General features: G+C 33.8%; 4 protein-coding genes and 1 long non-coding RNA gene across 7 annotated transcripts; 4 read left to right on the top strand and 1 right to left on the bottom strand.

The window, feature by feature from the left end:
• The first annotated feature begins 8,393 nt into the window (after positions 1 to 8,393).
• Positions 8,394 to 10,850, top strand: LOC113750662 (auxin efflux carrier component 5-like). The gene is made up of 5 exons (XM_027294615.1): positions 8,394 to 9,088; positions 9,178 to 9,263; positions 9,378 to 9,535; positions 10,550 to 10,626; positions 10,778 to 10,850. Exons 1-5 carry the CDS (start codon positions 8,394 to 8,396, stop codon positions 10,848 to 10,850), a joined length of 1,089 nt encoding a protein of 362 aa, XP_027150416.1.
• A 10,157-nt stretch (positions 10,851 to 21,007) lies between these two features.
• On the top strand, positions 21,008 to 27,052 carry LOC113749046 (tubby-like F-box protein 8). Of its 2 annotated transcripts, none has more exons than XM_027292688.1 (5): positions 21,008 to 21,181; positions 22,203 to 22,662; positions 22,810 to 22,897; positions 24,040 to 24,172; positions 26,034 to 27,052. In XM_027292688.1, exons 2-5 carry the CDS (start codon positions 22,315 to 22,317, stop codon positions 26,749 to 26,751), a joined length of 1,287 nt encoding a protein of 428 aa, XP_027148489.1. In that variant the 5' UTR covers positions 21,008 to 21,181; positions 22,203 to 22,314; the 3' UTR covers positions 26,752 to 27,052. The 2 variants fall into 2 exon arrangements, with proteins under 2 accessions (XP_027148489.1, XP_027148490.1); XM_027292689.1 differs by having other exon boundaries at positions 21,008 to 21,185.
• Positions 27,053 to 29,693: 2,641 nt separating this feature from the next.
• On the top strand, positions 29,694 to 34,081 carry LOC113749666. Its single transcript, XR_003464563.1, has 3 exons — positions 29,694 to 29,886; positions 31,132 to 31,238; positions 33,522 to 34,081. It is a non-coding gene; the product is annotated as an uncharacterized LOC113749666 (long non-coding RNA).
• Positions 34,082 to 37,591: 3,510 nt separating this feature from the next.
• Positions 37,592 to 39,218, bottom strand: LOC113750661 (probable carbohydrate esterase At4g34215). Its single transcript, XM_027294614.1, has 2 exons — positions 38,523 to 39,218; positions 37,592 to 37,807 (listed from the first exon to the last, which is right to left on the bottom strand). The coding sequence occupies exons 1-2, from the start codon at positions 39,216 to 39,218 to the stop codon at positions 37,592 to 37,594; spliced, it is 912 nt and encodes a 303-aa protein (XP_027150415.1).
• A 5,573-nt stretch (positions 39,219 to 44,791) lies between these two features.
• On the top strand, positions 44,792 to 53,050 carry LOC113749592. 2 transcript variants are annotated; one of them, XM_027293382.1, is made up of 13 exons: positions 44,792 to 45,021; positions 45,173 to 45,244; positions 45,764 to 45,829; positions 45,910 to 45,985; positions 46,505 to 46,582; positions 47,157 to 47,254; positions 48,265 to 48,338; positions 48,936 to 49,023; positions 49,110 to 49,267; positions 49,834 to 49,876; positions 50,828 to 50,893; positions 51,682 to 51,759; positions 52,457 to 53,050. In XM_027293382.1, exons 1-13 carry the CDS (start codon positions 44,923 to 44,925, stop codon positions 52,538 to 52,540), a joined length of 1,080 nt encoding a protein of 359 aa, XP_027149183.1. In that variant the 5' UTR covers positions 44,792 to 44,922; the 3' UTR covers positions 52,541 to 53,050. The 2 variants fall into 2 exon arrangements, with proteins under 2 accessions (XP_027149183.1, XP_027149182.1); XM_027293381.1 differs by having other exon boundaries at positions 48,933 to 49,023.
• Positions 53,051 to 55,962: the final 2,912 nt, after the last annotated feature.

The raw sequence follows: 55,962 nt of genomic DNA, 5'->3' as shown, positions 1-55,962 counted from the left end.
TCAAAATTATAACCAATAGCCTTGTCGGGCCTTAGCCCCTCACAGTTTAACTGAGCCAAGGGAAGCCAAGAATTTCATGGGAAGCATGTTAATTCTTCATATAATGAAGAGTATTTCATCTACGTGACTTGATTATGCTAATTATATCACTAAATTTCAAGGAGATTAATATAGTCTTGAGTGAATGCAAGATGATGTAGAGATGTGCCAAAAATGCATGTTTAAAGGAAAATCAATAACCTTGTCCGGCCTTAGTCCCTCAGAGTTTATATTAACTGAGTCCATGAGAACTTGAAAAAGGATTCAATTTTTGCATGACTTGGTCATAAGAAATTTTTTTTTTATTGAATATAGTTTTTGGCCGGTCAAAATTGGGGTGCATGCCTGTTTCTGTCTAGGCTACATATGCCTTAATCTCAAATTTTAAGAGATTAAAAAGTTTTAACCTTGTATAACAAAGAGGGAACCATGCATGCAAGCTATGATGATCTGAAAAAGATAATCAAATAAAGGGACTAGACTAGTAATGGCGGAATATGGTCGTTCCACATGGGAATGATTTTGACCAAGAGTTGCCGGCATTCACAACATTCCATCATCTTCATATAATTATTCTACTTTTCTTTAACGTATCATTTTGTGAAACCTTGTTGAAGTATATATATAGAACTCAATTTAGCCAAATCACTATGACTCCTTAATTAGCTATAATATCAGATCTTTCCTTGGGAGATGAACACCAATTTCTTTTCATCAAATTCATTAGAGCCCTCTTTCTTAAATGATCAAAACATGGTCATTTGGTCTAACCTTGCCTTCATCAGTGATAATGACGATGACCGTTCAAGCCAAGGGAAGTTTTCAATTTCGAAACCTTCAGAAAGAGATTTAAGTACTAATAGAAGTTCATTCTTCACAAGCCATCTTTCAGAAGAGGAGCTCCAAATCAGAGAAGAGCTCGGGAGAGAGATTGAAAAAGAGCTCGAGCGCGAAATTATGGAAGGTATTCTTGTTTTAGTCAAAAGATTAAGCAATCTCAAGGCTAAGCAGATTTTAAGGAGTCTAAAGAAGTTAAATTTGGATGAATTCTTGAATTTATTGCATGGTTCATCAAATTGTGGCACTACTTGCGAAGGTGGTGGTGATCATCACGAGGATGAATATGAACATGGTAGCCAATGGCTTAGCGGTCAAATCTCGCCTACGATTAGTGCAAGTGTGACCCAATTTTCAATTGACAATCAAGAAGAAGGACTTTTGGAGGATTCAGATAAAGAATCAACCATAGAAACATGGTCTTATCTTTCTGAATGACATGGGAAACATGATAAGAAATGTGGTACTTCTTCTGTTAATGGGGTTGCTGTTATCTATCATAGGATCATTTCTTGGATGTAGGGTACAATGAAAGGTCTAGCTTTTGATGAGACAATGAGAATATTGATTCGTAGATTATGCATTTTCGCATGCTTATGAAGACCAATGGGAAAGTCTTAACAGATTGCACCCAACCATTAGTGTTTCTGATTACAAATGCAATGTAGCTTTGTTATCATGTCTAGGTTTGTATTTATTGTGCATTACTCCAACACTATTACCATATATAGGATGATATGATTAATTGACTTTCTTCCAACTAGTGATCTACATACACTTCTTGTGTGTGCAAGTGATAAAAAAAATCTTCGCTTTGACCTAATTATGTAGATTCATTATTTGACAACAAAATCTAGTAGTAATAAATTTAAAAATTTAATACAAAAAAATCATAAAAAGCAAACAAAAAGGTTGAATCAAGCAATTATCTATAAACGATTATGTTTAAATTATCTGTGAACATATATTTCATTAGTTGAATTATAATAGATTCTTTACGCCAAACCACCCGCTTCCGCATTATTGCCGTATAGATAATCATAGCCGTTTGTGACATTTCTATCTTGATCTTTCCCACTTACATCTGTGATATTTGGATAGTTGGCCAAGTTTCCTCCCAAAATCCAATCACTAGAATGGGCCGATATTACGAGTTCATTTTCTTTGTCAGGACTGTAGATTGACTCAAGTAAAAGCTTCGCCTTAGATAATAAGGCTGGATTTTGCGTTAAGATTGGATTAGGCTTAAAAGGACTCTATTAAGTTTCTTTCTTAGTATTAACTGGGCTTGAAAATTTTTGTTAAAGTTTCGCAAGTCGGGCAAATGACTTGTAAACAGAATTAAGGTTACCTAACTACAATTAAAATGCCTTCGGCTCACTTTGGGACCTTTTAGTTTTTGGGCCTTGATTTTGGATCTTTTAGTTCACTTTGATGGGCTGAAACAAAAATTAGAAGGCTCTACGGCTTCCGCTTTTTTTTTTTTTCTACCATGAGCGGTAAAAACTCACACACACATGACACACCCTCTAATTAGAACGACGCAGATGACATCGAGAAAACTGGCCCGAAAACAATCTAAGGAAAATCCACAAAGAGACCAGATCTAGCCAATTGGTTACGACTTCCATCTTTAAGAAAGTAGATTTTGAAAACATGGATCTGGCACACATGAGATAATGCCAGTCACTACCAAAAAAAAAAACCTACAATAGCTTGACCTAGTCACTACTCCACAACTATATATATAAGATTAATCTTATATACTGTTAGTATATACACTATCACCATTAGATATATGACACATGTGTAAATTTAAAATTTAAAATTTAAAATTTTCTCATGTGTCATCTATCCAATTATGATAATATATACACTGACAGTGTATGCAGTATATAACATTTAAAGATCAGTTAGAGGTCTCCCAATAAAGAGCACCATTCCAATATACTCCTTGATTGAAATGGTAATAATGTATTCCCTCAATATTGACATCCGTACATTCCTTCCATACTCCAGTTTCTGATGAATGTACCAAGAAATATTCTTTCCCTTCCCTTGCATGGAACACTGCTTTTGACAGCACACATACTAGTCTATACGCATCAGACTTAAGCGGATCAAACACAATACTCACAGCTGTAATAGTTCGCGATTCTGCACCAATTTGTGGCTGTGGAATTAGCCTGTAGTGATTGGTTGTCGGCTTATAGATGTAGTATCTCCGTATCTCATTATTGAAATAAAAATTAATGAAGGTTAGCACATTAACATTAAAGGAGGGAGTCCATACCCACTTAGAATTTCAAGGACAATTAAGTGAAGGGTTAATCGCACTTTATCCCCTTTAAGTATAGGTCATTTCTCACTTTACCCCACAATGTTTGTTTTTTCTCAGTTTACTCCCTCCGTCAGCAATTGCACGTTAAAAACTTCAAGATGCCGAAATTGCCATTGGGTAGTTAATAGGGCTCCGTAGTTATTGCAAATTGATTTTGAGTTGGATGTGTGCATTTTTCATGAGCAGTTCAAGGTGGTGCATGGTTTTCTACTTGATAATATTTCTGTTGAATTGTCACTTTCATAGTCTCTTAAGTATTTCCTTCCTCCAGCACCTAGTTACCCTCACTTTTTCAATTTCATCAGTTGAACACTTAAAAAGTTGCTTAGCACTTTTTCCTCTTTAAAAGAGATTTTTTTCTTCCAAAGATTCAGACTATCACTTTTTGAATAAACATAAAAAGTTTGATTTCAAAGAACAGCAGAGTGAATTAGCTATCTGACATACTGTGAATTTTAACTAATCCTCAGGCTAACATAATCCTCAGGCTAACATGACAGTTCAAAGCCTTCAGAAACAGTTTGGATTATTCTAACAGACCCACGAGTACTAATCCAACAGAGCAAAGCAGAATATGAGCAAAAAAGTTACAGAGGAGGAAATTATCCATTAGGAAATCACAGATGTTTCAAACTAACCTAAGCATCAGCCAGTAAACGTGCAAGAAGCTTTCTCACCAACATAAAATTCAAAAAATTATATGCTTCTTCTTTTTCCTCCTCTGCTTCTTCTGCTAAGAAGCGCAAATTCAAATTCCACTCCAATAGTAAGGCCTACGTCCAGTACCACACCCTCGTCGCCAAGGAGGGCTCCAATGTCCCTCTCCGCGAGTACATCAATGCCGAATTCCTCAACCCTGTGCCTCCTCCTGACCCTCTTTCTTCTGAACCCTATTTCGACCTAGGCGACGTCGATGCCTGCCTATTATAGGGACGGCTGGTGGACTGGTGTCGTCACCGCTCTTCTTCTTCAGCACCACGACGCCGACCGCCACTACCACCACAAGCAGCCCCAGTCCCCCTCTCTTCTGAGGTTCGTCGTCACCTTTCACAATCCACCCAACGAACTTCACTTTCCTCCTTCCCAATTGAGATTTCACCACCGATGGGTCAATTGCACCTGGGTCCGACCCGCCAAGCAGGTGCCGTTTCTATTTCTGGTGTCGTTTCATGTTCTTTAATGGAGGTTTTGGAGGTTTTGCTAGGAATACAGAAGAAGAAAGAGGCTGATAGAGGGGAGAGAGACTTGACCGACAATGACAAAAAGGAAGGAAACCTTTTGTCTTCTCGTTTCCCTTTTCTTGTCCCATGTGCCCGATGGAGGGAAATTTCCTCCTCCATTGTTCCAGGGCAATTTTGGAAATTTGTTTTTATCCGTTTCATAAACCTTTGACATATGGATATTTTGGGTTGTTCATTATTTTCTTAAGGGTATTACTGTCTTTTCATTATTCTGTTAATCTCCGTTAGAGTTGACTGTTAGTATTTGGGATAAACTGAAGGGTTAATCACATTTTATCCCATTAAAGAATACCCCATTTCTCAGTTTACCCCCTAACCTTTAATTTTGTTCACTTAACCCCCTTTAGGACAAAATTGCCCTTGCATTATTTTGACTTTTCATTCACCTTATTTTCCTTTCTTTTATTTCTTTTTCTCTTTCTTCTTTATTTAATTCTTCCTCTTTCCCACAAAAATCTTCACCTTAATGATTGAAATTAAAAAAGATGAATTGTAGAGATCTATCTTTTCCTTAAATGATTAAAAAAAATTCAAATCACTTTCCTAAAATACAATTTTTTTTAGCCTTTCAATTCTTTTAATTTTGGGTTTTCCTCTTTCCTTTCTAGTTTCTCATTTTATTCTCAAGAAAATATCTTAAGATGAAATTGTGACCTGATTAATAATTATCAATTGAAATTTGTGACACGTGGCATCATACAAAAAATTAAAATTAGTTTTTGATGTCTTTTAAACCTTCGCCCAAAAATATGCGATTACAAACTCAAAACAAAAATTTTTGTGGAAATCGAATTTTCTATTGGGAAGGATGATAGAGAGAAGAAAGAGAAAAAGAAATAAAAGAAAGGAAAACAATTTCATCTTATGATATTTTCTTGAGAATAAAATGAGAAACTAGAAAGGAAAGAGGAAAACCCAAAATTGAAAGAATTGAAAGGCTAAAAAAATTGTATTTTAGAAAAGTGGTTTGAATATTTTTTTGATCATTTAAGAAGAAGATAGATCTCTGTAATTCCTCTTTTTTAATTTCAATCATTAAGGTGAAGATTTTTGTGGGAAAGAGGAAGAATTAAATAAAGAAGAAAGAGAAAAAGAAATAAAAGAAAGGAAAACAAGGTAAATGAAAAGTCAAAATAATGCAAGGGCAATTTTGTCCTAAAGGGGGTTAAGTGAGCAAAATTAAAGGTTAGGGGGCAAACTGAGAAATGGGGTATTCTTTAAGGGGATAAAATGTAATTAACCCTAAACTGAAGAAAAACAAACGTTGGGAGGTAAAGTGAGAAATGACCCATACTTAAAGGGGATAAAGTGTGATTAACCCTTAAGTGAAAACCATTCTTTCGCATAAAAATCAATAGAAGGCAAAAGTAGAATATATGCCCACTTATGTATATTACTAAATATAAGAGTAAATCTTAATCCTATCACTAAATACTAATTAGTAATTAATAATTAGCTAACTTAATTATAATTATACTTGGAAGCAAAATTTTAATGAACGTTGATACGTCGGAGCTTAACCATTAAATTTGAAGTTCTTATTTATTTCAATGTTGTTTAAGAATTGAGATAATGAGTTAGAACTTAGGATTATGAACCCTTTTTTTTTTGCATATCATGTTTGTTTGAGTTAAGTTGATTGAATTTTATTGAAAAAATATATGAGATATTATTTTCTTACAATAATTTTTTAGAGAAAATTAAAATATTTTAACTCACTATTGGTATCTTGAATTTCAGTTATTACCGAATTACCAGTTCTCTGATCCAATTTATCAAACTAAGGTTTGGATAGTAATCGGACATTGGTTTTAAAAAATCAATTCCCAAATTACCAAAATTTCTTTTACCGAATTCCCAATTATCAACCGATGAATATCCATAAACATAAGGGCAAAATATACTTTACTCCTTGTGGTTTAGCGCTTTTTCACATAATCTCCTATGGTTTCAAAAGCTATAGATAACTCCCTCATGATTTGGATTAAAGTGTCAAAATAAAGGAATTTACATTCCATAACGGAGTCAACTAAAATGTCAAAAGTACCTCTATGTAAAGTTAAAAATTATTTATTAACTACGGGGATTATGTATATAATTTGAAAAACATAAGGGAGTAATATGATAAAACACTAAACCATAAGGGGTTAGAATGCCATGCATTTTGAAAACCGTAAGGAGAGTTATATGATAAAATCATATGAGATTAGAGTATCATGTATATTATGTTTATATATTTAGATCACTTTAGCCATTTAGTTTTTAAACAAGGGTAATTTCGACATTTCATGAATTCCGTTACAAATAATCATTTCTGTCACTTTGACACTTAAGTTCAAACTATGAGGGGTTATATATAGTTTTTTAAATTATAAAAGGGGTTATGTAAAAAATCGCTAAATCACAAAGGGTAAAGTGTGTTTTGCCCTGAACAAAAAGGTCTGACTTGTTTGATTTGGTATGAACAAAAGGCAAAAAAAAAAAAAAAAAAGTGCAATGGCAAGAATATTAGCAATGTGGTAAGAAATATTAACAAGCCACTTGTCAAGTGATTATTAGGAAGCCATGTGGCAAGTAAGGAAGCAAAGCGCCGAAGATCACTTCGTTATTATATACAAGGTAGATATATATATAGACACACACAATACACACACTAGTTTAATTAATAGGGATATTATTTAAGGGACCGTGAAATCCTATTTGTACTCTCAAACCTTTCCCAATCCCATTACCCCTTTTAAAGTTTGAAGTCTCCAAATCAAACTTTAAAAGAGAAAAAAGTAGGAGAGGAGTGAAACATTTCAGGGAATTTTCCAGATAGATATTTTGTCTGAGCATGCATGAAATCTAATTCCTCAACATCTATTGGTAAAAAGTTATTGAGTGCTTCAATTTGATCAAATCTACCTGAAAAGCAAAGAAAAACAATCAATTTAACAGGTAGAAAGCCAAGACAAAATTTTGCATTCAAGTATTGCATCATACAGCCAGGAACAGCTGTGGGACAATATGCTATCTATGTGGCAGTGACACTTTCTTCGGTTTCTGTCGCTATTTCTCAACCAAATATGGGCATAATGAGACATGATGACTTGTATTCCTCTCAAAAGCTCCTTCAAATGGTGCATGACTTGAAATTCCAATATGATTTTAACTTTGTCTTTGCATGCTTAAACAAAAATGGAACCATTGTAAGGCCACAATGCACAAATGAACCATTTTAACTTTGCTGCCTGCCTTAGTATTGGATCGAGCTTCTCCATTCATATTCCAATAAAAAGGAAAAGTTTCTATTGTTCACTGGATTTTCTATACAGGAATTGTCTTGATTTCTATTACTTAAATAGAGATATACTTAAGACAGAGTTGGAGGTTGATAATCTTGTTTTATTGGTTCAACTTAGCCTGCCGTGGTTTATTTTGATGATGCTATTATTCTATATCTTAATTCAGGGATGGTCAAATGAGAATTCTCTCCTAGTTTTGGGAGCATTTCTACTCGACCTCTCCTATTCTAGGTAGGCATAAAGGTATCTTAGGTACGCGATAGATTCCCTCGTATCATATGTCACCTTTAATTAATTCGATCCAATATTATAAATACCTTTTTTGTTACGTTCTAACTTTTCGTCTACATTAGGTGGGATATGTATCTTAGCATGATCACATTAATTACAAACCCAACTTCCTTACTTCCACTAGATGTTTAAGATGTGTAAAATGACCTTTATGTTAGTAAGTGCCAAAAACTACACCATTATATAAGCCACTTCTCCCTGGTTTTCTCTTTGCCTCAATTTTCACCCCCCTAAATGTATCTCACTAACTTCAAACTTTCATACTCGCCTCTCCCTCTCAATATTTCTCCGTACTCCCTTTGTACTCTAATAAATTCCAAATTAGAATCTCTCTAATATTCCAATTAAACAGCAAAAATGATAGGGTGGGAAGATGTTTACAAGGTGATCACAGCCATGACACCACTTTGTGTAGCTTTAGCTTTAGGCTATGCCTCGGTAAAATGGTGGCACATGTTTACACCTGATCAATTTGATGCTATAAACCGCTTCAATTGCTTTTTCATCATTCCCTTCTTCAACTTTAAATTCATATCTCATATCAACCCTTACGAGCTGAATTATCCGTTCCTTGGCGCAGATTGCATTGCAAAATGTATCGTTCTTATTGTGCTTGTTTTTTGGACAAATTGTACAAGAAAAGGAAGTTGTATGTGGTCCATCACCGCATTTTCTTTGTGTAGTTTAAACAACACTCTTATTGTAGGAGTGCCACTATTAAAAGCCATGTATGGGGAGCTAGGAGAGGACCTTGTTGTTCAATCTTCTGTGATTCAATCACTGGTTTGGGTTATTTTTTTACTGTTTATGTTAGAATTTAGACGTGAATGGTCTAAAACTAAGTCTATTACTAACACCATCAATGGAGATTTGCAACTCCAGGCAATTGAATGTGGCAGTGATTTGGATCAAAACTCCACCCCAATGTCAATGAGCATCAATAAAACACCACCCATTTGGTCGATACTGAAGATTGTTTGGCTTAAACTTGCTAAGAACCCTAACTTCTATGCTTGCATAGCTGGCTTGATTTGGGCTCTTCTAGCTAGCAGGTATGATGGAGATACGCAAGGCCTATTGAAAGTATATCGTGCTTCATAGGATATTCCACGCTAATGTGAAATTTGATTGTGTTCTTAAGGTGGCAGTTTAAGATGCCTGAAATAATTGAAGGATCAATTTTGATCATGTCCAAGGCCGGAGCTGGTGTTTCCATGTTTAGCATGGGTAAGAGCGGTTTGGAAAATTTTTGTTTAGTTCTCTTGCAAAATCCATGAATTGATTACATAGGAGAAACCCTTTTCTTATCATGTTATTTCGGGCCAAATTTCATCCATGCAGGCCTTTTCATGGCATTACAGGAGAGAGTTATAGCTTGCGGTACTCCTTTGACTTTGTTCGGGATGGCTTTAAGGTTTGTGGTTAGTCCAGCCACGATGGCTATTGGTTCTATTGTGAGTGGTTTGCATGGTAATGTCCTGCGCATTGCTCTGATCCAGGTACTAAAAATTCTTGTCTTTTTCTACTTTTATTTGTTGGGTGAAATAATGTTAAAGATCTTGAACTCTTGCATCAAACTCTAATTGTTCTTTAAATTAATAAAAATTTTCTATTGGTTTTCAAAATTTATTACATGAAGACACCTAATGAAACTCAAACCTTTCCTCTTCTTTGTCGGATACCCTATAAAGTTTTTGAAAAACAATTCTAAACTAAGAGCGCATAAATGAAAGAGAATACACTGCCCAATATCTCCATTCTAGCTTCATACGTTTAGAAGTTAAAATTTTGGTATGAGTGAAACTATCTTCACAATTTTGGAGTGTGTTTGGACTATAAATTATTTGAGATATTTTTACTGTAGTATTTTTTGTAATCTGATGTATGTGAGATAAAAAAGTAATTTGAAAGATAAAAAGGTGCATTGAAAATTATAATGGTGATGTAAGCAAATATATTTGGACAAATAATCTCCTGTCCAAACACATCTGTTATGCTAATCTGTTGTTCTATGTTGTACTCATCACATATATTTTGAATGAGTACTACTAATAGGTTGCTCTTTATTTTTTATATATATATATATATATATATATATATATTAAATTTAAGAAGCGGGGAGAGAAGAAAGATTTAACCTAAGATTTCTAAATCCTCTATTGTTCCAATTGTAAATCCTCTATAGAGTTTATTTGACTCTTTATGGTTTTTGTATGAAGGTCATGAGTCAAAAGAGTGTTATGCCTTCTGTAAATGATAAATCCATATCCAAAAACTTTAAGGACTAATCGAATCGATTTTATAAAGTGAGGATTAAATTAGGAACTTAAAAGGCTCTAAACTATTGAGACTGTTAGCGAAACATTTAAAATTATTTTACCCTTTCCTCTTTTTTTTTTTATAACTTTTGATATGAAATCATAATTTATGCATATACTGGAGGAACAAAATTCCAGGTCATGAGGAAATAATTTTTTTGGTTAACACATACAATCTTTTGATGATTTTTGCAGGCAGCATTGCCACAATCCATAGCCTCATTTGTTTATGCACAAGAATATGGTTTGCACCCTGACATATTAAGCACAGCGTAAGTTTTTACATGAATTCAGTATGGTTTTTTACAACATTCTAGTCCTAGTTTTTGGTACCATTGAAATTTTATTCTCCACGATATTGAAATATTTTAGACTTAGGAAGATTCATAACTAACTGCTGCTAATTGTACGTTATTATTTCAGGGTTATTTTTGGCACTATAGTATCTCTTCCTTTGCTGATAGCATATTATGCTCTACTGGAAGTTGCACGTTGATATTAATCTGATAGATGAAGGGATATCTCCCAGCAGCAGTCTTACTATAGATAGATGTATTCATACTTGCATTTGGAATAGAAAATAAATCAAAACCATCTTTGAATAGCCCTAAAATTAGGCATCATTTGATTATGCAAATTTTTACACTTTGATAAGTCTACAGATGATTCAAAGCCATGTTCTTAAACAAGTTCTTTGTTTTTTTTTCCTTTTCTGTTTTAGGGTTCGTTTGTTTCGGTGTAAAATATTTTCTAGAAAATCTTTTTCGGATGCAATTAGACCACTGAAAACCTTTTCTTTAGGAAAATGATTTACATCCTGCAGTGGAAAACAACCTATGCAATAGATCTTCTGAAGTTATTTTCCCCACATACCGTGAGTTATGAACCTAACATTCGAAACTGCCTATTCGTATCACCACTGCATATTCTTATGGGACCTTGCTTTCTAGGTTGGGAAAGAATCAGTTTATGCCTTTAAGAATAATAAACAACGTAGAGTACTTGCAGATATTCTGTCGAAATGATATTTTAAAAGTTAAACCAGACACCAGAAAATCATGAAATATCAAAATATTTTCATGAAAAATGTCTTTCACTGAATATATTTTCTCATGGAAATCATTTTACGTCGAAACAAACAGACCCTTAATCTTTCATTTTCCTTTCATGTGTAGAAGTTCTACTTGGGAAATTCAAACTTCAAATTGGAGTAATTTGCTTTAGTTCTTCCCGTTTCCCATAGTTTCACCTAAGAAAGATGTAAGGCCTTATTAAACAGCTAGCGTTAAAGAGATTAGAATTCAGAATAGCATGGGGATAAAAACTTTGGGCTCAAAAGGGGAGGGCCAGCCCATCTTTTTAGCAGCCCCTTACCTTGTAGACAGAGTCTACATTACCATCAATTTGGTCGACCTAAAGGCCCAATTCAATATAAACAAAAATGGGAGTTGAAACTTGAAAGTATTATTTTTCTTTCTTTTTGGGTATTAATTTGTTTCTCCAAGCAAGCCAAAATGCTTCTTACCCAGTAATATTGTCAAGTGTTTGGATGAGAATTATTTGTCCAAAACTTATTGCTTAAATCAAAAATATATTTTTCAACACATTTTTTTATCTTTCCAATCATTTTTTATCTCATATACATCATATCGCAAAAATTACTACTATAATTATTTCAAATAATCTCCTGTCCAAACACGAGAAGGTTTCTAAGTAAATCCCTACTCCTCTTTATATACTGGTAAGTAAAATTTCGTGCTATGCATAGATACCACAAAAATCTTAAAATAGATGAGAATTGATTTTTTAAACCGCACTCCTACGTAGCATGTAACATTAGGTATTCATGTTTGGCAAATTAATGTGGATGGACCAAGTCATCCATCCACACCAACTAGCAATCAAAACCAGAAACAGTGTTAGGAAATTATAATCTATACGAATGATTCGATTGTGGGGGTTGCGGGGGCATGCATTAATAATCCTCCTCCTATAGGTCAAACATTAATTAAATGCTTCACGTTACAAAAATGAAATCTAAAATTAATTAACTTCGTAGGCAAAAAAGTCTAAGACAAAATTTATTCATCGATCACTATCTCATACAGGTTGAAAAGCCTTGAAAATTGTAAAAATGATTTGCCTGCTCGACGTTATTACTTTGTTTTGTTTTTTTATAGTAAGATAAAATTTACGTGGATTCGATTCTAATCACCATCACGGATCAGAACATGTCACTGTGACTATAAATCACTTATAAAAATTTTTATAAATCGTCCACCAACACAGTTTTTACATCGTACCATTCTCGAACCATAAAGCCCGAGAGTATTTCTTATTGTAACCCATAATAATTAGACTTTGTACATAAATATTCTTCTATTGCTCAACCAAAAATCCTTTGTATAGCCTTCTTCTACTAATAGAGAGCTTCTACCCCAATGATTGATGGCCCAGCATAATGTCAGAAATCTGTCTATTCCACGGTTCTGATATAATTATTTGATTGTCTGCTTTAGTTCAATTCTACACTCGATTGTTGGCTTCTCTAATCAACTTGTTAGTTCATTTCTTTCAAGATGGGACTTAAAATTTACGAAATGTGCTGAAACCGACGGCTAAAAGTCTAAACTAGCTCATGGACCACAAACACACACATAATTTGTAGTGCTTGCTTATTCACCTATTTGACACAACCAAAAAATTCTGAAGGTTAGACCTACATAACATGTAGTTATGATTTGGTGCCTATTTGGTCTTTTGACGTTAATCTTACTCTTAATTAGCCCGACCAATGCCAAATGAGTAGTTTGGGACATTGGTCTATATTATATAAAAGCCCAAAGATTAGTGGTTTCACTGTTCAATATGCATTCAAGAAAACAACTGAAAAAGAAAAGGAAGAATTTAAGATTTAACATGAGTATACATCAGAAATCAAAAGATATCCATTTAAGAATGAAGAAATGTTGGCATATATATATAGAACTTTTGTTGTTCTTCACGTGATGCTTACAGGATTTAGGTTTCATGGGTTGAGTTCTATTCAATTCAAAGCGATTCATGTAATTCTTACTACATTTGATGAAAATTTGTACAATTTTGATGTTATTGTGAATTTCGCGCCAACTTAGTTATATGAGTTAACAAATTTAATTTTATACCTAAATTGTATGATTTTGCACTAAAAATTGTAAGACTTACAAATTAAGCAATAACAACACGCAGAATAATGGGATCAGAAAATCTCTAATAAATGTATTTTGTTGAAATGTCAACTTTTTCAGTTTTAAATAAGAAAACCGTGGCAAAGGATTTCTTGCACCAAAATCCCCCATTTCGCGAAACTAGCTACAAAGTTCAATTTCCCTAGTGCTTCTATCACCAAACTCTTGAGTGAAAATCAAGCAACTCTTGCACTAATCTCAAATAAAAGCCTCATCGAATTACTGTTTGGTGGCATGAGTAAGAATGTCAAATCAAATTTGGTTGAGAGCAAATAATTAAGTTGGAAATCTCTAATAAATGTGTTTGTTGGAAGGTCGATTTTTCAATTTTAAATACGAAAAATGTGGTAAAGAATTTTTGCACCAAAATCCCATTTCTTCGTGCATAACAAGGTTAATGGGATGAAAATAGTTCTAATCAACTTGCCGACAAATTTAATCATAGCATTGATTGAGCTTTTGTAAAGATTTGTACATATAAAAAGAGGTCCAAGGGATCATTAGTAAAACTACTCTGATCTGATACATCACACATGCTTCGTCGAAATCTATTATAGCATAGAGAAATAGATACCTCTTCACACGGAAACGGGGCAGGAGCGGTCATCACCGCTTCTAAACTGTTAATGGTCATGATTTGGTCTCAACAAATTGTGCGGTTCAAATCACAAGTTGTGCATCGATTTTCACATTGTATGTGAGATCTATAAAATTTTGTACTAAAATTACACGTTGTACAAATAAAGTTATGCCATGTGCAATCAAAATTATGCGTTGTTGAAAATGATCAAAATCGTCGGGACGGTTGCACGTGCCCCTTGTCCCTCTTCACACTTGTTTTCAAATGTACCAATTGACAATTGACCTTTCTCTTTTTCTTTCTTTCCCACATGCATGGCCAACAAGTAGTTTTCCTTCAGCTTTTCGAGGCATGAAAAGCTTCTCATGCGAGAACACGAGGCAAGATGTAGCACGCAGCAATCAGGCCTTCTGCAACTTGCTGCCAACACATCCTAGACTTTAAAGGCACAAAGAAGATCATGCTTGCATTCCATGCATGAAGTTAAAGATAAAGTAGCCTTTCAGTGCAATTCTTTTGTGGAATTCATAGGCTAACAAAATCTGTTGTCTGGACAACGTTCCACTGACTTTGAGAGCCCTGCTCCAGTTCACAATTGGTCTAACTGCAACTGATTCCGAACTATAAATTCCTTGCATGGGTCTTACGATTGAGCCAATACGACTTTCTTGTTTCTTCACAAGGCCCGATATATGCTTTCATGGATTTTTGTCTTCATTTCAACTTTCAAGAGAAAAGTGCACTGCTTTTTTCTTTTTTTTTTTAATCGGATGGTAATTATTTGACGGACAAAAAATCTGATTTGAGCATGCTGGAATGAGTATTGCAATTCTCTCTCTTTCCCTTTGCTGAAATTATCATCTGACATGCCTATATGTCTTTTTTTTTCGCTTTAAATACTTTATCTACAAAAGAAAATGAAATTCTGATAAGCCTCATATGTTCCTAACCTGTTGCTTGTTTTTTTATTTTTGTGATACAGTAAACCAAGTGCTATATGTGTTTCTCTCCAAGTTAGGAGTTATGTACATCTAGCTCTATATATATATATATATAACGCTGCTGGTTAAAGGTCAGTCTCTTGAATACCAACTTTAGAGCTGATGTTGAAGAAGTCGATTCGTTTATCTATGGAAAAAATATATAAAAATATTAAATAAAACATAAACATCAAACTTTGATTTCCCAATAACTTGTAGAAGTTGACAAGCTATTGCGAGTGCATCAAATATTTGACCTTTTGTACATATGATGATGACACCTTGTGTGATACTCGTGCATGCACTAATTGAATCTTGGCACTTGATTTCCGACAAAAACTACAACTCACTACCTGCATTGAATAGCATTCATTCAAGAAACAGATATTTGGTCACCAAACTACTCTCAAAATCTGAAAGAGATTTTGCTTAGATTCTCTCCAAGGATTTTAGGTCATATTTTGTCACACATCTCAATTGGTCATTCCTAGTCCCTGCATCATGGTCTCTACATCCAAATTAAGGACTCAAAACATACATGCCTTTATTCTTTAGAGGTACGTTGAAATCATAATACCTTTAATTATTTTTTTGTTAGATGTCAACATTCTATATTTACATCTACATCTGCTTTTATAATATGGGGGGAGGGGCAGGTCCAACGAGACTATGGAGAATTCAAAAGGGCAAAATCTAATTTTTGCAAGGATAGAAACAAAATGTTTTAATTTTTGCAAGGATAGAAACAAAATCTAAGAGTACGAATTCTCAGCTTCGTGGAGCAAAGTAGCAAACCCAAAAATTATGCAGAAGCAAAGAAAGGTCATTTGCTTGTATATTACTTTTACCATGCAGGTTGGCATGGATTGGTATGCTTCAAGAAACAAAAATAGTTTTCTGGAGCTATGGATTGTTCTGGATCGATCACAAGGCTAATGACGAAATCGATGACCTGAACGGGTCCAAAACTCCAGAAGGTAGAACGTCTTTATTTTACGGCAGATATATGATGTGGTCATTTTATTTGGCTCTATCTAAAAACATGACTATTTTCAGTGTATTTTCTAACCATTCATAGTTGATTTACCTTATACAGCACTTATTAATTTGTACGAGTAAAATTTTGTTGCAAAACTCATTGCTATCGTCAATACACCTGCAAGAGAGCGAAAAAAGAAATGGACGAAAAGTACTTTTGGTCCATTTGGATTAGCTATTTTTTGGATTGTTTTTCAAAAACAGCACTGTAGCATTTCGTTTTTCAAATACAAGTCCGTTTGGATTAGTTGTTTTTGGGGTTATTTTTCAAAAACTATATGAAAAAATTACTGTAGATGTTTTTTAGATTATTTTTAGAGGTATTTTTAAAACATATTTTTGAGTATTTTTATAATTTATAATTTATATATTTTTATACATTTATAAATATTTATAAATAAATATATTTATATATTTATGTAAAAATATATAAATGTGTTATATTATATATAATACATAATATAAATATATTTATAAATGTATAAATGTATAATTAATATAAATGTATAAATGTATAAATGTATAAATATATATTAATATTATGTATAAATGTATTAATATAATTAATATAAATGTATAAATGTATTAATATTATGTATAAATGTACAATTAATATTATTTATAATTTATAATTTTTATTGTTTAAATATTTATATATATTTATGCATTTAAATATTTATAAATAAATATATTTATATAATTATATAAAAATATATAAATGTATTATATTATATATAATACATAATATAAATATATTTTAAAATGTATAAATCTATAATTAATATAAATATATATATTATAAATGAATATTATATAAATGTATAATTTATAATTTATAAATATATATTAAAATTATGTATAAATGTATTAATATAATTAGTATAAATGTATAAATGTATTAGTATTGTGTATAAATGTATAATTAATATTATTTTTAATTTTTATTGTTTAAATATTTATATACATTTATGCATTTATAATACATTTATAAATAAATATATTTATATAATTATATAAAAATATATAAATATATAAATGTATTATATTATATATAATACATAATATAAATATAATTATAAATGTAATAATTGTATAGTATTATAAATGTATAAATTATAAATGAATATTAGATAAATGTATAAATTAATATATTATAAGTATATATTAATATAATGTATAAATGTATTAATATTATGTATAAATGTATAATTAAAATTATGTGTATTAATATAAATGTATAAATCTATTATAAATGTATTATATTATACATAATACATAATATAAATGTATATTATAAATATACATAAATATGTATATAAATGTATAATTACATAAATATATATACATAAATGTATTATATATATTAAATATATAATACATAATATATAATATTTATATAAATGTATAATTACATATTTCTATTATATATAATTTATATAATATATAATATTTATATAAAAATATATTTTAAATACTTCAAAATATTTATAATATGTATAAATAAATATATAAATATATAATATATATAATATACATTAATATTAATATAATTTATATATAATATACGTAATTGAAATATACACTTTAATATATATTAATATATGTTGTAAAATAAAATTGCATAAATATATTTATAAATTTATATAAATATATATAAATAAATGTATTTATATAAATATATAATATTTATTTCAATTGATATAATATATATAATATTATACATAATTGAAATAAATATATTTATATTAATATAATATATCTATATATATATATAGTATACATAATTGAAATATATAAATTGAAATATACATATTAAATATGTATGTTTGGAGTTGTTTTTTATATATTGTTTGGATATCGTTTTTGGAGTTGTTTTTGAAATACACATTTACTGTAGCATTTGAAATGTGAAAAACAGTTTTTAAAAAACAAAAGCAAAAACAAGGAATCCAAACGAAGCCATATGTTATCCTAAACACTTCAATGGATATTGGTCTTCCTACCCCACAACTTCACCAAAAAGTGAATATGTAAGAAAAGTTCAAAGCTAAGTAAAATGAGAAACTCAAACCTATATGAAAATACAAGCTTGCTATTTTGATTTTAATTCTTGGGTATACGAATTTACATGCCTTACATATAACTCCAACGAACAAGACTTGCGAAAAATCACATCCCTATTACTAGCTTAACATGATTTAAAAACAACAAAAAACTAAATATTTTAATATTTAAAAAAGTTGATCTTACATACACTGTCAGTGTATATATTATTACAATTGAATGCGTGAAATATATATATAATTTGAATTTCAAACTTAAGTTAAAATTTTTATGAGAAAAACCAAGGATTTTATTAATAAGATTGGTGAAAATCGTCCAGCATAATTTGCTTGACAAAAGCCGGAGTCGAGTTCCATAGAAATTCTGAAAGGTTCTATGCAATTTTGTTTGCTTCTCTGAGAATCCAACGATAGTAGCATATGAGTACATATACATATATATATTAATAGGCAAATGTATGGCTTAGAATCTAGACCTCCATAACTCTCAATCCTAAATATACATGCAGTTCAAGTTTAATTGGATTCTGGATTTATGGAATAAAACTGGCCGGGCATAGATTGAGTGAGACCCCAAAAAAATCCTATACAATCCTTTGGGTTTTTAATTCTCCTATTTGTCATGGATTAATTAGTAGTGATCATTATACTAAACTGCCTAATGGCCATCAAAAGGAGAGAATAGCACATAAACTCAGAATGCTTAGGCCTTTCATTTTCATGATTAAGGCATGCAATTAGTCATAATTCTTCTAACATGAGAAAGCACGTATCCGTATTAAACTAAAAAAGACGGCCTTAATTGCGTCCGCACCATAAGTTAACCAACCTTCATCACTATACTGTCCTTTCTCCCCGACTGAACGAACGGGGCGATGAATGTTAGAGGAAGGTTCTAGCATGCGCCGTTCGCTTCGTTTAGTAAATTACGCCGAACAAGGCCAAAAGGAAAGATTCTAAAGTGCGCCGATTGCTGACGACTGATTCCTCGCCTGTCCGTAACGGAAGAAGACGGAACGGAACTGTTGGGTCAACCGTTTTAGGGAGGGTTTGGACTGGGGATGGGTGTCCCCATCTGACGAAGTTGGGAGTAGGTTAGATGACGATGATGATAAAATAATAAATATGAAAGCGTGTAAGCTTTTGTATTTTTCCTTGGGGAGTCAATGGGTTTACTTTTACTTTGATTGGAGAAATTAAACCAATTTCTAAATGCAAAGTGGGGAGAATTACTTGATTTTAATAGGTGAGAGTCGTAGTGTGGCTTTTTAACAAATTGACCATGGACTGATGTCATAATCTAATTTTGATTGATGTTAACCATTTACGCTAATTAATTTGGTGTAGTATTAAGGGGAAAAACCCAAACCCAAATATGGACATCATACAAATTGAAGATTTAAAAAAATATTATTATTCCTTGTAAGGACTCAAATCTTATTAGGCTTTCTTTCTTGTCCTTCGTTTTTTTAGGTATAATAATTTCGATATAACACTACATGTAAACTACCAAAACTTCAGCTTTCGATACCATATTGGTTGCAGGTATAATTAACAATAGCAATATTTTTACACCAGCAGTTATGGATATATGCTATGTGTGCATGATTTGAATTTCAAATTTAAATTCATATTATATGACATGATTTAAACCTATTAATATAAAAAAAAATTTTGTGTATAAAAAATTTACTAAGATATAATTAGAAAAATAAGAATGTAACATAATTGGGCTTTCTTTCTTGTCCTTTGTTCTTTTAGATATAATAATTTCTACCTAACACTACATGTAAACTACCAAAACTTCAGCTTTCAATACCAAATTTGTTGCTGATATAATTAACTTTTTATGTACTGACAATAGTAATGTTTTTACACTAGCAGCTATGGATATATATATCTAATGTGTATGATTTGAATTTCAAATTTAAATTCATATGATATGATATGATTTAAACCTATTAATATAAAAAAAAATTTATACACGGACAATGTGTAAGAAAAATTACTAAGTTATAATTAGGAAAATAAGAATGTACTCCACATATTACAAAGAAATACTCAAACCTAAATCTTTTTTTTGTCTTGCCCCTTGCTCTTCTAGGTCAAAGAAATTCACCCTAACAATCATCTCTACAAAGCCTCGCAAGTATCAACTTCTATTGCTAAATGTGTTGTATTTTACGAAAAACATCCCAATGACCACAATTTTGTTTTTAATGATAATTACTCATTAATGAGTGAACATTGACATTTGAATTTTGAACTATTGAATCAGGACTTCCAACATAAGTTTCCATCTTATCGAATATTACATTCCTTTTTCGAAACATATTATCGAATATGACTAGAAATTAATTCTTTTGAAATTTGAAAAGAAGATTTTTCTTTATAAAATAGGAACCATAATTGATATTAATTGCTCTAATCTTGTACACAATTTACACTTTGCCTGCAATATGACATGCATAAACCAGTAAGCTCTAGATGGCGGCCGTATCTCTAGACCAAGTTGAAATTAATTCAATTACTGCACTTTGAAAACTTAAAAAAAAAAAATCAAATGCTTTTATCATAAATTCAACTATCAGATTTAGATTTTAATATTAGTAGAATATTAGTATAAAGTTGGATTCCAGTTTTTTTTTTTTTTTTTTCCAAAAGTACCATTTCAAATGAACAGTATTCCAGAAGGCCAAGGGCCAAAAGGGGGGACATTGATAGATTAGACTTTTCCACTTCAGAGAGAGACAGAAAAAGTAAATAAATAAATAAATAGTAAAGAAAAGAAAGAGAGAAACTTGTAGATAAGTTGCAAGGCAGAGAGAACTGGAGAGAAAGTGCGTTGTATTTTTGTTAGTTAAGCTTTTTGGCAGAGGATCTAAAGATCTGGTTTTTGTCTGATCATCATCAAAATCTTCACAAACTTCTCAATAACTGTAAGTATGTTCAGTTTCCAGACAACCCTTTTAAAAATTTCTCTTGATTTCTTCTTTTTTGTAATTTTCAAGCCTTTTTTAGTGTGAGTTTGGGCCTTAGGTTAGAATTCCAAGTTTTTTATTGTTGTAAGAAAAGGAAAAATCTTAGTCATATAAGTAAAGGGTTTTTTTTTATGATGAAGTAGGAGCTGAGAGTTATGCTGCAAAATTTGGAATCTTTTTGTTTTGGTGCTTTTTTCCCCCCAATTTGTTTAGCTTTTCTTGTTTGGGGTTTTGTTGGGGGGGGGGGAGGGTGAGGTGGGGTTTGACTTTGCTCTCTTTTATGCTAGTCTCTTTATGGGAATTTGTTCATCTTCTTTGAGTTTATGCTAATTTTTCTGTATAATTTGTATAACAGTGGATTTAATGGTTCACTTTTTAGTTGGAAATTTAGCCTATAGAAACAGATGGAAAAAGGCAAAGCTCCTGCAGGCTGTTATTTATAATAGATGGTAAAAGTCTGAACTTTTTGGACTGTTTGCCAATTCTTGGCAATTTATGGTGCTATAATGAAATTTTAGTCGTCTAATTCTGAGTCTCTTGGAAGTTGGTTTCTTTCTTTGTGGTTTTCTGTAGTATTTTTGGATTATTTAATTCTGCTGGCTTTGTGAAAAATATAGTCATCAGCTATTGCTAACCTTAGGAAACTATGAAAGATTGTATCTTTTATCCATAGTAGATTGGTATACTGAATTAATTCGCGAAATTCAGCAGTTTTATGGGACAAAAAAAAAGGCATTTTTGCTTAAATGAAGATTAAGAAGCGGGAAAGCGGCTTCTGATTAAAGTCTCTTATTTTGGACTGCTTTTAGATATTCCATATGAGCCTTTCTTTCATGGGGAATCTTCTTTTCTTGCTTTGTGCTTTTCTTTATACACTCCCCCACCAATACCCAATTATTTTCCTTTGCTACTAAGCTTTGTAGATTGGATATGAAATCAACACTTATTCTTCTACTGTAACACTAACTCCTGTTTGCAGATGTTGAAATTTCTCAATCGAGTGCTTTAAGAGAGTAATTTCTACAAGCGTACCTTTGGAAGAAATACATTTTGGTATAGAGAGGTCTTGTGGCTGTTGCTGTATTTGAGTGATGTCGTTCCGGAGCATAGCTCGTGATTTACGGGATAGTTTTGGGAGCTTATCAAGGCGGAGTTTTGAGGTGAGGTTGCCTGGTCATCACAGGGGAAAGTCTCATGGTGCAGTCCATGAGTTGCAAGAGCCGCCTCTTGTTATCCAGAGTAGTTGCTGGGCTGGCCTTCCACCTGAGTTACTCCGTGATGTCATTAAGAGGTTGGAGGCAAGTGAGAGTACTTGGCCGGCTCGCAAGCATGTCGTTGCCTGTTCTGCCGTTTGCAGGTCTTGGAGGGAAATGTGCAAGGAAATTGTTCAAAGCCCTGAGTACTCTGGAAAGCTGACTTTTCCTGTCTCTCTTAAGCAGGTAATGCATTCTCTTTAGTCTTTCTTCTAGTCTTGCCATATTGAGATTTTGCTTGGTATTGTTCCATCAATGTTCTTATTTACTTATTAAATATGATGAATCTCAGTCCACTGCAGTTACAGATTTAATTATCCTCCTTTTTCGCAGCCTGGGCCTAGGGATGGGACTATTCAGTGCTTCATTAAAAGAGATAAAGCAAATTTGACATACCATCTTTTCCTTTGTCTTAGTCCTGGTAAACTGCTCTTTCAAAGATTTAGATTATATACTGTATTGTTGTTTTCTGCACTTTGCTTGTCTGACTGCTTCTCTCAATACTTTACTGACCCCGGATCCAGTGTTATTAACTAATTAGACTTATTAAATAGATTGGGTTTCATAAGTTGTGTATGTAGATGCCATAATTATATATTCAGCTAGTGTTATGTCTGGTTTTTGGCAAGTCCGAGTGAGTGCTTAATTCTTTCTCTCTCTTCTAGTTAATACTTCAGTTTATGGTTTTGCACATTGGACTTATCCTAGGAGCACATGCTTTAGATACTCTAATGTGCTGCTAGATATATGACAGTGTTAATAAGTGCATCAGATGTATTTAGTTGATTGGTTTATCACTTCGCAACTACTGTTGCTGTGATAGTTGTAATTAGAGCTAAAGTAGTTTCCTTGGCTTCTCTAATGTAGTTGGTATGACATAAGGATTTCCAAACAATGATGATTGAAGAGCTGAGAAATGTAGTTACTTAATTATCTAGAAGTTTTTAACCTTGAACAATAAGTTTTTTTTTTTTTGACGTTATCCAAAGAGATTCATAAGTTTTTGTGGCAAGATAAACTGTAGTCTCATTGTCTTTTCTTTACCGTTCTGGCTTAAGATATGTCGATGATAACTGATATCCTAATGACATCACAAATTGTTTGCTCATGGTTGAATTCCATCTGGTGCGTGACACATTTTGGCCATGCTTTGGTCTGTTGTATGTGTTTTTGATATTTTAGAGCTATGTATGACCAATGTATTTTGATTTGCCAAAAAGCCATCAAACTGAAAGGGTAGTTTTTGGTTACAAAATATTTTTAAAATAGTACTCTTTTGAAAAGGCATCTTTTATGTGCTCTTTGAAAGTAGCATGTGATTTCACTTAAATAAGGCAAAAAGTTGCTTTATTATGGAGGCAGTTTGTAGATGTAACATATAATCTGAATTGTTCTAATATATACTTTTGCTTTATAAAGTCCTTAAAAATGTTCCAATAATGAAAGAAATTGGGAGATCTGTAAACAAGGAGGAGGAAGTAGGGTTTAGGGTTCTTTATGCCAATAATGAAGCAATGTTGATTTTTGATTTGTCTAATATCTGTTTATGGTTCTTTGTTTCAGCCTTGCTTGTGGAAAATGGTAAATTTCTTCTTTCAGCTAAAAGGAACCGAAGAACTACTTGTACAGAGTATGTGATCTCCATGGATGCAGATAATATATCAAGGTCAAGTAGCACTTATATTGGGAAACTGAGGTAGGGATGATCTTGATCAATTGTTCCTTTCTCTATATCATATAGTTTTTGCTTTAAATTTCGGAATAATTGTATGCAGCATAGTAGCATTCTCAGTTTTGTTAATGGGGATCAGGCTCGAATCTGTTAGAGTTAATAACATCGGGGAACTTTTGTTGCAAACAGAGCTAATTATCTTGCTTTTCAAATTCCGTCTTGTCTTTTTTGCTGTTATAGCTGCAGAAACTGAGGGAACTTGTATTCTGAATTCAGTCTCAGGATAGGTGTAACAGGAATCATAGGTTTGCAACACACTCTTGAAAGACATTTGTTGCAAGTTGTTTACAAATAAACCTCGCCCCCTCCAACCCCCAGGGCCCCTCTTTGTTCCCTCTCGCTGCTGGCATAATAAAAACATGCTTAAATTTGGGATACTTGTGGAGAGGATGCAGTAGCATATTTTTGCTTTGGAGGCTGTATAGATGTGACAGATGCATCAGAGTAAAAATCAAAGGAGGAAAAGAATAACCACCCTTTTGTTTGGGAGGTTTTGTACCCCTCAATGGGAATAAGAGAGTAATCACTCCCATTGGTGGCGCTTGGTAGACTACTATGACTGTTTTGATTACCCACTTTTAGGTCTTCAAATACCAAAAACTCATTCCCCACCAATTTGGGCACTTTCACTTATCATTCCTCCACCTTTTAGAACAAAATAAAAATAATCAAAATCAAAGTTGAAGAAAAAGGAAAAGGAAGGAGAACGCATCTCCTCTTCCCCTTCTACTCCATCCCTGTAACCTCTCTTCCTTTCCTCTCTCCCACCGCCCTCCATATTGCTGCCTCTTGGCCTCCCCTTTCTATTCCATCTCTGCAACCTTGGTTTCCTTCCGTTCTCTCACACCATTGATTAAGGATTACCGTCATGGAATTTAAATTTGTAAACAAATTTGAAGTTGGGATTAGTTGATTTGGATTGTATAATAGATCCTCAATTTACATCCCGATGCAGTAGCAGTGAAAGCATTTGGCAGCGACGTGGAGTTTGGCAGTCATCAAAACATGGAGAGGAATTACAAAAGAAAAAGGTTAAAAAAATGGAAGTTGGAAACAAAACTAAAGCGGCCAAGGGAGGTGGGGTTGGCAGTGGTCTTGAAAGAGCAAGCAAAAGAGCAAATAATAAAGAAAGAGGTTGCGGTGGGAGGTGGCTGCGAATTGGGAAGAAAAGGAAAGGAAATTGAAGAAAGTTAAGGGAAATTTTTTTTTATTTTTAAAATATGTCATTCCCATTAGACAATGGCACTTCCAAACACCAGATTTCATTACAAAGAATTTTCAGAAACACATTGCCATTGATGGGGTCTTTCATAGTGATTCTCATTGCCATTCCTCAGCAGCAATCAAATGGCTGGTAAACTTGTTTAGATAGTTGATAGAAAAATTACACACTGTGTTTATGAAGCACCTGTAGGTCGTTGCACTCATCCACACTGTAACTGATGAAAGAGCTGATTGATGCATGGATAATCAATTGGTTTGTGTTTGGGGTGAATTGGTGGTGTTATAATATGGTGACTACGGCAAGGTGCAAGAGATGTTTTGGGGGCAAGTTTTAGTTTAACGGAGTATTGTTTTCATGCTTTTGATGTGGTAGTATTAGTATCCCAATTAAGTTCATATGATCATTAGATTAGGGTTTGCTTTCTGTGTTTTAAATAACTTTGGTTAAATTGGAATCAAGTTAGTGGATGTTCAACATTTATTGTGTTGGAGTGTTCATTGTTGTCGGTATTCTACTTATGATAACACTATGATCAGGACAAATTGAGTGGATCTACTGAATTTTAATGATGAATCTGCTTCTTGTATTTATTTTTTTCAGGTCAAATTTTCTTGGTACAAAGTTTATCATTTATGACACGCAACCACCATGTAATGGTGCTCAGGTTGTGCCACCTGGTCGTACGAGTCGAAGGTTCTACTCAAAAAAAGTTTCCCCAAAGGTTCCTGCTGGAAATTATAATATTGCCCAAATTATGTATGAGCTAAATGTGCTTGGCACCAGGGGACCACGCAGGATGAATTGTACTATGCACTCAATCCCTGCGTCAGCTCTTGAACCTGGTGGCACTGTTCCAGGCCAACCGGAGCTCCTGCCTCGTTGTTTAGAAGATTCATTTAGGAGCACCACCTCCTTGTCAAAATCTATAGACAACTCGACTGAGTTTAGTAGCTCTCGCTTCTCAGACCTTATTGGTCCCCGAGAAGGGGAAGATGATGGCAAGGACAGGCCATTAGTCCTCCGAAACAAGCCACCAAGATGGCACGAACAACTTCAGTGCTGGTGTCTTAATTTTAGGGGGAGGGTGACAGTTGCCTCTGTGAAAAATTTCCAACTAATTGCTGCAACTCAGCCTACACCTAGTGCTCCAGCACCAACACAACCAGCTCAGTCCGGGTCTGATCATGACAAGATTATCTTGCAGTTTGGTAAGGTTGGGAAAGATATGTTTACCATGGATTATCGATATCCCTTGTCAGCCTTTCAGGCTTTTGCTATCTGTTTGAGTAGCTTTGACACTAAACTGGCTTGTGAATAAGAGAATGAACTAGGAAGTAAGAATTAGCCCATCTAGTTCGTATTAGTTTGTTCTTTTCTCCCTTTTTTTAAAAGGATCTTTTAGCTATAAGCAGTAGGTCTGCAGCTCATTTTCGAGATCCATGCATTACCCTTTTCCTTTTGATGTAATTTCTTTTCTATCTCGTGTAGTTTGATTAGTTTGTTTAAGATGACCAGTTGCATTTGTTGTATAACCAATAACCTTGCTTATGTTGTAAAACATTGAAAATTGGGACCCTGTATACACTAGTATCATTTACTTTTCCTCTGCTTGAACGATCCGCAATTCATTTCTTGTAAAGAGTTGGTTCTTGAGCTAACGCTTTTCATATGAGATTGTTATTGGAGTAATTTTGGTCATCTGTTGGATATAGTCTGAGAAATTGCAGTTGCAGCAAGCTCCAACTTCATCCGTCTCATGAAATGCTGTGGTGTTGTTTGGGTCACTATTATTAGGAGTTTTTGTAGAAAAATGTACTGTAGCGATTTGATGTATGTGAGTTAAAAAGATGATTTGAAAATGTATGATGTATGTGAGTTAAAAAGATGATTTGAAAATGTATACAGGAAACGTAAAATTTTTTTTGTGGAAACTAACAATTCAAATTCATTTTGAGATCCCTTCTTTTGAGTGTTCAGTCATGGTTGCCTGGTATTTTGAAATGACGGGTAGTATGTCAATCATTCGCAGGACCAGTAATTTAAGGATACGCTGTTCGATCACCAAGGAGAATACAAATCTTCCTGTTGCATGTATATATATATATATATATTTATATATAGGGATAATTCTGACAGTCTCACTCTCCTCCCTTGTGGTTTCAAAAATATCACAAACCTCTCCTGAGGTTTAGAATTTTGTAACAAAATCAGCCCATGATATCAAAAGTGAAGATAAAAAAGTATTTTCAGGAAAGAGAGAGAATTTTGTTTTCATAAATGCTCCCGAGGTAAGTGTACAAGTTATATTAGTGAAATAATGAAAACTAATAAAAATCAAAAATAAATTAGAAAAAAGGATAATTTCATATACAATATGTTATTCATCAATAATATTATATCAAAAGCTTTTACTAGATGGTTATTTGTTCCAATTGCATATTAAATCAACCATTAGTGCTTATGAGAGTGCATTAAATATTTAGTAGAGAGGTAGTTTATTTCAATAAGTAGCATGTATATAAATACTTAGTGAATGTACAATTTGGTTTAAATAATGTACACCGTGTTATCGATCAAGTACGATGCATAAAAATTGTTGAACATACAGTTATTTGTTCACATGCATATTGCAATTAGTCATTGCAAAAATATGCAGAGTGCAATGGTATGTATACATTTGAAATGGTTATTGGTGTTTTGACTCATTTGTGCATCTCCTTACAAGCTGCAGTGGGTATGTAATTTTATCTATATGACTAATACTAATTTCCCTATAAACACCTTACACGGGGTGATCTATGAGGTACAATCAGTTTACAAATATATACATTATGTTAGATGTTAGTTACTTGACTATGTATATCTATAAAAGGTAGTGTAATGGTATGCATAAATTTGAAATGATTAAGTGTTAAAAAAATGTACATCATTTTAGGTGTTAGTTATTTGACTATGTATACATGTAAGAGGGATATTAGATATAGCGTAAAAAAAAGTAATTACGTGAGTTGGAATGTATTTGTCCTGATAATCACGAAATATTAGCTGACTTGTGAGGGTATTTAAGTCTTTTTTGCCATGATGATGTAAGAAATGGGATCTAAATTTTGACAGGGGAGGTTTGTGATATTTTTGAAACTACAAGGGAGGAGAGTGAGACTATCAGAAACCTCAGGGGAGGTATCTGAAATTATCCCATATATATATATATATATATATATATATGCTATTTATAGAAAATTTTTGAGTCCTTAAAAATGTCACTATTAGGTGGGAAAGTGTTATAACAAAATGTTGAGTTCCTAAAAATTGTCGAAACGAATGATAATTATGTAAAATTTGAATTTAAAATTTGAATTTTTGCACGTATGTTATGGATTTAACAATGATGTTGTACACAATATTAGTTTATATAATAAGATTTATTCTAAACATAAATTCAAAATATATTCACTATTCATAATTAGATGGTATTACGTGAAAAAGTGTTAAAATTAAACATTAAATTTAAATGTCTTTCTTTCATTGTTTTTCTACTTTTCTATTATATGAAAACAATGCCTCCACAGCATCTCAAATTTCTACTACATGATCTAATGCTTCTAAACATAATCAATATACTCGACTGCTTCAAAATGGAAAATTTTGCTTGATCTCGTGGACCAAATGTCTTCACGCTTGGATCATGCACAAGCAATCTGTACCTTTTGAGATGTACAAGCATTAATAACGTTCTCGTCCACAAGATTGGGGTCTGTGTAACAACTTCTGAAGGCGTAACATCAGTTGTTAACATATCTACCACGCCTTTACGTCCATGGTTATATTTTCAGAGATTCTATCCTAAGGAGCGCTGCAAACTCGCGAATGGCTCGACTGCGAGTTCAAGTCGAGCTCGGTTAATATTGAGTTTGAATCAAGTTCGAGTTAATTAAATCGAACTTGAATTCAAAAATATTAAACTCGTTAATTTGCGAACTCGATTATGTATATATATATATTTTTTTTATTTTTTTATTTAATAATAAAATTATATTTTTTTTAATATTTTTTTAATATTTTTTTAATTATTTAAAAAATTATTATTTTAATTATTAATTTACTTTTTAAACTCGAGGTTGACTCGAATTTGAACCGAGTTTAAATTAAAACTTGATATTTTGAACTCTTCGAATTCGAGCTTAAGTTCGAACATCGTAAAATTAACTTGAAGTTGGGCTCCATTAAGCCAAAAACTTAACTCGTTTGCGGCTCTAATGCCAACAACGTGGAGGAACCAAAACTTTCAGATTAGAACAGCCAGAGCAAGCAACGGTGATGACGGTAGAGGGGGAGGTGGAGCAGCTCCGCCAATTAGAGCCCGATCGGAGGACTGCTCACAACCACAATTAGCAGCAACGCCAATGAAGCCCGGTGTTTACTTCCCAGGAGTTTATTTTCAACTGCTTGAATGGTGAATTTCTTAGTTCATTTGCAACTACTTTGTTTGTGCTTAATTGGGTGCCTATATTTATTGGAGATCATCTATGTAATGCCTGAATTTGAAGTGTTCAAATGGGCTAAGTGTAATCCTTTGGCACAAATTGTATTGCAGGCTCTGAGATTGAGCCTAAATTGATGGTTCTACCTGTTGAGAAAGAAGAAGCATAATAGAAGAAGCATACTCGGCCCCCATTTTTTTTTTTGGGATGAATTTTATGGTTCTGATTAAAACCCACAAATTATACCAACAGACTCTATGCTGGATTCTTGTGTTGCTACTTCAACAAAAAAAAGAAAAAGAAGAAAAGGATTTTGCATAGCTCAATGGTTAAATCTATTTCTTCTTTTTATTTTTGCTTGGATTCCGCTGCAATAAATGAGAACAGTAGTTTCACATTTTTTGACAAAACTTGTCTGCATTCACATGTTTAGGCACTTTGGCTTCTGCGAATAATGGAACGAGCTATTGAGAGTTTAGACTTACTACAAGAAAGACTGGTTCTTTGCGCTAGTTACCTGGTGACTTCAGCCATTTGTTTCCAACTTCCAAAAACCTAGCTGCAAAGCTTAATGTCACTCATCAAAGTTTTCAGCTTTCAGTTTACGTTCTATTGAGAAAAGCTAGCTCCTGGTGGACCTGAATGTTCACTTGCAGCTACAATCTTACTTTATATGAATACAACAAGAGAACCGGCAACGATAATGCCAAATGCTTAAGCTTGGACTTTGCCCTTTATGCTAGAATAGGGGCCTCATACTGGGCCAGCGTCTGCCAAATTAATATTCGAAAAGGAAAGCACCATAAAGCTGATCTTCATGAAGCCAAAAAATACAAGGGGTTAAGCATTTAGAGATGAGCTGCTGGACGGACCTAGTTTGACAAGTTTATGTTTAATCTTGCTGTAGTTTTGGTAAGAATTATTTGTTTGCATGTCGATATTTGGTGGCCTGTGTGCAGAAGTTTATCTTGTGGTCTTAGAATGATTTTTTCTTCAAACATTGAAGGCTAGTCTTCTCTTTCTCTTTCTTGTTCTTCCATTGGACTCCACCATGTATTGAAACATGCTTTGGTCCTACTCCATGAGAAAGGCTAGTAAATTCGAAATATGGTCCTATATAAATGCTAGTTTGTGTCTTGTTTCTCTTTTATCTATGCTAGCTCAAACTTCATCAACGAAATGTTGCAGTTACAATCAGTTTCTTTGTCCTGTTGTAGGTGAAGATGGGGCAGCCTGAAATAAGATGTTAATGTAGCTAAGGATTCTCAGTCTATAATAAGCTCGAGTTTCAACACTGTACACCTGAGGTTTACATCTCGCCAAGGTCAGTTTTGATGCCTTAATAAGTCTACTTCAAGGCCTCAGATGCATTATCTCATCACCGTTTTCAATTCCCTTTTCAGGATTATGAATTTATAACTGTGCAAAATTTTGTTTGCCAGTCAGTTTTTACTAACTCTCCTGCTAGTTGCATGTCCTTAGACTAAACATCTAATTTTCAGAAATCAAACAAACATGATACAAGAATCCTTCGCACTTAACTGTCGAGACATGGTAATTGCTAAGGTCCTTTAAAGTATTGTTTTATCAGTTCACTTGGTTCAGTCATGAGTTTTCCCATGTTGGTGAACAATATTGTGTCAAGTTCAGTCTAAACTAGAAAACTTGAATTTCAAATGATAATATATATATTGGTGACTCTATAATCTTTAGATATAGTAACTCTATCAGAATAAAGTCACCTAACTAGCTGCAAGATTCCACAAACTCTGTCCCTGAAAAGATTTTTAAAGCCAACTTACAATCATCATGGAGCTCGGTGTATTTGTCATGAAAGAAACATGTAAAGAAGTTTGGGTGCACAGGATCATTAATTGGCTTAGAACATAGAGGCGGTGCGGACTCCTTTAGAAAATTCCAGTAAATAGCCAGGACCACAGCACGTATTTAAACAAATTGTCATATTCAATAAGCAGATTAAGCCAAAATTGACAAGGAATGATCCGGGTACTTTCTATTTTAATTTTGTGCTGCTACATCAACAAATGGTGATGAACTGTGTATCTGGATGGAACTCCTTGACCATTAAGCATATTAACCAATTAGGATCACAATTTCAAGTTTTTGGAGCAGTTGCTGACTTTTATTTATCTCAACCACTAGGTCAATAAGGAAAGGCCTGCTGGATGATGTCAATTGGATTTGCACATGTAATACCAAGTTTGCTTATAGGTGCTCATTAGATGCGGAAAGAAGCTAAAAACTGAATTAATCTAGCCAATATATATGAACTGTCTGAAATAAGTTCAACAATGAAAGTGCCAGGAGAATACTTAAGGAAATGAGGTTGAAGACAGGAGATAGTCGAATATGATCAATTGGAATGATAAAGCACTTGAAGAGCTGCAAAGTCAAACTGCAACTTAAGTACATATGAATGATTACAACAAACTGAACTGACTTTAAATAAGAAAAGACTACAGTTATCTACTATATAAAGCAATAGCAGGTATCAGACACTGACCAAGATGAATGACAGCCTACCGTCTTGTAGAAGCAATTAGATACTTAATACAGCCACCAACGCTGAGTCTTCCAGGATCCAAATATATATACAGTGATTAGACCATGGGCTCCATACTAATGACAGACATCGAGAAGTGAGCACTGCTTGACATTTAATGAAGTGTCAAAGCCACACTTCAGCCACTGAAACTTCATTCTTTCTCATGGTGAACGCAGAGTTGGAAACATATACCATTTTTTGTTAGGCCCCAAACCCATGACTGATTCTCAGTCACTTCCACCAGACCAACTGAAACTGATGCAAAAGCCAAAACAACATTCGAATGGGCCATTGCATCACATACGGTTAATATGTTCCTTTTCTCCATGTACTTGTTTCAGTGTCTGATGCTTGACTCCTTTAGAGGATGTACCGGTTTTATGAGGAGACGACAAAGAAGCACATACTGGCTAGACTATAAGTTAGGAAGCTAATATATAGAGGTGACAAATGCAGTCCATTTTCCTTTTAATTAATGATAAATTTCTTGCTTTTCTGCTTCTTCATAGCATCATTTCTTAGCGCATCATTCCGACTGCAGATCTATTAGAAAATCCTGGTCTTGTAAAGCTTGAAAGGTTTTCTCTATTCTAGCTGCTAGATGTCAGCAGTGCGTCTGGTCATGTCAGTTGGAAAGATACAATAAAATATGATTGTCTGATTATGGTGGCATGACAAGAGTAGGAATAAACTGTCCACAATGATCTGATACTACATTAACTACCCATTAGTTTGCATTAGCATATTGATTAGTCATGGTCTATCAGTCCCGCCCTTTGGCATTACTCAAGGGTAAATTGCAGCCTTATTTGCAGTCCAATAGCTTGTATTTTTTGAGTTAAGAATCTTCTTTCTGTGAGCCTAATTAGGTTAAGACAAAGTGAAATGAACTTTCACCTGGGCTTTTAAATTACAACAGGCATGTGTTTTTCCCACTTTGCTTTCCCATATGCTTGAACTTTCAGATCGAAATAAAACTGATACAGCACATCCTGCTGATGGGTATATCAATATGCTGACATTTTCCTGCTTTTAACATAGGCCAAGATACAGTCCAAGATTTTCTGCCTAGTTGATGAAGAAAACTCGACAAAGAAAGAAAGGGTGCATCTAGAGCAAGTCCCTTGCTGCTTGTGAGGTCCAGGTATAGTAAGCATCTGATATGCACTCAAGTTATGATCCAAAGCGTGGAGCACCAAGTTAAAGAATGGTGATTTAAACGAATAGATAAAATGGAATGCAGTCATAGTCACTTAGTGGCCACTAAAGTTAACTTTTGAACAAAACAGTGGGTTTGGAATTCCAACATGGATTTCTTAGATGGACTCAGAGGAATGGCCTAGAAGAGCATGCATCAGCAGCTGCTGCAGACCACAAAGCGTAGGAGATATCATGCTCCTTTACCATTTTATTGTTTTTTTAAAGGTCTGGATATGGGGATGATGCGTACACATCATAAAGTCACACGCCACTTTTCTTAAAGAGCTATTTACTTTGGTCATCAGATTCCTATAATGGGATGATGAGCAACTTTCCTCTGTATGAAGTTGTAATTAAGGTATTTGTCATTTAGAAGTCAAATGAAATTTTTGCTAAATCAAGGATTAGAATTTGTTCTGTAATATCATTATGAAATCAAGTCAAAAGAATAAAATCACATGCAAGGGTACTAGGATTACTGAAGTTTAAACACTTACAGCTTCTTCGCAACTTGGATGATCAAAGAAGTAAAGAAAGGCGGTAGTGGACCTTTATTGATCTGATCCATTAGCACACGGAATGGCAAAATCTTGAACAGGCTACCAAGATCTTTGATTTGCAACTCTCATATATCCCTTTGCTCCATAGAAATAATTAGGGCAAAATACACTTCACCCCATGTGATTTAATGCTTTTTCACATATCTCCCTATGGTTTCAAAAGCTGTATATAACCCTCTCATGATTTGAATTAAAATATCAAAATGATGGAATTTGCATTTCATAACAGAGTCAATTAAAATGTCAAAAGTACCCCTATATAAAGTTGAAAATTATTTATTAAACACGGGAGTTATGTATATATTTTGAAAACTATAAGCGGGTTATATAGTAAAATATCAAATCATACGAGATTAGATTGTCATGCATATTATATTTATATATTTTGGTCACTTCAGTCATTTTAGTTTTTAAACAAGAATAGTTTCGATATTTTCAAAGGTTCTATTACAAATGATCATTTCTATCATTTTGACATTTTAATCCAAACTATGAGAGGATTATATATAACTTTTGAAATCATAGAGGGGTTAATGTGAAAAATTGCTAGACCACAGGCGGGTAAAGTGTATTTTGCCCAAATAATTATCAATTATGTGTGACAGATTGGGGCCCTCTTAATCACAAGAAAATAAGAAACTTTTTGTTTTTCTGTGGTTGAGAGGGGGGGGGGGGGTTAAGATTGCTGGATTTTGCTTTAACTTTAGAAAGAAACTAAAAAAGTTCAGGTAGCATTTGATTAGGGTAATTATTATAGCATATCAATCTGGTTTTAACCCATCTAGAATTTTGTTACACCAAAATCGCTAATAAGTATAATCCTAGAAAGTAATTTTTTTTTTTTTTTTGGTTGAAGGAATCCTAGAAAGTGTTTAAATCGCTTTCATATTCTTTTCACAGATCAGCATATTGAGGATACAACAAGGAGGGGAAAAAAACACATATCAAACAGAACAGTGCTCCTATCAATGATCCTAGGAAATTACGTACTAAATGCGTCTTACTCGAATGAAGGAATATTTTGTGAAAGCGTAAAGTACAGGCAGTATCTTATTATCGAGGACAATAAGGTTCTTGGTGATGATTGTCCATATCATCTTGAAGTGTCAGCTCAGAAGTACAACATCTATCTATCTATCTAGGCCATTTTTCAAAAAAGAACAAGAAGGATCTTTTGAATAGTTTGAGGCAGCAGCCGACTGCAAAGCATCAGGCCATCAGCCTGAGCACGTTTTGTCTTCCATTCCCAGTTTCTAGTAAAGTTTTACCAATAACCTTCTTGTGCTCCTTGGTGCTTAATGAATAGCGACTAGTATTACTTAATGGTTTTCCTCGATACATGCTCACAGGTGGCAAATCCCATGTTCTCTGCTAAATCTTATATTTGGTTTATCAAAATATTCTTAGCTAACTGCAGAATTGAATTGTAGTAAATTGTGGTCTAGCTAGTGGGAACAGCAATATCCCTTTTCTTTTATGTTAATAAATAATTCTCTTGCCATCTCCCCGTTTCTCAAGTTTCACCCCTTTCCTGTTGGAGGGGAAGGAAAAAAAAAACAGTATCAACCATTTTTTTGATATTGGCAATGGCTTCCACGCCTTCAAAATCCTCCAACTTGTTTGAAGCTGGACAAAGGCTTCATCCTCCAAACCACTATTTCACTTCCAAGCCTTCAGCTTCGTAAGAAAACCATGAAGAGTTCTTGTTCTCAAAAGTGCACGCACTGTCAATGTATAAAAGATTAATACTTTTTATTTATTCTTTATTTATTTTATGGCCTTTCAGTACTGATAACCTGAAGGTTGCATTGCACAAGGTTAAGCATAAAAATGAAGGAATAACCAAACTGAAGATAGTTAGTCTACATGTAGTATAGCAAGTGTAGACATTATGAACCTAATAGACGATCAAAAATACAAAAGACGACAGAAGCAAGCTTTATAACGGGCAAGGACACTCATTCTTGTGACTGTCTTGAGCGGTTCACAACCATGATTGGCTAAATGTCACATTATTGCATGTACAATATTTTTAACGTCATGTGTGAACCTGACAACCGTTTGTGTCCCAAATCTGTAAAATACCCACCGTCAACTGCAGTAATATGTCCTAGACTAGATTTATATTAAAGCATAGAGGCCTAGACTGTGAATTTATAGATTGTGTTTTACGGCTACCAATGCCAGAGTCCGAAGCTAAACTACCTAACAGAATCCTCTCCAGTGGTAAGTACTCAGACTTCCCCTGATGATACGATACCCATGGCAGAGACCCCGGCAATGAAAGTTGTTTCCATTTTCCACCCTTGCATCTGGATGATCATTGAACTTGTCTTTCTCTTTCCCTTCATTCCCTCATCCTTGCTTTACCGCTCCCCCATATAGGAGGAAAAGGGTTCTCATTTTTGTAGTATATAATGAGTTTTACTATGCTACGATAGATATTCAACATTGAAGAATACCATTTTTGCCTTTTTGAGCATTTATTCCTCAACACGAGTTAAAGTTTGCTGAATTTGAACTCTTCGCCACTTAAGAATTTTGCCCAACATAGTTTACAATTTGTCTTGATTGGAAAACCTGATTGGTTAAACTAGGCGTGACACTTTTTGGGAATTCAATTGCAACAACTAACAAGAAAGATTTGGGTCTTTCTGATTTGAAAATTAATTGAGTGGAAATCTTGAAACTGGGGAATTTATATTCTTATTATAAAAAGAAATTTCTTTTTCTCAAATGGGACTCTTTTTTCACACTTACATTGTTAAGTGGTGGTTGAAGACCTACTTATATTTATATGTCAAATCAACCTTTTCTAACACTTATATTCTTAAATGGTGGTTGAATCTATACTGTATTGTAGAATAAATTAGAATTTCAAACTTGGTTTTATGTTTCGCGCCAGAAAGATAAAAGGAAAAGTATATTTAAGACCTATTTATATGGCAAATCAACATGTTATAGTTTTGATAATTGAAAAAAAAAACCTAAATTATTGTCCTCACTTGTTTGGCAAATTAAGATCTTAAAATTCTACTGAGCGAGTCTAATATGTAAGTCAAGAATCCAATTTTGATTCAAAAACTTAAACGGTTAAATTTTGGACCCTTACATATTAAGCCTTCGTTCTGCATGTTTTGAATCAATGTGGGATACAAATCCCTACTTATGAGCGTAACACTATATTTATACCTTAATAATTTGTCATCATAATTTACAGCATGGTAATACTAACGTGGAGATCAAAAAACAGGTTATAGTGCTGTAACTCGAGCAATTTCACCTTCAAGAAAAAAAAAATCAGCAATTTTGGATCCAAATTCGGTGAAAACTCAAGCCTATTCATTAATATCACAAGTTCGAAGGCCTTTGGGATGTCCTCCACTTAAGGAATGCATCCGCCAACATTTTTCCAAGGTGAACTTGGGCCAGTGAACTGAGATGGAGCCCATCAATCTCAAGTGGGAGGCCCTTCGCCTCTACTTTGATGACATTCGGCAGCCTAATTGCTGCTTGGGCCTCCCTCACCGTGTCCATATAAGGTCCTTGGGCTGATGTTAAAAGCACCTATTTCGAAAATTACAGGAAAAGAGGTTTTAGTCAGTCCAGTTATTGCGAAAAAAGATTATTGAAAAATAAAAGGATTAACGTATTTAAAGAAAAAAAATATCTGCGAATTAAATAATTAGATTGCACCAGAAATGAATACTCTATATAAATTTACATCACAGCCTAGAAGGTCCTTAAATCTTTAGGAAAAACCTCCATTAGATGGTTTCTATTCAATCCTTGGTTGAGAAGTTAAATTTGCCTGATAAATGCCTAAAAAGAGAATTTGTCTCATAAATGAGAAAATATTAGGTTCAAGTGTTAAATACCATAGGTTAGGACAAGATGAAATTATTTAATACAGGAAGAGGCATATTTCTAAATCAGATTATGGCGAGCCCTTTGAGAAAACCATCTATACTAAGCTAGCTCAAGGCCGTTAAAAGCAAGTAGGGTTTAAAAGGTAGCTAGGAGAACTTCAAGCTACAAATTTGTCGTAGGTTCTACAACACTGGCTTGCCACACAACTTGTAATGTTTTTTCCACACAACTTGAATCACAAATTATTCTCCCAGTTCATGCAAGTATGATCAACGAAAAGCGGGGACTGTTGGATTGAATGGTAAGGTGAAAGGAATTGCAAGTAAGAGATTGTATATTTAATTCTCTCACTTAAAATAAAAAATCAACGAAATGCGTAATACAGTGGTCCAAACTAAAGATTGATTTGTACCTGAAAGAAAGGTAAGTTGGAAGATTGCAAATCTCTGCGAAAGTCCTGTATGAATTTTTCCAATCTAGTTTTGTAAGACTCAGCTTCTTCTTGAGTGATAGTATCTCTTTCACCTTGAAACCACAAGACAGCTTCAAGAACGCTCTCTCCATAATCATCATCATCATCAACTTCCATGGCAGCCCTAGCTCTTGTGATCATAGCATTATACAGCTTAGACCCTCGTGACCATTCGCTAAGAGAAGTTCCTCCAACAGCACAAGGCACCAATCCAATAACGTTATTAGCTTCCCCGGTGGCCATGGCCAAATTCTTGCGCAAGATTTTGTTAGCAAAAACCATGCCAGGTCCAATCCCACAAGTTTTATTGGAGTCAATGTCGAAATGAAGAGGCTCGCGGGCTTCTTCCCATGTTAATCCTGAATTGAATCGAAGAATTGATGGATTTGGATGACATTCTTGAGGAACAAAACCATCCCAGGTTTTGTTGTTGACTCCACCACGTCCAGCCATGTTACTCTTGCCAGCTAGAATGAATATGTGTTTCCTCTGGCTTCCACTTTGTAGAGTAGTGCTATTCTCGAGTATTTTTGTGGAAATAATTGTTGAATAAAGGCAGAGAAATAATAGCAGAATTGCCCACCAGAAGCAAAAGTTGTGAAGCACTCTCCAGGCACTGCAACTACGTTCTGACATTAGTAACTATAAAAAAGAAAACTGAAGTAATTAAAAGTGACTAAGTCTTTTATTTGTTGAATGAGGTTTAGAGAACCAACAGTTGATGAAATCTTCAGGAGATAAAATGGTCATATCCTAATAACAGATGAAAAAGGATTTTGAAACTTGATTAACTAAAGAGTAGTAGATTACTACACGAAAATATGGACGTCAATGATCTAGGAAACTGGGAATAAAAAAAAGAGCATTATAAAAGGTTTGACAAAATACCACACGGAAAAGTTTTCTGGAAAACAAACGCAAATACCAAGATTTTCTGCAAACGAATACCAATTTTTTCAAACACCCAAAAAATCCATGGAAATATGATGAACAAAGAATCATGAAGACGCAAGTAGTACTTCTATTTCTTCTCGCGAGGGGAATGAAAAGTCCTTGGCAATTGGGGACCTCAATATATACGCCCCCTAATGGCAATCCCTTGTCAATGGGTGCCTAATCTTTGTGTTAGTTAAACACCAATCTATGAGGTAGCAAGATAAACCTATCAAATTCAATTGAAATCATAGCAGCCATTTCATTGAATTGCTTGGAATTTGTTGGCTGAAAATGTCACCACATTATGAACTTTGCAGGATTTAATTTTATAGTTCGCAACCTTAAACTCTCCTCGTCATGTCTAACTCTTCTTTCCCAAGTAAATAGAACATCTTCTATCCTGAGAGAGGGACCACTTGATCTCTTTTGGTTTCCTTCTTTCTATATCTTTTTTTCTTTCATTTTTTGTATTTATAATAGTGTCTCTCTTAGAGTGTTTTTAGTGAGAGTTTCTTATCATTTAGCGATTAGAGATTCCTAACGAGACTTTTCTCTTTTCGTAGGTTTCTTAGTGAGAGTTTCTTCTTTTCTAGGGATTTCTAGTAAGAGTTTTCTTCTCGTCTAGGAATTTCTGGTGAGAGTTTTTGTAGTTTTTCTGTTTCTTGCACTAGATCTAAATTTTTTCAAAATTGATTATCAGATTTGAGATTTCTTCAATCTACCTGGTCGGATATCACTTTAATATTTGGATTTGAATCAGTTCATTAGCCGATTTGAAAGGAAGCAAATAATACAGTTGGAAGTATACACAAAGGATTTTGGGGGTATAAGTGTTTTATCTTTTGATATTTTTGGAGTTTTACAATGTAATATTGGATTGGTTTTCTAGATCCGTGCTACGAATTATGTTCAACTATTTTTTTTCTTTAGATCTATTTGTATCTATATATGGTTGATGTAATTTCTACCAATAATACAAAGTTATTGCAAATTTAATAAAAATGATGATGTTATACATATATATATATGTATGTATATGTACATGTGTGCACGCACGCACGCACATATATATATATATATATATATATCGTACACAAAGATTATTTTTAAACACTAGTTTTTCTGAACTTTTGGCACGCAGCAAATTGGGCAGTGGCACTAGACTAAAATCCCATTTCTTTCTCAAATATAAGTAAACACCCTCCGGATTTGTGTGTGCGAAAATTCATTACCAAATTGAATGACAGATTGTCATCTTTTAATGTCTTTTTTAACTTGAGTATCACTTGAGAAGTTCATCTTACCATGGTCGTTGTTTATTTCACAAATCGAAAAAACTTTGCTCAATTTACTAACATTCTTAAGGAGAAAAGATTAGTTTTACTTGTGTCCTTTTTGTTGGATTTTTCTTAGTTAAGATTAGAGGTGGCAAATCAACCCACTTAATTAAATTTACCCATACCTGTCCATGAATAGATGGGTATGGGTATCTTAAATTTTTGTATATGGGTATTATTGGGTAACCCATCAAATCCAATTAACCCATTTAGAATTCTCTTCCCCCCAAGTCTCTTCTTTTCCCCCACCTATTTTTTTTTCAAATTTTTCATTTTGTCATGATGTTAACTACTTTTGTTTCATTATTATTATTATTATTATTATTATTATTATTTGTTGGTTTTATCTTATTATTTTATTTTCTCTTAGTTTGTTAACTTGCTCATTTTTCGGCATTACTAATTTATGATAAATTTTAGCCTATTTCTTATCTTTCTAAAATGAAAATTTAAATTTATATATGAAAAAAATATTAGGGGTTCAAAATTTTTGGATTAAGTTTTTATATTAATTTTTATAGTACTTAGTTCAAATTTTTATATTCTTATTATTCAATTATTAAATAATAGGTAATTTTGTGACATAGAGTATAAATGAAAAAAAAAATTGGTAATTAAGTTTATTGAACATTATAAATAAATATTTAAAACTAATGATGGGTACAAAGAGTGGTATAAATTGATAACTTAGTTTGCAAAAATGAATTTAAATGAGTTTACAAAAAGTTAAAATAAATGGGTTATAAATGGGTAATTGGGTTACCCAATTCATTTTTTGACTTACCCATTTATACCCATCTAATTAAATGGGTATAAATGAGTTGCTTCACTTATACCCATTACCCATTTTACCCAACCCAAACTCGCCCAAGTCACCTATTTTGACACCTCTAGTTAAGATAAACGGTGGATGGTAGTGTACCATTTTTTTTTTTTTTGTGGATGGTAGTGTACGTTACATCTTCTAATTGAATTATTTAACAATTAGGTAACAAAAATATATTTTTGTTACTAGAAAATATCATGAAACTACGAACTATAACATTCTGCAATCAAATCCAAGATTGAAATATTCATTGTCAGTTTCATTTAGAAATAAATTCATAAGTGATAGAATTCACATAGTAAGTAAATTTTCTTTATTGCTAATTAAATTTTGAAAAAAGGGGACAGCTAACATAAATTTACTTACTATTTAATTCATAGTCCTTAAAACGCATCTATTTGGGCTTTGTGGCCTAGTCGTTAAAGTTTTAACTCCCGGATGAAGCCCATTTAGACAACTACTAATTACCAGACCACAAGCTAAAAATCCTAGTGGACTTGAACATGGACCTATTCAAAATTCAATCAAACCAAAAAGCTCAGCGAATGGACCCTCATTTTATAGAAGTTTGTTCCAATGGCCGTTATCATCAATTTATTCTTCTCCTCACCGAATAAACCCTACCTCTCCCCTCATTTTCCCCTGCTGAAAATCCTCCCTCGGCGGCTTCGCCCTTTTGTTCATGTTCTTTACTCCGGGAAAATTGCTTGATTTTATATATAATGTATTATCATTTGATTTTTTGTTGATTAGTATTGTTTTTTTCTCAAATTTTCTGTTGCCCAATGATGGAAAAATTGTTAATATTGAGCGGATTGACAGGTTTAAAATTCAACGGTTGCCTTTGCACTTCACCGGAAAAATTAGCCGCCACCCACCTCCACCTCCACCACCAGCTCTTCCTCCACCACAGACATACATACATATATACACACACACTAGTGCGTGGCTTGGCTGGCTTTTTTGGCGGTGGTCTGTAAAAGGCTTCTGTTGAATTACCCGTCAAATTCCGTCTATGATTCATTGAAGCTATGAGATCTGAGGGCTTCCAATATATGTGGTTTGAAATTTTTTGCGTTTTTGGGATATTTATTGCTTTATTTTCTTATTTAGTTGTGCTGGCTTTCAAACCATTTGATTCTTTTTGTTTTTGTATATATTGAGATTATTTATTCTTTTCATGTATATCTATTTAATAATTCTTGATTATTGCCCAGTGACGAAAATTTTGTGGAAAAAGAGCAGTTTAATTGGTTGCCATTTGTTGTTAGCCTTTTGTGGTGCCATTGCCTGATTTCCTCAGGGGAGCAAAGTGTAATTAACCCTTTTTATTTATTCATTCATTTATCCATTCATCCATCCATTGATCCTTATGATCTTCTATCTATCTGATCCTTATGATCTTCTATCTATCTGTCTATATAGCTGTGATGAGAAATCATATCAGAGATGCCATACGGATGGTACCAAAAGTGCTTGATAAATGTCACTGCTAGTAACCTTAAACTGCAAATGATGGTTTTTGATTAAAGATAGTCCTAAAATAGCTATCAAATCTGAGGGCTTTTGATTTTATATCTTGTTGTTCAGCATCTATTCAGTTGAACTTTTAGGCTTTGGGTCATAGGTCTTGTTCTTGGAATTCATTTAACAAAGTTGTTGTTTTGGAATTTTTGCCCAATGATGTGTTACTCAAGCAATAACAATAGAAAGGTAGCTTTTGATTTTCACAGTAAGCCTCCCCCAGCATCTGCAGCAGCAGCAGCAGCAGCAATAACAACAACATCAATATTCATCATCATCATCATCATCATCATCATCATCATCGACTAATAGTAATATTATCTTTGCTATGGGGGATTGGCTTTAATGGCAATCATGAGATTTAGCCGTCTATGTTGTTATGGCTATGAGACCTGAGGGTGTCTGGTGTTAAACCTTTTCTTTCAATTTTATCTTATGAGTAAATCTTATGTACATTGGCGGTGTATATATTATTACGATTAGATATACAACAAAATTTGAGTTTCAAATTCAAATTTAAATTATGTTTTATGCATATTATAATGAAAGTGTATACACTGTTAGTGCGTAGAAGATTATTTTTTATCTTATTCTATTTGTGATCAATAATGCAGAACACTTTTTGCTGGACCTTGTGGTTTAAGTGGGAATGTGGATTTCTGATTTGGCACATTTTCTTCTGTCAATGGATTGCAATGGAGTTAGACGCCGAAAAGGGGCAAAACATTAAACATGCATAAGTTCGGCTAATCCAGTGGTTGAAAATTAATTACTACAAGATAATGCCAAGAAAGGGTAGAAAAATTTATATAGAGCATAAATCGTAATAATAAATCTTTGTAGTATGAACAAAGAACCCCAGAGGAAGCGATCGGTCTCCAGCATCGAGCGCAAATGCCAAGGCTTGACCGCTGCTAACGGAACGTCAACTGGCCATGCAAATAATAATAATAATAATTACTTCCTTTTTTCCCCCTTTTGTGGTGTGAATTTTTGGGCTTGTTTTGATGGTAAAACTATTGAATAAGGTTTGATGGGGTTGATCACGAGACTGGAAGAGGGATGTAACGAGCAAAGGGGTGGAAGAGAAAATTAGCAGAATTTTTTAAAATAATATTCTATTTACATTATAAATATATTTTTTAATTAATTTTTTTTATTTTTTAATTAATTTTTATTTTATATGCATCACATCATAAAAATACTGCAATAATTAATTCAAATAATCTCCTATTCAAACATTTTTAGTGATTTCGAAGAATTATTTATGAATAAAAATTAAATGGTTGCACTAAATATTTAGTGATTTTGAAGAATTATTTTTTATGAATAAAAATTAAATGATTACACTAAATAAATAATCAACGTGGATGGCATAAACTAGTGAGCGGTAAAAATGAGTTCATACTGATGCTGTGTAACAAATCCAGTAACCTACTAACCTGTAACCATTAGCAAAAGGACTAAAGTGATAGAAATGCTTAAAGTTAAGAGGCAGAGTGTGAAAAGCCATAAAACATATGGTGCAAACTCTCACCCTCCACTTCAAACTTCAAAGTTCTCTTCCTGCTCTTTGTTGCTGCAAATTCAGTTACCTTTGCCGCCACCGGAGCTCTCAAACCTCCAAGCAAAACAAAAAGTAGAAAAGATTAAAGAAAAAGGAAAAGAGAGAGAGAGAGAGAGAGAGAGAGAGAGAGAGAGAGGGGAAAGGCTTAATATGTTGGAAGTACAGAGTCTAACTAAAGCTTTGGTCCCAAAATCCCTTATCCCTAATCCATCTCCTGGAAACCTTCAATCTACTCGTCTAGCCCTCCATGTCTGTTTTCTCTTCTTTGTCCGCTAACCCCTTTCCGCATTTTAATTTTTTTTATTAGTGCTAAGAAATTTCAAAGATTTTTTTTATTTAGCTTTTCTTACTTCTGTCAGTAAATTTTACAAACAGTTAATTCACAATTTTCTTTTTGCAGGTGAAGGAGGATGCTTCTCCTCCTTCTTGTTGGGTCTACATCGCCTCTGGTTGCCGCATTTACAAAGTTCTTGTATGTATCATCCATTGTAGTTTTAATTATTGTAGATAAAGTATTTTAATCATGATGATGCGGATAACTTAAAGGTCGAAATTTTTCTTGGTTTTTTTTTTCACTGCTTTTGGTTAGCAAATTGGAAGATTGAAAAGCCAGGTTTTTTGTTGTCCAATGCAGCTGGAATAGAGGGGTTAAATTAGTTTGAAATTTTGATGCTTTAAAACTGTTTGGTTCAATTTTAACATTTTCAGCTACTTTGGTAATTGCTGCATTTTGTAAAGTGCATACTTGCAAGATTGTGCTCTGATATTGATGGATAATCTTAATAATGTGCTCCATCTTACAAGAAATTTGAATATAAAGTGAAAACGTTAAAAGAAATTGAATAAAATGGGTGTGGAAGAAGTCTAATATGTATGTTTAAACTGTTACCAGGAAGGAATTCATTGTCATGTAATTTTTTTTGAATTGTTTTATTTTTATTCCTCTGTGCTTTTGCACTGTCTTCTGTTTCATTTTCTTTCACCTCTGTAGGTACGGATGGGAGGTTCGTTTGTTTATCAAGGAAAGGAGAGCCTTTTAATCCCTCAAGAAACTCTGGTACATGTGCTATTAGCTCAATTCACCATGGATCTCCATTATGGGCTCAACTTTAATAAATGTTTTACTGATGAATGAAGGTTTTAGACTCTGCAGTACTTAATTGCTGCCCCCACCGGTCAGAAATCCAGAGTATAGTACTTGCTGAAACTGAAAGTGAGCCTTTTTCTCTTGAACATCCCTCCTTTGTCGAGTACAAATTTTGTAGAGATTTGTGTTCTATGACCCTTGATTGATTCAAGTGGTGGGAACTTGGCAATATGGCATGCAAAGTAAATTCTCTGTCAAAAATAGCTTATGCCAGTGGATCTGCCACTTGGCAATGGAGATGAAATGAAATGTCTTGTAGTAGAAAATCTTTTATACGAGAAATGAAGCAAAAATAGAATAGATGAAAACATGAGAAGGAGTAGCCCTAGTGCCATGGAATCTCCACGCGTCATATGGGGAAATCATTCTATAGTACATCATTGTATTGATGGAGTTTGTGGAATCAATACTATAGTGATCTCTCTGTCATCCTGAAGTTAATGTGTGTAAATTTTGTCACGAACATGTGCAGAATTAGTACTTTATCTTTTTCTTGCAAAACCAACTTGTCGTACCTTCTTTTTTCCTTTTCTTGTTTTTAGTTTCCCCCTATTGTATGTAATGTAGACTGTTGACTGTATTCAGGCAGTGGTAGCTTCATATTGGGAAGTGTGGATTCTTATGGTCATCTTATCGTTTCTAAGTTGGATGGGAGTGGTGATGGTACTCTCTCTCTCTCTGTCTCTCTCTCTCACTACACCTGTTCATGTTTGCTTAATTGGGTGTTGTGTTTGATTAATAAATCTTCTGTGTCAACCTACGGGTCACATGTTTTTTCTGCATATGATTTTTGTCATCCTTACCTTAATTCACAATTCATTTGGCTTATTTGTCAATCATGCTCTTGCTTCCAGTATGTTCTACTTCTAGTTTAACTGTGATCCTAGGAGCATTTGCAGCAGCTTTAAATCCATCTTAGGGCTGTAAGAATGTGCACACGAGGCCTTTGCTCCATCTAACGGACCAGAGTAAAATGGACAAGTTCTACATTATGCTTTCTATCTCTCTTCAAAGGATTTGATAAATGAACCATGGAACCTGTGTTTTTGTTTCCTAAGTTGATTAATCAGTAGCTGAACTGAACTCTGATGGCCTCTCTTGCGCGATATTTGGAATCAGATATTAAGAAACTTGTGAAATTTTTTTGAAGTGCTTTCATGCATTATTCTTCTGGGAGGATGTTTGATTTTGGATTTGAATTTGTGCAAGATGATAATGTTGCTCTGTGTGTTTTCAGATGTCAACAACTTCAGTTTCTCAGTATCTCCCCGCGATTTTGGTGCTGGAGAAAGTGGTTGGGCTGGCCTATGTTTTAACCCTAGTCAATGGTCAATGGTAATCATTTTTCTTCCTGGACCTAGTCTTAAATTTTGTTTTACCATCTTAAGTCTTATTCCTTTTTAAGCATGACTTGAAAAAGAGTGAGATAGAGAGATAGTAATTGATTCCTTGAGCTATTTTATTCTTCGTTTGATCTTTCTTTTTGCATTTTTTTGGTGCTTCATTTGGTCTTGGTTGGTCTGACATTTTGAATCTATTTTGTTATGCTGTTGATTCTTTTTCAATGAATTTGCTTACTTTCACATAAAATTTTCTTTTAAAAGGTGAATGGATGCTGAATCCTATCCCCCTGAAAAGTCCCAGTAGATGAAGGATAGAAACATGAAGCTAGCTGAAACTCAGTTTGAGCTCCTTTCTTTTAGAGCTTTATTTGTTACTGGCTCCTAAAATGAAACTGATTCCCAAACAGGACTTAATTTTAGTGAACTTGTCAAGTCGAGTTCAAGCGCAGTGCAATGTACCTAAATCATGATAAACGTAATCTAAAGCATCAAGCTACTAATGCTCAAAATTGGTATTGACTGGAGAATAGCAAGATCTAGCTTGACTTCAGTCATAAACTAGCTACTGGTTAAGATGGTTCCTGAGGTAATGAAGAAATCAAACCAAACTCAGAGAACATAGATAAGATGCATCTCAAATTGCAATAACTTGACTGTTACACAATGATCTATTTTTTGCTTATTGAGGTTCATTTGGACGTGAACTTGCAGTCTTAAATGTGGCAATTGGATGTGTTTTAGTTCTCTAATATCTGAACGTTTCTTCACTTAATGATATATTAAGTTTAATAATCACCGAAATTGAACAGTTTCATTTGTTCCTTCCCTCCCCTACGCCTGCATCCTAAGTGTACTGGTACAGTCATGATACAATAGAGACATTGTTTCCCATATCATAACTCACTGTTATAATACTTCTACCCCGAGGATAAGAATTCACATCTGGATTAAACTGATAACTGCATAAATGGTTTGTTCAACTTGAATCTTCTATTGTTTCAGGCAGCTGTTGCTCGCAGCTTCTGCAAAAGTATTGATATCTATGACCAAGATATTCATCTTCGCACTCTGCGTACGTAAGTTTTCTTATCTTCACACTGTGCGTACGTAAGTTTTCTTTCTGTAATTTATTAAGTTTGTTTCTTATTGGAAACATTTAGCCTTTGTTTCATCTGCTGTAGATTTTTAACCATCTCAGGATGTTGTCTTTAGTAATTTGACAACTGTATTGACTCATAGAACAATTTCCAAAAGATTAGATTAATTTACCGTTAGATTTTCCGGTACATCATGATGATGATTATTTTTTATTCATAAACTATTGAATAGTATTCATGCATGTGTATTACGGTAGATCACCTTCTATTTGTTTATATTTGTAAATAAGGTGGTTTTTTACCAACTCTCTTGATTTAGTTTCATCATGCATAACTTTAGAACCATGATTACTGCACCAAAGATGAAGTCTTAAAATTTTTCAATTTGTTATGCTTAGGGCAGATATTCGAGATCCTGATGCTTTCAAAAACAATACTAGTGCTTATGAGGCTTCAAATAACTTTTATGAAAGAAAGGGAGTCAACTAGATTTTTTTTCTGTATGACTTTTGCCTAATTCATGTTGATTGTGCAAGTCACTGAAATTATCCTGGTAATAACATTGCATTGTAGCAGATTATGGTATCCATCTTCATTGATCTTCATGAATAATTTCTACGGAGGAAGTGAAGGTTCTGTATTAGCCGTTGCAGAAGGTTCCCAGGTCACCTCTAATTGTTTATAAATGTTGAATATCTTCTGCTGTCATCTATGGAGTTCCTTTTTATCATATTTGATTTTTTGGTGCAGCTTACCGTATGGGACTTGAGGATAAAAGAAAATAGTGGTTGTGTGCATAGAATATGTGGATCTGTTGGTGATATGGTATATGCAGTTTGTAGTTCCCCTACTGGTACTATTGCAGCTGGTGGAGCTGATCGTACTGTTACTGTCTATGATCCCCGCAGGTCGGTTGTTTGATAAAGCACCATCTAATTGGTCACCTCTATGTCATGTGATCTACCTCTTATTCTTGTTCATTTTTGAGTGGTCGTATAGGGCTGAGAAGATATTAACATGCTTTATAGAATTTTCCTTTAAATTTTTTTTCTAGTAGGGGAGTGATGGGGGAATTAGAACCCAGGATCTCTAATTCTTGGGGCCTATTATAGAATTCTTCTTTATTAATTGTTAGTGCCAAAAATGATTATCCTCAAGCTTAATTTCTTAGATGCAGAATGATGGTAAGAAAGTACTGAAAATGTGCGAAAAATCAAAGAACGCTACTTAGAAGAATTTTTAAACTGTTACTATGGTTTCCCTTGTTCCTCCACTGCCTTCTGACTTTATTTGTTCATTGTCTTTAGTTTTTAATCCATCCCATGGTTAAAATTCTCTTCTCTCTTTTTTTTTTTATTTCACAAAGGTCCATATGATGGTCTCTTAAATCCCTAATACAGTGGAGCCAAAGAGGCATTGTGAATCTTTCATCCTTATTTGGCTTAAGGGCTTACATTTGGCATCTTGGTTGCAGATGGTGTGCACTATCAAGGTGGCTTAATTGTTCAAAATATGAGGTTAGTTATAATCTTGTATTATCCAAATAAAAGTTCTTCTTTTCGGAAAAGGTTTTTGATGTATTGGAAAGATTGGTAACTTCAAATTAGCTTCTTCCTGGTGGAAAAAGGATATCAGTTTGACTTAAACTGGAGAAATAAGCTCCAGAGCAGATGCTTTGTTCCATCTTATCTCTCTTGCCTTTCCATCTCCATTCTATTTCGACTTCGAGTTTCGCCAAGGGTATTGATTTACAATCACTTCTTGGAGAAATATGCTACCTGAGCTTAGCCAAGCTTTAGATTTCTGACAAAGAAGGAATTTTTGGAAACCAGACTAGTTGATTTGACTAGACTTGCATCGAATAAAAGGCAGATTTAAACTAGACAATGCAGGTAAAACAGGCAAAGTCTTGCGACACATGGTATACCATATGTTTAACTGCATCAGTGCAAGAGACCAATTTCTAGCTTTGCTCTTCTTAACCACCCTGCATGCCGAGAAAAGGAAATGGTAGACAGCTATATGATTGACAAACCCAATTCCTAGAGCTCCAACGTAGTAAAAACAAGAACTTCAGTGAGCTCAATAAGTAGTAATGATACATAAATTGGTTGAAGGTCAATAGAGAAATCCATGTGTAAATCCTGTATTTTGCTTTTGTGTTTGTGTATTCTTTATTAGGGTGTGTGTGTGTTTGGGGGGGGGGGGTGTGAGGGTAACAGCTGTGGAAGAGGCTGCTAGAACAGAAAATGCTAACATTTTAGTGTGCTGCTTGGAGGAACACTTAATGGGAGAGGTGAGAGAACTATTACAATGGAGTCAAATTGGAAAACAGAGCTTCTTTTAGTGAAAACTCCTGCCAGAAAGCTGCGATGCACTATTCTCTTTTTTCCTTTCATTTCATGGTCATGATTTACTTTTGTCACTCATTTTTAGATAACACTGGATTTGTAATATTGATATTGCAGATAACTGGGCTAGCCTTCTCCTCTCTTAGTTCTGATTACATTTATGTGCAAGGAGTTGATTATGAGGTGCTGCTTCTTAAACTTTGATCCATATTTTGAAAGGAAATTGTGTTGATAATTGTGATGTAAGTCTTGTATTCTGTTGGCTTTGTGTCTTTCATTACCTTAATCGATTCATTAATTTTTGCTGGTATTAGCATGATGCTCGAATGGATTTTCTCAGTCTCAAATGCATGGGAAAGAGAATATATGTTACTATACATTTTCCAGTATGCTTATCTTCAATCGAAAACTTTGTTGTAGTGCACAAATGAGCTGAGTCTTTAAACTGGTAGGTATAGTTTCTGTCCATGTAAAAAACACTGAGTTTCTAGAATTGCTATTTTCGTATTTAGATTTTTGTGGTACTATAGGTTTAACTGCAAGTCTTAAGCCAAGGATCCAGAGGGTGAAACCAATGCTGCATCTAGTTTTTGGAACTGCAAGAGCTGATGTGTAACCATGATTTGCCTCAGCAGTGCATCATGTTCCAGTTAGATATATGGTGTCTTGCTTTGGTTTTTATTCTTTTCTATGGGCTTATGATTTAGATGTTACAGCTACTTTTTTCACTGCCCAACAAAATCTGTCATGTGAATTGGATCTCTCTCTCTCTCTCTAGGTGTGTGTTTTGTCCAGCCATGCTTATGTCAGCAAGTGTGAATGATGTTTTCCTAGAAGCTGGATTTGTAGAAGCTTAATAGCTTTCTGATAGTTTTCTGTATCAATTTAAGCTTTCTGATAGTTTTCTATGTCAGTATATGAATGATCATTGATACCTAACGCGAATTTTGTGGATAATCATATGTTTGCAGGTTCTTTGTGGAAATTGGTATGAAAGTGAGAAGGCCTTTTCATTTAGAGGAGATTCAAACTGGCTAGGATTTAGTAAGGTATGATACAAGTCGGTATGGATTAATTTTTTGAAAGCTATGATAATCATCAAAAAATGGAGTCATATACTTTATCTCAGTTTCAGTAGAAATTGATTCGCAATGATGTATCTGATTTGTCAATGAACAATAAGTACGAGCAGAATTGTGGTAAAGCTCTTCTACAAGAATGACTTGGATTTGGATAATTGTAGAAACTGAGAATATATGGGGCATTTGAGGTTTAGTAGTTTGCCTGTCCTTCTAGCTTTCATATGGTCCGACTTTCTTTACACTTAAACGGTTCCATGAATATAGTAATTATAAATTTTCAGATTTAACTCTCTCTCTCTCTCTCTCTGCGAGTGAGTAACAATATTCGAATTTAGAGATTGATCATGAAAATTTGGAAAAGCAGCATTTTTGGCAGAAGGTGTAAGTAGCAAACTCTTTTGCTAGTTTAAGAAGCATTGGTTATTACTAATGGTTATTGGTTACTTGTTCCTTCAATTTCAATGCATGTTATACTTCTCTTCAGTACTATGCTGGATTTGCCTGTCCGCCTTAAAGTTTTTTACCATATTCTTTGTTGCATACTTTAGGTAATTGCTAATCTGATACCCAACTTTGATGTTGAGATAAAGTAGTAGTGCCATCTTGGAAGTTGGTCCTCATTCATTTTTTTGTTTTCCTTTTTCTTTTATTCTTTTTTTGCCAGTGTCCTAGCAGGGATATTGTTGGGGGATGGTGTGATTCAGGTAATGTTTTTGTTGCTGACATTGGGCTTGAAAAAAGGTATTAACAAATGCAGAAGTCTTCACTGGAATACCCAAGCACTTCTCGCAGCCATTTTCCGATCTTCTAACTCCATTTGAATGCTTTAGTTAAATGGGAAGCTTGAATGTGATTTGCATAAAGACATAGATGCACCAGGCAAAGGTGTCCAAGAGGCCTAGCCATTTATTTTGTCTGTGATGAACCATTTTACTAGGAAAGCGAGAGGAATCATTTTCCGGAAGGGCTTTGACATCTTGGTGAGGGTTCTTGGGAGATGGAACCGTAGCTTAGCATATGAGGGTGTGAGTTTTGTACTGAAATTCTTCTTCAAACTGCAGTAACATTGAATGAACCTCAAAGCTAAAGCCTCTCCTCAAAAGAGTGGGTGAGCTGCTATATATTGTTGCTAACATTACATCTTAATCTTGTATGCAAGTGCTGCTGTTATAGGTGTGAACTTTTCCAGCACTTCTTTGATGTCATGCTCCTATGTCAATTCCTTATGAAGGAATAAGTTAAACAGTTTTTTGTTTCAGACTTTTCTTGGGTGTTAAATATAGCCATTTCGTGCTTCAGTCTAGGAGTTGTTCACTTCTGCAAATGCAGAAAACAGCACTGCAGGTCCAACCTCTTTAATTAGTTTTGAGCTTCGGCATCTCCTAAAGCTCATCTGTGCCATTTATCATATCTGCCTGCCTGTGGAGGGCTTAAGATGGTGAAAATGCTTCGTATCATTTTCTTCATTTCACGTCCTCTCTCCATTTTGTGGCATGTGACACCGGCGTGCTGAAAAGAACTTTTACTTTCTAAAAACCTTTTCTCCTATTTATTTGGTTTAAGATAAAAACTAAGAATATCAAAATGGGGGCAAATACAGAATACTTCAGATGAATATTTCGTAATTAAGCACCAGAAGACTTGAACATTATAAATAAAATAAACAAATGTGTAACAACTTTCTTTTTCCTTTGTTATGAAATGCACGTTTCCAATTATGTAAGTGTTTTTCTAAAACAATTCATAGCTTAAAAATATAAATTAGGCCTATTTCTTATCTTTTATTATTATTTTGTTTGTAAATTAGGCCTAGAACATTAGAAAAATGAGGTGACTAATGAAAGTATTTGGATAGCAAATTATTTACATAAATTTATCTATTTACATCATTAATATATTTTTTAACTGCTTTTTTATCGCACATACGTCACATCATAAAAGTATTACAGTATTCTTTTCAATAAGCTATCCCAAATAACCTCCTATCCAAACACTTTTTCATTTAACTAACAGAGCAAATCTTGTTTGGATTGGGTTTTATTTTCCCAAATTTATTTGCTTACATCATCATTACAATTTCCAATACACCTTTTTACCTTCCCAATTATCTTTTTATCTCACATACATCACATCACAAAAAATGCTACAGTAAAAATATCTCTAATAATTCACAATCCAAACAGCAAAACAGGAAGTGATTAAGCTCTGTTTGAACAAAGCAACTCTTAATTACCTCCACTACTTAGTGATTGTGGTTACTTGATGATGTAGTAGTACGTGATGAAATTATCAAAGTCAAGGTCAAAATATCCCACTCCAAAGTAGAGGCGAATCTAGAAAACTGGATAGAATCGTGCTACCATCTTACATGTGTCCACATCTGCAGCAGCAGGTTTTCTGGCTTTGTGGGGCTTTGTCTGGGGTCAACTGATGCCTGGAGACCTTAAAATAGGGTCCATACTCCCTATTCCATACTTGTTTACTTGGTCTATGGTTTTCTATGGTTCCATCTTCCTTGCCGATTGCCACGTACCAAACTTGCTACAGAAGATGATAAACTTTTGTTGAAAAAGAAACTAATCCTAGGGCCAATAATTAATCCTTATCAAGACAACTACTTTGAATCTTTGATTATCACACTTTTATTCAACTCCCGAAGAAGTCTTTTTCATTGAGTAACTCCCAAGAAAGAAAAGTTCTCCTTGGAGAATAAAGAGATGGATAATGCACATGCTCTCTGCCACAGGCTCTCAGGTAAAATGTTTATGGCAACAAAAATTTGACAGTGACAACATAGAATGAAATATAATTTAGCTTTAGCCAACTTTGCAGGTTGCTTTTATCCCAACAAACTTATATAATAAGATCAAATTAGTTGTTTGATTATGCCCTTTAATTTACATTATGATTATGCTCCTTCGTGTTTGCTAAAATTGCAAAGGTTGATATTCTAGTTTTTACTCAACATTGCCATAGTGTCTTGTAAGGTTTAATTGTAATAGAGATAGATATCTCCTTTGGGTTGATCATAGTAAAAAGCCTTAACAAGTATTATTTACTGATGTCTGTGGCAGTTTTAGAGACCTTCTTGTTCCAAAATTACAGTAACCTCCTAGAAAACTTTTGTCAAATGCAAAAACTCTAGCTAGATGCACTAAAAACCAAGGAAATATCAAGAAAATCAAAATGTATATGTGAAAAAAAATAAAAATTAAGACGAAGTATAGAAACCTTATAACATATCATCTAGTATAAAATCAATGCAAGCCACTATTTTAGCCACTGTAACGTAGCACCTTAGCATTAAAGTTCTTGATGATCTCCTTCAAAAAGCAAATGCAAGAAACCAGTTGGTGCAAGTTATTTTTTGGGAACTGTGAAACTTAACCTTCAAGTAGTCAACTTGCTAATAGGTTACTTCCAAGCTTTCTTACTTCTCTTTCGAGAAGTTACAGTCCTCTAGAAGAAGCATTGGTACCTTGGTCAATTGGACGTATTTGTGAAGAATAATTTTATGATATCATCTTGCCTAACCAGGCCAAGGACAAAATCCCAAATTACCACTTGTATGATACAAGAGATAGAGATGTCTATGGGTGGAGCCGAATCAATACATTTCATGGCTCCCACGAAGTAGGTCATGGATAGGTAACAAAATAATGAATTGAAATATTTTAAGGACCATAACTGGAGGCTGCGTCAGGTTATGGTTATGGTTATGGGTTCATTGTCATTCATCTAATCAGCTTGCTATTTTTTTTCTTTTAAGGTGATTCATCATATAGATATATATATAGTCGTTATAGCATTTTAAGGCAAGTTTTATTGTGTTGTGTGGCGTGGTGATAATAGTTTATTGTTCTGCGTTTGTTGTGCTGCTGACGGGAGAAATTGCAGCATCTTGAACCATGAGCAAACTATTTGTTCATAGGGTTAATAATTTCAGAAACCTCCCCGACGTATATTCTAATCTCACGTAGCACTCTCAAAGTTTTAAAAATTTCACTTATCTCTCATATCAATATAACGTGACTAGATGTTCCAATCGGAGGCATTGAAATGACAATGTTACCCCCAATATTTTCCTACTTTTTTAAGTAGCAAAAGGTTGGGTACAAAAAAATCCTACAAGCTAAAATATCTAAAAATAAATAACAAGAATGATATTAA

The sequence above is a fragment of the Coffea eugenioides genome, chromosome 10 (genome assembly GCF_003713205.1).
Source record: "Coffea eugenioides isolate CCC68of chromosome 10, Ceug_1.0, whole genome shotgun sequence".
In the NCBI taxonomy this organism is placed as follows: domain Eukaryota; kingdom Viridiplantae; phylum Streptophyta; class Magnoliopsida; order Gentianales; family Rubiaceae; genus Coffea; species Coffea eugenioides.
The sequence above is the reverse complement of the archived record's forward strand: the minus strand, read 5'-3'. Positions and strand labels throughout refer to the sequence as shown.

What these genes read in the sequence shown, in the direction of transcription:
- LOC113750662 (XM_027294615.1), top strand. Translation starts at nt 8,394, where the DNA reads ATGATAGGGTGGGAAGATGTTTACAAGGTGATCACAGCCATGACACCA. An exon ending in TGGGCTCTTCTAGCTAGCAG is followed by an intron (nt 9,089 to 9,177) that starts GTATGATGGAGA and finishes TGTGTTCTTAAG; the next exon opens with GTGGCAGTTTAAGATGCCTG. An exon ending in CCTGACATATTAAGCACAGC is followed by an intron (nt 10,627 to 10,777) that starts GTAAGTTTTTAC and finishes TTATTATTTCAG; the next exon opens with GGTTATTTTTGGCACTATAG.
- LOC113749046 (XM_027292688.1), top strand. Translation starts at nt 22,315, where the DNA reads ATGTCGTTCCGGAGCATAGCTCGTGATTTACGGGATAGTTTTGGGAGC. An exon ending in TTTCCTTTGTCTTAGTCCTG is followed by an intron (nt 22,898 to 24,039) that starts GTAAACTGCTCT and finishes TCTTTGTTTCAG; the next exon opens with CCTTGCTTGTGGAAAATGGT. An exon ending in ACTTATATTGGGAAACTGAG is followed by an intron (nt 24,173 to 26,033) that starts GTAGGGATGATC and finishes TATTTTTTTCAG; the next exon opens with GTCAAATTTTCTTGGTACAA.
- LOC113749592 (XM_027293381.1), top strand. Translation starts at nt 44,923, where the DNA reads ATGTTGGAAGTACAGAGTCTAACTAAAGCTTTGGTCCCAAAATCCCTT. An exon ending in CATCTTCGCACTCTGCGTAC is followed by an intron (nt 48,339 to 48,932) that starts GTAAGTTTTCTT and finishes ATTGCATTGTAG; the next exon opens with CAGATTATGGTATCCATCTT. An exon ending in ACTGGCTAGGATTTAGTAAG is followed by an intron (nt 51,760 to 52,456) that starts GTATGATACAAG and finishes TTTTTTTGCCAG; the next exon opens with TGTCCTAGCAGGGATATTGT.
- LOC113750661 (XM_027294614.1), bottom strand. Translation starts at nt 39,218, where the DNA reads ATGTCAGAACGTAGTTGCAGTGCCTGGAGAGTGCTTCACAACTTTTGC. An exon ending in CCAACTTACCTTTCTTTCAG is followed by an intron (nt 37,808 to 38,522) that starts GTACAAATCAAT and finishes TTTTCGAAATAG; the next exon opens with GTGCTTTTAACATCAGCCCA.